The sequence below is a fragment of the Mercenaria mercenaria genome, chromosome 9 (genome assembly GCF_021730395.1).
Source record: "Mercenaria mercenaria strain notata chromosome 9, MADL_Memer_1, whole genome shotgun sequence".
Classification (NCBI taxonomy): Eukaryota; Metazoa; Mollusca; class Bivalvia; order Venerida; family Veneridae; genus Mercenaria; species Mercenaria mercenaria.
In genome coordinates this window covers 2,666,981-2,727,928 of record NC_069369.1, presented here as the reverse complement: position 1 = coordinate 2,727,928, position 60,948 = coordinate 2,666,981, and the positions used below count along the sequence as shown (strand labels likewise).

The 60,948-nt window shown below is 34.7% G+C and overlaps 1 protein-coding gene across 1 annotated transcript; it reads left to right on the top strand.

The window, feature by feature from the left end:
- The first annotated feature begins 1,450 nt into the window (after positions 1 to 1,450).
- On the top strand, positions 1,451 to 36,502 carry LOC123546376 (proprotein convertase subtilisin/kexin type 5-like). Its single transcript, XM_045332592.2, has 15 exons — positions 1,451 to 1,579; positions 4,015 to 4,152; positions 6,101 to 6,182; positions 7,439 to 7,527; positions 9,957 to 10,020; positions 13,079 to 13,269; positions 14,368 to 14,428; positions 17,760 to 17,850; positions 18,152 to 18,267; positions 19,139 to 19,227; positions 20,709 to 20,835; positions 21,820 to 21,908; positions 24,136 to 24,251; positions 28,858 to 29,017; positions 29,352 to 36,502. The coding sequence occupies exons 1-15, from the start codon at positions 1,546 to 1,548 to the stop codon at positions 29,471 to 29,473; spliced, it is 1,569 nt and encodes a 522-aa protein (XP_045188527.2). The 5' UTR covers positions 1,451 to 1,545; the 3' UTR covers positions 29,474 to 36,502.
- Positions 36,503 to 60,948: the final 24,446 nt, after the last annotated feature.

Here is a 60,948-nt window from a genome sequence, read left to right as displayed (position 1 = left end):
GTGTTACTCAGTTATTGGAAGTAATTGAGGAATGGTCAGATATCCTCGAAAAGGGTGGTGATCTGGATTGCATTTACTTGGATTTTGCGAAGGCATTCGATACTGTTTCACATAAAAGGTTTCTAAATAAACTGTATGCTTATGGCATTAGGGGTAATGTGTTAAGGTGGATTGAATTTTTTTTAAACAATCGTCAACAGCAAGTCCGCGTCGGTAATATGCACTCTAACTGGGCTGCAGTTAAAAGTGGTATCCCTCAGGGCAGTGTTTTAGGTCCAACATTATTTCTGATTTACATTAATGATTTGCCTCAGGTTGTTGAAAATATTGTAAAATTATTTGCTGTCGACACTAAGTTGTATCGTGAAATATCAACTGACAGGGATAGACAGAGTATACAGTCGGATTTATCAGCTTTATCAACTTGGTCAAATAAATGGCAACTAAAATTTAATGCCGGGAAATGCAAGTGTATGCATCTACGGAAGAACAGCAGTGACGCACAGTATTATATGTCTGATAGCTCTGGAAATACCCCTATTGAAAATATCAAAAAAGAAAAGGATTTAGGAGAAATTTTCGATGACGAACTCAGTTTTAATGAACATATTGCACAAAAAGTGAAAAAAGCCAACCAGTCTTTGGGGATGATCCGTAACACCTTTACTTCATTGGATGCTGATATTTTTCTTCCTCTGTACTAGAGTTTTGTCAGACCTCATCTTGAATACGCAAGTGTAGTGTGGACCCCAAAATTTAAAAAAGACATTATTTCAATTGAAACTGATGATGTCCAGAGGCGTGCTACAAAACTTGTGAGCGGAATGGATTTTCACACGAAGAGAGACTGAATAAATTAGGCCTGCCCATATTGTATTATCAACGTGAACGAGCTGATATTATACAACTTTTTAAGATAATGCATGGATATGACAAAGCCTATATTCCTAACTTAAAGTTTTCAACATCTACGTCTACAAGAGATCACTGTTACAAACTATCTAAAAATCACGTAAACAGTCTAGTGAGTCAACATAGGTTTTCCAACAGAGTCGTAAATAATTGGAACAAAATGTCCCAACAGACAGTAGTAGCAGAAAACGTGAATGCCTTTAAGAGTGCACTAAACACAGAATGGAAAAATAAAGATAATAAATTCACCCTTCAGTAGACTATGAAAATATTTCACCAGCCTTAATGTGCGCGTACATGTGTAACATAAACTTTTAATTGCGAATGTATGATTTAAATTGGGCCAACACGAGTTTCTACTCAGAAGACGGCTATCAACATCAAGGTAAATCAAGGTAAAATATAGTTGATTGTTCGCGGAGGTTGATTCGGTCATGGCAGCGGTAATTAATGTGTAGTTATACAGATTAAGTACGGCCAAGACTATTTTTTATCCAACACATTTTTTATCAAAAGTTAACTCCCTTCTTGCAGTCACATGATATCAAAATGGTAGACGAACAATCAAGATCACAAGACCGAAAGACCGAAAAAAAAGTTTAGAATCATGACATAACCCATTCATTGTGTCAAATGACAATGTGCAAGAAAAGACATTTTCTGAAGGGTATATTTAAATTTGGTTTTTGTCATCTATTTTCTGTGATGATAATACACGGGATCTCTTCACGGTCTTCATGTAGTCCAAATAATTGTACTCAAGAGTTGAATATTGTTATATTATTTTGACTTGTCGATATCCGCCTCCGAGTGCAAACCAGAAAAGGTAAAGAATGTGGTAGCACTTTCCTGTTCTTTGCGTAAGTAACACCCAATGCAATCCGTTGTGCGGGAATTATGTTATAATAATGCAACGGATAAAAAAAAGAAATACATACATAGAAAGCCTGTAATTTTTCCTTTTCAATGATGTATATATTACCGAGATTTCTTAAGAAAAATTCAAACTATGGCAGTTAAAAAAATGCCAAGGTTTAACACGAGTGTACTACATATTGGAAAATGGCTAATCACCAGTAAACACATTACTTATACACGAAGCGTTTTCATTGGTCACGCCTCCGACCGCCATTACATGAAGACGATTGAAACGTTAGAGGTTTAGATTTTTTACAACAGAAATTCTTGATAAATATGTCCTGTTGTTATGTTTTTTATTTACTATTTATGATTTAAAACAACAGGTAAGCAGTTAGGGCTAAAGAAAAAACGTGACTACTGATAAATCGTAATTTCAGTTGACCACAGTTTCCACCACAGTTTTGATTGTTTCTGGTTGAGACCTCTAGGTAGACAACGTAAAATATCAAAATGTAAAATCGGTCTGCCCAAGGTCTCATTATTTAGACTAGGTCTTCATGGAGCTCTGAGGGGTGTACATCAGGTCTAGGAAAGTAGTATATTTACAGATTATCTGTAAATTTACAGATACTGGCACGAGGGTAGTCCCCGGACAGCAGTAGTCCCTGGACACGCTCCCGAAACGCTCTATTTTTGCAATTTGTCTACATAATTTTGTGCCTAATCATACAGACGCCTTGTTTTGGAGAAGTTTATCAAGTTCATTTTTTTCACATACGTCTTGCTCAGGGCTCGAACTCACGACCCCGTGATCCGTAGATCTGCGCTCTCCCTATTGAGCTAAGCAGGCGGGCTGCAAGCTGTCCTGTAGACAGCTCTTGTTAGTTAACAGTTTTATCATTTATTTTTGTGGTAAAGAGCATCTTTCATCTGAAGAAACTATGACAGTGATTTTTTTTTTTCCTTTTGGGAAAAGGTCCGGTACCAGATAAATTGGGGAAAATAGCGGGGTTTTTACTCAGATTGGGAATTTTTATAGTTAATTAATAACATCATTTAGAATGCTTCTTCCTTTAATTCCATGTAAATATCATCAAACAAACTGTTTGAATGGTTAAATCCAGAGGTCGCGAAAGCCGTCGGACATTTCCGGTAAATTTTGATCCGGTCCGGCATGATATATCAAGTTCACAAGACCGAGTGTCCGATAAAAATTGCAGGTCAATATGATAGAATAAGAAGAAAGTCCTCCACGATTTCGCGAAAGTTAGACTTTCATCATTAAATTGTAAAATGGAATCCCAAGAAATTGATGTCAAACTATATTTTAGTAAGCACTTGTTTCATTGGTACTTAAAATAGAAACAGTGGAAACCCCTACGCGGGAACCAGATGGGAATTTCCAGAAATTCAGAGGTCATCTTTCTCTTTATGTCAACATCAACGTGACTCGGTGCAAACAATAGACTTGTGGGGTAAAAAACAGCGATGATATAGCAATTGAATATGAATAAAATCTGTAAAATTACTAAAAGATCCTTTGGAAGCAAAGAATGCAACCAAGAAGAATAACAACAGACTCGTTGACTGAGTCTGTTCGCGAGAGGTAATGAAATGTGCAACATCTTACACGCCCCCTAGCAACGGCTTAAGCGGGACTCTAGATCTATTACACATATGTTGAATGGACTCCATGGTCCCAAAGGACCAGAAAATGTAACAAAACTGAATCCAAGTACAGGGAGACATTTTACAGCCTGAAAACTTAATGTCTGAAATCTGTTTCAATTAATATGACGTGGAAATAAACTTAAAGGATGTAATTTGTGTAATGCTGTCTATATAGACTATGTATAATACCAGTTTTAAAGATCAGATATCAAATTTATTAAAAAGAAATCGGTCTGGTAAAATATTATCCGGTCCTGTAAAAAAATCATGTTTACCAGACCGACAGTCCTGTGAATTTTCAGGGTCTTTCGTGAACACTGTAAATCATGGTGAATGTCAATGTAACTAAGGTTTCCTTCTGCAATCATTAAAATGCAAACTTAATTTTGTCATTTGGGGAATTTTTGGATGATAATTGGGAAAAAATATTGCATTTTTCAATTGGGAAAAGGTTCTTTTAGGGGTACTTTATAAAGAAGGAAAAAAATCCCTGTATGAGGAAGTGTTGACTAGTTACAAATGAAGGTATAAATTTAGTCTAATATAGATTTTTTCTTTTTTCTGTTTCAGTTTTATTGATACTGCTACCTTTTGTATATGTATCTGCACTAACCTCAGCAGATAGTGTGTTCCTTCAGTTTATCCCCCAGTGTAATACAACCTTTAAAGATTGTCGACCTTGCGATCCAGGGTATTTTGCTGATGACAGTAAGTGGTTTTGACATATAACCCTGTTACATTCATTTTACAAATTTCAAACTATCACCTCAGCATAAATTGTTTCACTGCTTTAATATTTTAATACAGTTCTTCAATATTTTTTGCCTACTTTTTAGCTCACCTGAGGTGAGCTTTTGTGATCGCCCTGTGTCCGTCGTCACAATTTTGACCCAATCTTAATGAAACTTGGTCAGAATGTTACCCTCAATAAAATCTTGGATGAGTTCGATATTGGGTCATCTGGGAGCAAAAACTAGGTCACCAGGTCAAATCAAAGGAAAAGCTTGTTAACACTCTAGAGGTCACAATTTTGACCCAATTTTAATGAAACTTGGTCAGAATGTTCCCTCAATAAAATCTTGGACGAGTTCGATATTGGGTCATCCGGGGTTAAAAAGTAGGTCACCAGGTCAGATCAAAGGAAAAGCTTGTTAACGCTCTAGTGGTCACAATTTTGGCCCAATCTTAATGAAACTTGGTCAGAATGTTACCCTCAATAAAATCTTGGATGAGTTCGATATTGGGTCATCTGGGGTCAAAAACTAGGTCACCAGGTCAAATCAAAGGAAAAGCTTGTTAACACTGTAGAGGCCACATTTATGACTGTATCTTCATGAAACTTAGTCAGAATGTTAATCATGATGATCTCATAGTCGAATTTGAATCTGGGTCATGTAGGGTCAAAAACTAGGTCACCAGGTCAAATCAAAGGAAAAGCTAGTTAACACCCTAGAGGCCACATTTATGACCATATCTTAATGAAACTTGTTCAGAATGTGACACTTGATGATCTATAGGTCAAGTTCAAATCTGGGTCAGATGGAGTCAAAAACTAGGTCACCAGGTCAAATCAAAGGAAAAGCTTTTTAACACCCTAGAAGCAACATTTATGACTGTATCTTCAGGAAACTTAGTCAGAATGTTAATCTTGATGATCTTTAGGTCAAATTTGAATCTGGTTCATGTGGGGTCAAAAACTAGGTCACCAAGTCAAATCAAAGAAAAAGTTAGTTAACACTTTAGAGGCCACATTTATGACCATATCTTAATGAAACTATCTTGATGATCTTTAGGTCAATAAGTCAGGTGAGCGATACAGGGCCTTCATGGCCCTTTTGTTAATATTTTAGGCAATGGTTTTGTTCAGATCTAATTAAAACTATTTTGCCTATTAATCCCTATGTTGTACATGGCCAATATTCATCAAAAAGGCTGAGTCTGAATTTAAGACATAGACTGACTTATATTTTCTTGAAACCTTACACAGATACAGGTCATATACATTATACAACTATGTTAACATCTGAAATTCAGCAGTATGAATTGTTTTTAAATACAGTTGTGTCCCGACACCTTCAAGTTACAGACTTAGACAGTTTACAAATATGGGTACCTTAGAAGAAGAAGGCAAAATTGTCAATACACTGACAATATCTGGGTACTTAAGAACAATGGGAACTTTTCAATATGCTGAGAATATCTTGGTACCTAATAACAGGGGAAAATGGTCACTATACTGACAGTGTCTTGATTATAAGGGAAAATGATCACAATAGTGGCAAAATTGGGTATGTAAGAATTAGGGAAATTTGTTACTATACTGACAATATCTTGGTACCAAAGAACAAGGGACTTTTAGTACATTTTACTGGAACTTGTACCATCCCCAAAATCTGACAAAAATCCCTGCATAATCAACTGTGAAGTTGTCTGTCCTCCGTTTTCAAAACTGTTCAGTACTACAGTACCATATATACAAGACTAAAAGAAAAATATATGGAGAAACTGACCACCCTTGTATTACAGTAAATACTGCTGAAAATTAGAAGTCTACTGTAGTTTGTAGAAATACTTATGAAATTATGAGTACATGAACTTCAGTACTAAATGGTTCCTGTAACTTCGACATATCTTGGAAATATGTGTTCTTTTTTAGACACCACTGATTGTTATTGCTGTGACAACCCTGGTTACTGTAAAACAGACTGTACACCCTGTCAGCCAGGAACAGAACAACAGTACGCAATTGTTTTTATACATAAACTTTTTTTAGAAATAGTAGAAAGTTTTGGGGAATTATAAAAATATTTACAAGTGTTACTATATTTTTAATTTGATATAAAACTTGTAGAATGCAAACATATGCGAAATTTTGCAACATTAGCTCTTATTTGAAATATTTTTGAGATAAGCTATGTGCAGACTCATTACTCCAAGCACTTTATGGTTTAGTAAACTGTTTACATTATAAAATGCAATACTCTGACTGGTGAATCATTTGTAATTTTAAAAATCCCTTCACATGATATTTTGGCTTATTTTCCTTTTTTCACAATAGGTATGGGTAGTGGCTTCAAGAAAAATTTTGTGTTGATTCGCCGTAAAACCCAACTCACTCACTCACTCACTTCAAGAAAAATGCCCAATATGGGCTCTAGAAATAATGACATTTTCACTCTGAAAAGCACCAGAATGCAACTAAAAAACCCCCTGAAACCTGAGAAAAATTCATGAGAAGCCCCCATACCTCCAGCAGGAGAGTAATATCCAAGCTTTTCCCATTTTTTAGCAGTTCAGCTGTGTAGCCATACTTTTTTAAATCTTTTGGTCAGTGTTAAAGGACAAATGTCTTTGTTTTGTCATAGACATAGAATATAAGCAATGTCAATGTAGTTGACAATATTTTGACAGCTCCAGCTGTGTGAATTTATTGGTGAACTCCAGGGACTCCTGTTTGCAATGTTTTATTGACAGTTTTCAGAGAACTGATCACAGTGTATTCATAAAACTGTATCCTCTCTGTTTTGTTTATATTTTATCATTCATTTTGATAGTGCTATCCAGCTGGCTTACAGAATGTCGATGATTCTACCCAGGTGCCCACTTGTGATGAAATCATGCACAGAGGGGCACCTCGGGCCTTCCTGCACCATCAAAGCTGGATAATTGTGTCTGTGCAATGTTAAACAAAACGAAAAAATAAAACAAAAAACAAAAACAAAAATTGATCATAGAGTTTATTTAATAGAGTTCTGCTTAAGCTGGTGACATGGCATGAGGGTTGTTGCACATTATATTACCTGTTTATAAACAATCAACCCACAGTGTCTTCCATCATTTTCTTGATTTTGCTTAGCTGCAATCAATGCATCCAAAGGATTTTATAGATTTCATTAATGAAATTATATATATTTAGAAATATGTTTTTCTTTTAATTATCCTTAAAGTTACATTATAAAATATACTCCAGTAACCATGTATTGTAACATTTTAGTCTACCAGGGAAGACAGAATGTGATCCATGTGAAAAAGGTCGGTACTCTGTAAATTCGGCAACAAAGAAATGTATATTATGTCATGCAGGTAATACAGAAAACAATGTTATTTTCACTTGTCATATTTAGATATTACTGACCAATTAGGGTAGATTTCTTCATTTCATTATTTTTAAAATAACATTCTTTGAAATGTATATTCTAGGTGAAATTCATTCTGATCATAAACTCTCATCATACAGAAGCTGGCACGTTATTGAAAAATAATTTTGGCATGACATGTTTTTATTTTTTTTGTTCAAAGCAAAAACAGAAGATGATACTTTTACTCTTTCCAGCTGTGAAGTATGTATACTATTTAACCCTTATTATGCTGAACCAATTGATTTGATCTTCCTTTGCGAACAGTGTAGGTCATGATCAACCTGCTCATTTGTGCAGTCTGATCATGATCTGCACTGTTTGCTATTCAGTCAGTATCTTTTTAGTATGCACCCCTTTTAACAGTTAATGGTACTGTCCAAATTGAAGATGGACAAGTTCATTATAGAAATTTAGCAGGTTAAGGGTTAAACACAAAAGCAAAATTCTGTACTATATAGTACATTTTGTACCGTAATAACTAGTGATGTATAATAACAACACACTTCATGCAATTTATCTAAAGCACACTCATAAAGTTGATGAATACTGTATAAGTAGTTAGCAATGTGGAAATATTAGCGTATTTCGCGAATTGATAAAATTCGTTAATATTTCCTCCAGAGTAAATATCAGCCAATCCAGCATAACAAAACTTTTTGATTTTTCAAAATTATTACTATCCCTTATGTAAGTACTTGGATTTCCTGTTTTAAACCACTTGTGCATCTTTATATTTTTTAAGAAATGACGGTATAATGATATTTGGGATGAATAAAAACAAGATAATACCATGTGTATAATTATGTCTCCCCCAGGAGACATATTGTTTTTGCCCTGTGTCCGTCCGTCCGTCCGTCCGTCCTTCCGTCCGTCCGTCCGTACGTCACACTTCATTTCCGAGCAATAACTGGAGAACCATTTCACCTAGAACCTTCAAACTTCATAGGGTTGTAGGGCTCCTGGAGTAGACGACCCCTATTGTTTTTGGGGTCACTCCGCCAAAGGTCAAGGTCACAGGGGCCTGAACATTGAAAACCATTTCCGATCAATAACTAGAGAACCACTTGACCCAGAATGTTGAAACTTCATAGGATGATTGGTCATGAAGAGTAGATGACCCCTATTGATTTTGGGGTCACTCATTCAAAGGTCAAGGTCACAGGGGCCTGAACATTGAAAACCATTTCCGATCAATAACTAGAGAACCACTTGACCCAGAATGTTGAAACTTCATAGGATGATTGGTCATAAAGAATAGATGACCCCTATTGATTTTGGGGTCACTCCATCAAAGGTCAAGGTCACAGGGGCCTAAACATGGAAAACCATTTCCGATCAATAACTAGAGAACCACTTGACCCAGAATGTTGAAACTTCATAGGATGATTGTACATGCAAAGTAGATGACCCCTATCGATTTTGGGGCCACTCCATTAAAGGTCAAGGTCACAGGGGCCTGAACATTGAAAACCATTTCCGGTCAGTTACTTGAGAACCACTTGACCCAGAATGTTGAAACTTAATAGGATGATTGGTCATGCAGAGTAGATGACCCCTAACGATTTTGGGGTCACTCTGTGAAAGGTCAAGGTCACAGGGGCTGAACATTGAAAACCATTTCTGGTCAGTAACTTGAGAACCACTTGACCCAGAATGATGAAACTTCATAGGATGATTGAACATGCAGAGTAGATGACCCCTATTGATTTTGGGGTCAGTCTATCAAAGGTCAAGGTCACAGGAGCCTGAACAGTGACTTGAGAACCACTAGGCCAAGAGTGTTGAAATTTAGCGGGATGACTGAACATGCCAAGTAGATGATCCCTATTGCAGCTAACCATCAGTGTCTCTTTGACTTTCGCTCCTGACCCCTATTGACTTCTTGCCTATAGGACTTTGCATTGGGGGAGACATGCGCTTTTTTACAAAAGCATTTTCTAGTTTTATTTTTCATTTGACAATTCACTTACAGTTTAACAGTGTTGTCGCTAGAAAACCATGGCAATATATAATTTGTACAGTTAGAGGACTACAATATGTGGATATAATCTGCATGTTTAACATTCACATTTTACGTGGAAAAGTCCCCTTAGTTAATCCCCCGATACAATGGCAGATAATAACGTGCATTTATTATGCTAGACAAATTAGTGATTCTTACGACATTCATTTTTTATGCAACTTTGAAATCTGGAATTCGCTAATATGTTGGCATGCTAAATGTCTGGATTTCTAAATTCGCTAACTTTTCGACCAGTGGAAATATCCAGTTATACAGTATGTAGAAAATCTCTTTACCCAATTTTATCACTCAAAAAGTATTTTGGTCCATAAATGTAAGTGCAGGATTTATCTTCAAATGTTTGATTTCAGGTACATATCAGAATGAGACAGGACAGACAGAATGTGTCTGCTGTGATACAGGAACTCATTGCAAGTATGACCCATTTTATGATATGATTTCAGTCTAAACAGAAATAATGAAAATAAAATATTATGTAGTTCATTCTGATATGATATGAAAATTTGTTATTCTGTCAGTATTGTAAAAATGTCAAAATTTCACCTTTTATTAGCAAAGCCAAATGTTATTAAAGTTAACCCTTATTATGACACTATTAATTCTACCTTTGGACCAGTGTAGATCATGATCAGCCTGCACATCCATGCAGTCTGATCAAGATCTGCTCTGCTCACTATTAAGTCTGTATCTTTTTGGTAACCACCCCTTTAAACAGTTAATGGTACTGTTCAAATTGAAAGATGGACAAGTTCATTATAGAACTTAAGCAGGGCAAGGGTTAAGCGCTGTCTAAAATTTAATATTTAGCTCACCTGAGCATAAAGTAGTGTGATTGCCATGTATCTGGCATGATCTGTTTTCGTCAGTTATATTGTGAACAGTCTCATGGTTAACTTACAGCTCTGGCTAAATCTGTATCAAAGTTGTCCAGAATGTTTCTCTTTATAAAATCTATATAGGTTACTTTCAAAACTTTTTATACGCCCGTTTGAAAAACGGGATGTATTATGGGAACGCCCCTGGTGGGCGGGCGGGCGGGCGGCTTCCACAGACTTTGTCCAGAGCATATCTTCTACATGCATGAAGGGATTTTGATGAAACATGGCACAGTTGTTCACCATCATGAGACGGAGTGTCTTGCGCAAAAACCAGGTCCCTAGGTCTAAGGTCAAGGTCACACTTAGAGGTCAAAGGTCAAATTCAAGAATGACTGTCCGGAGCATATCTTCTTCATGCATGTAGGGATTTTGATGAAAGTTGGCACAATTGTTCATCATCATGAGACGGAGTGTCATGCACAAGAACCAGGTCCCTAGCTCTAAGGTCAAGGTCACACTTAGAGGTCAAAGGATACAAGAAAGAAAACTTTGTCCGGAGCATATCTTCTTCATGCATGGAGGGATTTTGATATAACTTGGCACAAATGTTCATCACCATGAGGCGGAGTGTCTTGCGCAAGAACCAGGTCCCTGGGTCTAAGGTCAAGGTCACACTTAGAGGTCAAAGGATACAAGAATGAAAACCTTGTCCGGAGCATTTCTTCTTCATGCATAGAGGGATTTTGATATAACTTTGCACAAATGTTCACCACCACAAGGTGGAGTGTCATGCGCAAGAACCAGGTCCCTAGGTCAAAGGTCAAGGTCACACTTAGAGGCCAAAGGTCAGATACAATAATGACTTTGTCCGAAGCATTTCTTCTTCATGCATGGAGGGATTTTGATGTAACTTGGCACAATTATACACCATCATGAGACGAAGTGTCATGCGCAATTCCCTTCTTTAGAATTACTTCCCTTTGTTGTTACTATAAATAGCTTATATTGTAACTTTTTCATTACTAGTCATAGGGAAAAATCGAGACCACTTTTCTGTAGTACAACATGCATGCTACATCCAATTATGAGGTGTATTTTGACTAATCTCTACCTGGTAAAGATTTTTGTGTGGACTTACAATTTTTTTGGGGATTTTTTTTTTTTTTTTTTTTTTAAGATTATCTTCCCTTAGTTGTTACTATAAATAACTTATATTGTAACTTTTTTATAATTGACCATAGGGAAAAAACAAGACCACTTTTCTGTGGTACAACATGGATGTTACTTTCAAATTTTAGGTGTATTTTAAGGTATCTCTACCTGGTAAGGAGTTTTTTTGTGGACTTAGAAAAACAAATGACTTACAATGATTACTAAACAACCTAAAAAATTAAAATTCCATTTGCAAATACAGGTGCTAGAGTAAAGAAATTTGCTGTGACGGGCGTATATTGTGACATTCTGGCACTCTTGTTTATTTGGAGTTAAAAATCTAGGTCATAAGGTCCTGACATTGAAAAAACTAAGTCTAATGCTGAGCCAGTTGATCATGGAGTCAATGAAATCATGATTGTTGATGAAATTTTTTGTTATTGTAAATTTTGATGTTCTGATAATGCCCTCCAAAATAAGCCAGTACTTACTAGTAAAATTGTCCCTCTAATAGACCATTAATGTACATGTGCAATGTTATCTAATGTGGCAGAATTGTGTCAGATAACAGTTCCTGAACATTGTGTTCACAATTACCGCAATCTTGTCATTGCTTACTAAAGTAAAAAAGTTAAATTTTTTATGTCTTATTTTGGCAATTATTGATACACCCTTGCAAGCTGATTATGGTCTGCACTGTCCGCTATTCAGTCAGTAAATTTTCAGTGAACGCTCCTTTGAATAATTAGTGGTACTGCCCAAATTGAATGATAGACCAGTCCATTCTAGAAATTTAGCAGGGTAAAGGTTAAAAGACTATATTTTCCACCTGAACTCAATGAAACTTAGCTGGAATGTTTGTCTTGGTGAGATCTAGGCCTATAATGTTTGAAACCGAGTGAACTGGGGTTAAAAAACTAAGTCAGTCATAGAAACACTTTGTTTATACTCAAGAGGCCACATTTCTTTCTGATTTACATAAGTGTGGTAAAAATACTTGTTTTTGTACAATCTATGGCAATTTTGAAATGTCATTTTGTGTCAAAACATAGACCACTAGGTTAGATTAGTAGATTATTAAAAAGACGTGTTCAGACATCAACAGCCACATTTATTTTACCAGAGCTACATGAAACCGAGTCAGAATGTTCATCTTTATGAAATCTAGAGAAAGATTAAAACTGGGGTCAAAGATAAAAACTAGGTCATTAGGTTAAGTCATAAATAACCTGTATAGGTTTTCTACCTGATTTACATAAAACTTGGTTAGAATGTTTGTCTTTATGAAATGTTGATCATTTTCAAAGCATGTTCACCTGGGGTCAGAAGTACCAGTAAGTCAGGTGAGCAATACTGGGTCTGAAGGGTTGTCTTGTTGAGAAAAGATATCACGACAATACTCTACAGAATATACATTTTTCTAAATATTAGTATATCAATATTAATATAGTGTTCTTCTATCATGCTGTGTACCTAAATTGACCTTTTCATTCTTGTTTCAGTGAGGAAGGGTGTACAGAATGTGAACAGTGTGATAAAGGTTTTTATAGCAACGTAACATGTTCCCCGACCTGTGAACCATGCCCTGAGGGTCACTATGTCAACACTAATGGTTCAACTGAGTGCAAAAGTTGTGAAATAGGTCAATATAGCAACATAACAGGGTCTACACAGTGCAGGGAATGTGATCCAGGTAACATAGATATGTTAACCCTGTATTGGGACACTAGTTGCTGGGTGGAAGCATTTGTCTCTCACCACTGTTGGGTCAGGCCCTCCCAACTTTTCATATAAGATTGAAAGAAAATTATACTTGTTTCTTTTTTTCTTCGAGATATATATTCTCAATTCAAATAACATTACTTAACCCTTATCATGCTGGACACGACTGATTCTGCCTTTGCGACCAGTGTAAATCATGATCAGCTTGCACATCCATGCAGTCTGATCATGATCTACACTGTCCGCCATTCAGTCATTATCTTTTTGGTATGCACCCCTATTAACAGTTAACGGTACTGTCTAAATTGAAAGACGGACAAGTTCATTATAGAAATTTAGCAGGGTGAGGGTTAATGTGAAGTTCTTAACGTTATGCTGCAAGTAATAAAATAAAATGGAACTTTATGTTGTGTACATCTTTGTAACATGACAAGACCTCATTTTCATTTACATGCATCTGTTTCCAGCACTAAGGTTAAAATTTGTTGCAAAATGAATATTTCAACACAAATAAGCATCAAATAAAAAGAAAATATTTTTTTTTGTGAACATTGAATACATCTCACTGATAAGTGAGAAAACTTTGATGGTGCTATGTGCCTGTGAAGATATAAATTTGTCTCACATCTCAGTTATATGTATTCCATGTTCACAAAAAACAGATACTGTGAAATCATTTAAATTTGCTGGCATGAAATTTTGCGCAAACGTGAAAAAAGACTGTTTCGCGCGGGCTTTAATTCGCGCATTTTTAATTTATAAATGAAAAAATAGAATTAAAAAATAATATTAGCGCGGTCTTAAATTCGCGCATCGATTCTAGCGCGAAATACGCGAAAATTTGTCCTACGCGAATAAAAATGATTTCACAGTATTCTCTGTATATCAGTAAGATTTTTTTGCTGTTTTGGCTTCATTTTACATATATTTATACTGTAAAGATATTAAGAAATTCTGTATAGTAACGTATTGGCTTGGCCATATCATCAATACAGCATTATCCTGATAAACAATGAAAGCCCTACTTCTATAGGTGATAAATGTAATGATGTGTTGGATTTTGTTGCAGGACATTACCAGAATACAACTGGAGCTGCAGTTTGTAAACCATGTGAACTAGGTTTTCATAAGTGAGTACACATTTCGATTTCTGTTCATTTTATTCCCTACATTATCCCCTTCCCTGTCACCTCCACAAAAAATATTTTAGATTTTTAGCTCACCTTGGCACAAAGTGCTCAGGATGGGTTATTTTGATCGCTCACCATCTGGCTTCTGTCCATTCATCCACACTTCTTCAAACAACATCTCTGAAACCATTGGATAATGAAACTTGACCTGGATATTCCTTAAAATTTCTGATCCGATTTCAAAATAATTTCACAGAAATGGTACTGATGTAACATTCTGTCAAGGTTGTTCAAATTATTACAATTTGTTAAAAAATATGGCCGCCAGCGGGCGTGGTCTCTCTTCCCTATATGTATTCAGATGTAACTTTAAAAATCTTTTTTAATGAAACTACTAGCCTGATTTTTAGCTCACCTGTCACATAGTGACAAGGTGAGCTTTTGTGATCACCCTTCGTCCGTCGTCCGTCGTCAGTCCGTCCGTCCGTGCGTGCGTGCGTCCGTCCGTCAACAATTTCTTGTCTGCACGATAGTGGTTTCATTTATGATTTTATTTTAACCAAACTTGCACACAACTTGTATCACCATAAGATCACGGTTCCTTTCTTGAACTGGCCAGATCCCATTATGGGTTCCAGAGTTATGGCCCCTGAAAGGGCCAAAGTTAGCTATTTTGACCTTGTCTGCACAATAGCAGCTTTATTTATGATTTGAATTTTACCAAACTGGCACACAACTTGTATCACCATAAGATCTTGGTTCCTTTCTTGAACTGGCTAGATTCCATTATGGGTTCCAGAGTTATGGCCCCTGAAAGGGCCAGAATTAGCTATTTTGACCTTGTCTGCACAATAGCAGCTTCATTTATGATTTTATTTTAACCAAACTTGCACACAACTTGTATCACCATAAGATCTTGGTTCCTTTCTTGAACTGGCGAGATTCCTTTATGGGTTCCAGAGTGATGGCCCCTGAAAGGGCAAAAATTAGCTATTTTGACCTTGTCTGCACAATAGCAGCTTCATTTATGATTTGATTTTAACCAAACTTGCACACAACTTGTTTCACCACAAGGTCTTGCTTCCTTTCTTCAACTGGCCAGATTCCTTCTTGGGTTCCAGAGTTATGGCCCCTTAAAGGTCCAAAATTGGCTATTTTGGCTTTTGCAGCCATATAGAGACTTCATTTATGGTTTTATTTGATACAAACTTCCAAAATATCTTCAACAACAATAAATCTTGGATTCCATGACAAATCAGATCCAATCATATGTTCTCCAGAGTTATTTTATATCTGATTACCTCCCCTGATCGTAATCAAAATGGATTTATATCAGTAAGTACTTACAGGGCTTATTTGAAATTTCATTATTGTTATTAGTTGGACTGAGACAATCAGGGTAGATAACTATGGACTGATTTTATGTCAAATTACCTCCCTTTATTTCAAATTAAAATTGTTATATCTCCATAACTAATGAAGATACTGATCTGAAATTTCATTTATGTCAACAGATATATTTGGCAGATCCTTCTTTTGTCCACTTACAATATTTTTTTTTAATTACTTCCCTTTTACGTTACTATAAATAGCTTATTTTAGTAACTTTTTTATTATTGGCCGTAGGGAAAACACGAGACCAGTTTTCTGTGGTACAACATGGATGGTACCTCCAATTTTTAGGTGTATTTTAACATATCTATACCTTGTAAGATTTTTTTTTCTTTTTGGTTAAATTCCTTCCCTTTGTTGTTCCTGTCCTTTGGACTTAGATATTTTTTCTGAGGACCTTCTTGTCCTCAATTGCAATGATAACAGGTGAGCGATATAGGGCCATCATGGCCCTCTTGTTAAATAATGTCACACAAATGGTCTTTGTGTGATCCATTACCAAGATTATTTAAATTGTTAAGATTTGTTAAAAAGCATGCCTTTACGAAGATTGTAGAAATTATTCTGTGTCATCAAAAAGCATTGCCAGCAGGAGGTGTGGTCATTTTACCCCGTAATTATGTGTGGAAACTTTAAAAATCTTCATGTTTGATTTTGTCATGTTACATCATTTCCTTACCCAACCTTATCCCCCCACGAAAAAAGAAGAAAAAAACAAAAAAAAACAACACATACACATTACCTGCCTGTATATATTTAGTAGAAACTTTTAACTGTTCAAGCAAGCAACTAAACTCAGGTGAGTGATATAGGGCCATCATGGCTTTCTTGTTTGCTCATATAATCACGAAGTGCTCAGATGAGCTATAATAAGGTTATCATAACATTTACTCGATCTTGGATGATGTATTTGGCTCAAGTGGATTTTTGCCAGATTGGATCTCACGAGGTGCGCAAGTCCACGAGAGCTGAATACAAAATCCCAGATCTAGCTACAGTTGTAATGACCCTTTTATTATGTACCTTTTTGTTTGTTGTTTTATTATTGAACGAATAACAAAATGAAATCTTTAAAGGCATGGACCTACAGATCGTTTGACAACAAAAAAGAAGATTTTTTGTTAGAAATATTGAACTTAAGGCTATATTTCAAAAGAATGCTTTGAACCTTAATTACTGACAGACTATATGTTACGGAAATACATGAGAATTATTTTTACTACTTTTTACGATGAAAATCAAAACGCGTTTGTAACGCTTAGCTCAAGGTAAACTGCCTCGATTATAAATATGTATATTTAACAGGCATTGAACACTAAATCCTCCATAGCGCTATTGGTAGCGACAGCGGAAAACTTCTCTGTTGCTGCAGCGGTCTGGGTTCTATTCCCGACTTGGTCATCGTTTTTTTCTTGATTTGGCATTTTTAAAATAGTTTAGAAACAAAAACTTACTATTATATTCTAATGTTCATAATATGACCAAACTTCAATATGAAAGAAAAATAATTTTTCAGCAGAAAACTGGAGGTCAGTGCCTTTAATATTTATTGATATTAAAATGGAACTAAGTGATGTTTTTATGTGTGCTATTTATAGAACTGTGTCAGGTCGTGCATATTAATGAATGTAGTCTAGCAGCATACAATGCAAGAGGTACAATATGGAATTTTTTTCTGCCTGTTCATATTTAATTGTGAAATAAAAGCTGATTTTTTACAGATTTTATATAAGTAAATAATAAAGTGATTTCTCACCGTCCTTCAGTCTATTGTCCATCAGGCCACAGTTTTCTTTAGATGACATCTCCTCTTTAGTTACTGGTAAGAATTGCACCAAATTTGGTCAGTAGCATCTTGATATGATACTCCATCGAAAACTTTCTTGATCTTATTAAAGTTAGCTTATGCAGCGGTTATGTGATTGTTTTTCTGTTTCAGTAATGCCACTGGAGCTAGTGAATGTTTTCCATGTGAGGAGGGTCATTATAGTAACAAAACTGGTCAACCCTCTTGCTCAGAATGTGAAAAGGTATTTTGAAAATTGAATTAATCTTGGTTTGAAAACTGTATTCCAGTATCAAGTTATTACACATGCCTCTGGTTATTGACATGGCACATGGTATTCCAGTAACAAGTTATTACACATGCCTCTAATTATTGATGTGAGTTAAAACATTCTGTCCTGTACAGTTTTGTTACTATTTATAGTAAGGTATATAATAATGAAAATAAGAATATGTAGGTCCTGAAATATATATTTAAAAATAAATGAAATAGAAAAAAAACTAGTTACACAGTAGAGTATACATAGATTGTTTCTGGCCATGTAGGGTTACTATAGCAACATGACACAGACAGTGGATTGCATGGCTTGTGAAAAAGGAACATATCAGAATGAGACAGGTCAGACCTTTTGTCTCAGCTGTGGTGCTGGACTGGAAACAAGGTATGTTCTTGTGAATACAATCAAATCTAGCAGCAATTTGAGCTTTTAATTTTGACTGACACCAGGTCTGACCTGTTCAGCAATTAAAAACGTTATTTCAGAAATGCTTTGTTAGCTAAACAAGCTAAAGAGACCTCTTAAATGTTTGAGGTCTCAATTTTTAGGTGTCATTGAATCGTTCTTTACCAAATTTTAGTTGAGTTGTGCACCTTGTCTACCCCTCTGCCTTTAAAGGTGTTCTTTTAGCAGATGATCTTTATTTACAGGTTTAAATGCACTTTATGTGTTTAAACCTAAAATGTAAGTGGTGGTCTCTAGTAGCAGTTGATTTCTGGTCACCAGTGGTCTCTATTTACAGGTGTCCTGTAGTCACAGGTGTTCTCTTATCAAAGGTGGTAACTAGCACAGGCAAATAAATATTTATATGAATTTAACTGTTGAAGTACTCAAGTTCATGGGTAACAGGGTAGCCTACCCTTTAGCCTTTACAGTACTGTATAAGAATCAATTTAAAAAGGTCAAGGTCATATGGACCTTCAGGTTGAAACACTTTCTGTTCAGGTACTAAAGAAGGCTTTCACTTTCAATCATCAAACTGCCTATGGTCAGTAGAAGACCCCTAATATTTAGGGACTAGTAGGTTAAAGGTCAAGGTCACAATGACCTCAAGGCTGATATGGTTTCAGTTTAGTAAGTAAATAAGACTTTGACATACAGTCGTCAAACTTTATTGTATGATTGCCTGTTGTCAGTAAATTTCTTGTATTGTTTTATGGGTCAGTAGGTAAGGGTTAATATAACTTATTTTCAGTTTTGCCAGATAATAAATATACAGGTACATATTTTGATGTTTGTGTGCTTCCATATTTAGGAAAGTTGGTATGTCGGTGTGTGAGCTTTGTTTAGATGGAACATACAAGCCAGAAGATGGTCCTCACACTTGTACAGCCTGCAATCCTGGTGAGAACTATATTTTTATGTTAATAAATATGTAAGGAATATTTTGCAAATAAGTTGCATTAGGTAAGTAATATTTCCAGTCACTTTAAGGCAGGGTAGAAGACGTAGTCTGATACTGTAAGGTTGTTTTTATGCCCCGCCATAAAATGGGGGGTGGGGGGGGTGCATATAGTGTTACCCCTGTCCATGTGTGTGTCTGTGTGTGTGTTTTTGTGTTCGGGAAAGGGGGGTGTTCGTGTCCAGGTCATAACTTTGACATGCATGGTCCGATTTCAGAATAATTTGACACAAATTATAAGCATGGATAGATGATGTGTTATGCACAAAAGGTAAAGGTCGCAGTCTTTGCTTGAACGTAGGCAATTTTCACTACGTATACAGAACACTAAATTTTCTGGTTTTCCTACAATATTTATTTTTATAAATAAATAGGGCCAAGGGTCCTTCTTTTAGTTTGCGAGCAGTACTATGCCTGTGACCTTTCTCATGTTGCGGGGCGTACGTGTCTGTGACACATTTCTAGTCTTTTAATGCAGAGTAACATTTATATATAATTATGTACTTTTGTTAATCCCTGAAATCAAATCCCAGTGAACTAGAAACATGTTCATTCCTCTTCAGCTGCACTAATTCATACCCCGCTTGAATTGACTGGAACTATTAACGATTACAATGCTAGACATGATTGATTCTGCCTTTGCGATCAGTGTGGATCATGATCTGCACTGTCCATCGTTCAGTCAGTATCTTTTTTGTTAGCACCCCTTTTAGCAGTTAATGGCACTGTCCAAATTGAAAGATGGATAAATTTATAATAGAAAATTAGAAGGGTAAGCATTAAATTTCATTTCTTTACTGTGAAATTTAATTTTATGGGAATGAGATTTTGTGTTTTTTTTGCTAGAACAGCTAGTTTTTTGAGGGGGTGGGGCGGGGGTCATTTTTTGTTTATTGAGATTTAATTTAGTGGATTGACTCCACCAAGGAATCCACAAGAATAAGTCCACAAAGAAATGATTTCACAGTATATACATGTAAGGAGGAATTAAATATATACATATTAACCAACTTTTGCAACGTTTCATTTATTACATAGCATCCATTTTACTTCCTCAAAAGACAGGTGTTTGAAGCTCAGTCAGTAGAAATACTAACCCTTACCCTGCTAAATTTCTATAATGAACTTGTCCATTTTTCAATTTGGACAGTACCATTAACTGTTAAAAGGGGTGCTTACCAAAAAGAAACTGACTGAATGGCGAACAGTGCAGATCATGATCAGACTGCACAAATGTGCAGGCTGATCATGATCTACACTGGTCGCAAAGGCAGAATCAGTCGTGTCCGGCATGATAAGGGTTAACCAGACTTAAACCTGTCAGAGTGTTGATAAGTACACTCCACACAAGTTCAGACATACTGTGCATTATTTTTCATGATGACAACTGTTAAAACTTTACCTCTTTCTTGTTTTTTTCCAGGGACTTACTCAGATGGGAGTAAGTTCGGAGAATTGAATTTAAATTGTACAGATTGTGAAGAAGGACACTTTCAGGAAAAGAAAAATAAATCCTCTTGTGATCCATGCCCTATTGGAAGATATGTTAAGTAAGCTTTTACTATAAATGCAATATACATATACATGTATTATATTACATCTTAACTTGTAGGTTAGATAGAATTTTGAAATCTGCTCCAGAATTTGGACAGGTTGGTACATGGTGTTTAAATACCTGTGAGTAGTGAGGTAATTAAATACATATACAATTTAGATGTACATTTATGATTTGTGTGAACAGTAGTTAGAAACACAGTATTCATGATTTGCTAGTCAGCTGCCATGTATACCAGCCCATTTGTTTCTGATATTGGTTAGTGTAGTTGAAACTTGATATCTCAGACTCACTTTTTCTCAAATTTCCTGCGCTTTCAAAGATATTTTCAAGCTCCATCCTGAAAACATGTGCACGAAATATCATTCAAAGTTGAATTTCAGTAATCTCGAAGTACAACTCTCAATCCTTTGGAATTCGAGATTCAGCTGTAACTATTTTAAGCATTTAACAATTTGGAAGTATTCTTGTCATTTTCATCGCATAATGCAAATAGATTTTAGCTCATGTGATGTTTTGTAAAAAAAAGATGATGAGTTATTGTAATCACTTGATATGTGTTGGTGTTGCCTGGTTAAGTTTTGTGTTTAGGTCAGCTTTTCTCCTAAACTATCAAAGATATTGCTTTAAAATTTGCAACACTTGTTCACCATCAATAGCTGACTCTGTACAGCAAGAAACATAACTTCTTTCTGCTTTTTTGCAAGAATTATGGCCCCTTTTGGACTTAGAAAATAACAGATTTCATTTTGCATTTAGGTATTCTTTCCTCCTTAACAGTCACAGCTGTTGCTTTAAAACTTGGAGCAGTTATTCACATCAAAAGCTGACCCTGCAGAGCAAGTACTGTAATTCTACATTGCTTTTTGCAAGAATTATGGCCCTTGGACTCCTATTATACAGAGACAAAAAAAATCAGATGAGCATCTGCACCTGCAAGGTTTTGCTCTTGTTTAAATAATTCACATTATTTCTACAGTGCTAGAGGGGCAACAGGATGTTTGCCATGTGCTGAAGGTCATGAAGCTAGAAGTACTGGTGCTACAGCATGTACACCCTGTCAAGCAGGTATGTTACTTTCAGTTTAAGATTACAGTAAAGTCTGTCTACAGTGACAAACCTTCAGAGAATTTCAAAAAGGTCTTTGTAGACAGGGAGTCTTTATACACAATCTGATTATGAGAGGTCTTAGTTTTAGGAAAATAATACATGTTCTAGTAAGCACTTTATTAAGGACCTTTAAACATTCTGATAAAACATGGGATATTTTAAATGACCTTATAAAGCATAGTTGAATTGTTTTGATGTCGTTTTTATTTCACTGTCTGATTGTTAATAGCTTCATTTACATTCTTAAGAATTGCCACCTCAAAGTTAGTTATGTTTTAACTTTTAAGAGAAAATTCAAGCTCATTGTTTACTGTCATGAATATAAGCAGAAATATTAACAAACTACTTTTTGTCAGAGACTACCAGCCTGATTTTGGAAGTAATTTCACATAAATGCTCCCAATATAACCCTCTACTAGAACAGTTTAGAGCAATGCAATCTGGTTCCTCTTAAACATGGTCACATGAGGAAGTGCCTCCAAACCTAAAAAAAGAAAAATCTTCATACAGCATCTCTTGAACTGCTGCTGCAGTTATAAAATAATTTCCTATAATGTTTTTCTACCAAAATCATTCTTCAGATGGCAGGGTTGCTTTAAAAAACTGTTTTATCAGACACTGCTTATCTGAATCTTAAATGATTTCACACAGTTGTTTCTGGGAGACTATCTACCAGTTTTGTCAGATTTATCTGATTTGTCAAAAATCATGGCCACCAGAGGGTCAGGTCAGTCACCAGAGGGTCAGGTTACTATTTACTATGTGTTTATCATAGCATAGTTACTACTGGCCTGATATTAAAGTTATTTCACACAAATGTTTCATTGGTGAACCTTTTTTCAGGATTGTTCAAATTATTCAGATTTGACTAAAAACCAGACTGCCAGAGCTAAACTAAGAAAAATCTTTGAACACTGTTCTTTCTAATAACCATTTGTCAGATATTTTTAAAAGATAATTTTGCAGAAATGTTCTTTGGGTGGCCCATTTCCAAAATTGTGAGAGTCAATATTTTACAACAAAAAAATAAAAAAATACATTGCTACTGATGGTACTAGTGCTACCAATATTGCTCTAAAAGTTTGAAACTATTTTTTTTGGAAATTGCAAGCCAGATTTCATAGTAAATTAGCAAATTAAATGTTTCTTTGAAGGTTGTTGGCTGTTTGATCTATGAATCTCAAGATAGAGATATATGGCCACCATAGCCCTCTTGCTTATTATATCCTATGCTGAATGTTTGGATAAATTTGATTAAATGGTATTTCTGACTTGCTAGTAAAGGAAAATATCCTGGTAATGATATGTTTTTGTTATTTGTTGTCTTGCTGACACAGTTTAGGATTGTAACTGTGACTTTTATAGCTAGTAGAGGAATCAAGGAGTAACCCAGGTGCATTATGGGACATAATTATTTGCACCTGGGATGAACCACAAAGCTTAAGCAACCAGTCCAGATAGCTTTGTCACCTGAAAAAAAGTCTGCATTCTATAAACAGGGTTTAGAACCTACCACAGTTAGGGGCAAGTGCCTTAAAATAATTGACTTTAACCACTTGGTCGTCAAGACACCTAGACAGTTGTCATGTACACAACAGCCACAACATGCAGTCATGTAATATACATATGGCAGTTTTAACTCCTAGCACACTGCGAGTAATTAGTTTCCTGTGTATTACTTGTGTTTTTGTCCAAAATTTGATCTGACATTTAGATGTTGTGCAAAAGTAAATAGATTTTTTACATGATGTATTTAACTTTTAGCCTGCTGGTGGCAAATGATTCTGCCTTTAAGACCAGTGCAGACCAAGATCATCCTGCACTTCCCTGCAGTCTGATCATGGTCTGCACTGTTCGCTATTCAGTCAGTAAGTTTTCAGTTAACACCCCTTCGAATAATAGATGGTACTGAAATGAATGATGGACCAGTCCATTTTAGATATTTAGCATGCTAAGAACTGTGAAATCATTTTATATTGCCTCTATGAAATTTTTAGGTTTTTCCAGAGAGCTGTTTTATTGGGATGTGTAATATTGTGGCTGTCAGGTAGTTAAGTTACGATAAAGTTAAATTGAGGATGGATTTTGTTGATGAACACAACCTGGAAGTCTGTGAAAATTACTTCCCCACAAATAATAAGGACTTTACAGTATTTTCATTTATTAATGCATTGATTGTTTACAGGAACATGTAAAGCAGAAAAAAGTGATGAATTGTGCAGACAGTGTCCTGATGGTTCCTATGCAGATAAAGTTGGTCAAACACAGTGTCAAAAATGTCCTTCCGGTTATTACTGTCCAGTATGTATTGAAGATTAAAAACATTGCATTGTCTAGAAGAATTGTATTAGATCTCTGTATAGTTTATTAAACTGTAAGTCAGAAATTTAGATAAAAAAAGTAGACACAGTCTCCCAGTACATAGAGAACCAGTCTGTGAATGGAGGTGAGAGTGTTCGTAGTGTATGTTTTCTATGATGATTTCACAGAAGACAGTGCACAAGGGTTATGAGACAGAAAGTAGAGGCACCAGTGTCCTATGGACACACATCTAGTTCTAAGAGAAATTGATCAGCAGTTGTATAAATAGAGTAAACCAGGCAATAGGATGTGTACTATGATGAATTAGCACTTAAAATAAGTGTAGAAATTCTCCCTACTGTGTTAAACATACAGTATGAAAAATTTGTTTTGAATTTATTTTCATGTTTTATGTTGCTTATTATAAGTTTGCGAGACAGAGATATTTCATTATTTTTTTTACATAAAACGTACAATTTGCATAAAAGAATATATTTTTTAATATGGCATTGGATTAGAAAATGACAGAAATACAGTGACATGTATAATTCCAGTAAAACTGTTGTTCAGGTCAGTCATGAATTATTCCCCCTTGACTGATTTATTGTTTAAAGGACTTCGAACACTTTCTATATGAATTTGCCTACCCCAAGAGTGAAAAATAAACCACTAAGAAATAGTATTTAATTACATACACCATAAAAGTATATATTTGAGATTATTTCTTAAAAACAATTTTTCAATATTTGTTTCATAAAACAGTGCTTTTTGCTCTAAATAGAATTACGTACCCAGTTATTATACATATAAAAGCTATTTTGCTTTATACAACATTGTTCCCACCCGTGCATCAAAACCATATTTGGCCAGCATATGTAGATATTGATTATACACATTTTCCGTGACTATTGTGTTGATGCAAGGGGTGGAACAGTACTTTTAAACAAAAAATATAACCACAGGGTGTTCCTAAATGTAAAGTAACCAATACTTTTTACATTCCTGTTTAATAATTAGATTGTCACATATTTTTACATCTGTTTGTAACTCAAATACTATACAAATGTTTGAAAGGGTACACATTTTATACATGTATAGTAGTGAAAGAAGCAACTACTGTGAATATTATTCGTTGGGTTAAATTTTCATTGGCTTATCCTGGTTGTTTGTTGCAGTAGATTGGCAAATGTGTGCTGTAAAATACTAGCAACACACCAGGTAATCTTCTGCATACACTCCTTGCGACGCGCACGCCAGCCATTAGCGATGAGGATGTTATTTGTTTTCCATTTTGTTTTTATTATTTTTTGTATTTTTATGTATTTTTCATTTCTTAATTTCTTCATCTTCTTCTGTGTGTTTATATCTATTTCTTTTAGACACAAACTAAATGTCACACGCATTCATTACTTCATGTTCTTCCTTCTGTGAAAACCGAATCGAGTATTTTTCTTTGCGGCGGACTAGGTCTAAACACCACAAAAAAGAGTCAATATGTGCACAGCAGATAATCTAATCCTGACTATAGTCCATCCAACAGAAATAACGCTTGGCATTGATATGCCTGTGATGCATAGGACCAGAACAGTATATAGCTTCTTGGCAGGTCATGACAGTGACGGTTTCACATTCAGTGTGATGCGACAAAAGTGATGTGTCAAGTCGCGTTCCCTGCAGATGACACATACAAATACGACCAGACGCGAAAACGAACTCAAAGGTCCAGCCGAGTTTCAGGTGGAATTTTTATGCATCGACCTGCTTCTACTTTAGCCCTACAAATGACACATTTCAAATGTGTTTTGCTCACAACTTCAGCCCTGATTAGACAACATTATCTTTAAATGGGTTGTTGTCAGACTTATCCCGATTAAACTTTTTCCAGTAGAGCTTCCTTAGGCAAGCCCCACAAAGAACTGTCTTTTCGGATACATTTTTATTACACGTTTAAGCCAAATGAGTCGTGCCATGAGAAAACCAACATAGTGTTTTGCGACCAGCATGGATCCAGACCAGCCTGCGCATCTGCGCACTCTGGTCAGGATCCATGCTGTTCGGTTTCAAAGCCTATTGAAATTAGAGAAACCGTTAGCGGACAGCATAGATCCGTGACTAGACTGCACTGGATTGTTTGGCTGGTCTGGATTCATGCTGGTCACAATTGCACTATGTTGGTTTTCTCATGGCTCGGCTCAAATATTATCTGTGCCACTTGCACTTATCCCAAGCAAGAACCCACTCTACGGCTTGATAAGATGACTGCCTTTCCTTAGTATTAATGTTATACAGCAAACAATTACCTGCCATCACTTATAACACAGTTATACAGACATGTACATGTACTTAAATAACTACCTGAACTACTGTAATAAAACTGACCGGTCACTTATACATGTATATCTATTCATACATGTAATGCATCAATAACTTTACATTACGAACAGTGTATAGATAAATCAAGTACAGGTTCTTTGCAAAAATATCGCTCGCTTTTTTATTTATTTTTAGGATTTTAATCTTAAAATGTTATTTTTTCCTTAAATAAACATATTTTGTCACTTTTTTCGACTGGAATTCACATATTTAAAACTTCCGTAAAGTGATGACATTATATTTTTACGGAAATTAAACATTTTATTTTTTCAAGAAAATATACCCTAGCCTAGATAAAATAAGAAAAACATCTTGATAGGAACAGATACAAACCAGTTTCTGCTGTAATAAGTTAACTAACACATTGGTTTTTCATTGACTCGAAACGATTTAGGTATTGTTTAAATACTTATGGAGAATTTTGCATCCAAAATCTAGGCTAGAAGCATATGATAGTGTCCGAAGTCCTTTGTGAGGTGTGTTTTAACATGTTCCAACCATGTCTCAGAATTCTGAATGGCCCAAATTAGGTAATGGTTTCAAGTTTTGAATATAAATAACATGTTTATAACTATATAACATATTTGTGATCATAATTATCTCTTGATTTAGCCTAATTATATTAATTTATCTTATCATTCATTCATTTCATCTAATTATTGATTTTTATACGCCCGTTTGAAAAACGGGACGTATTATGGGAACGCCCCTGGCGGGCGGATGGGCGGTTGGGCGGGCGGGCGGGCGGGTGGGCGGGCGGGCGGCGTCCACAGACCTTGTCCGGAGCATATCTTCTACATGCATGGAGGGATTTTGATGAAACTTGGCACAGTTGTTCACCATCATGAGACGGAGTGTCATGCGCAAGAACCAGGTCCCTAGGTCTAAGGTCAAGGTCACACTTAGAGGTCAAAGGTCAAATTCAAGAATGACTTTGTCCGGAGCATATCTTCTTCATGTATGGAGGGATTTTGATGAAAGTTGGCACAATTGTTCATCATCATGAGACGGAGTGTCATGCGCAAAAACCAGGTCCCTAGGTCTAAGGTCAAGGTCACACTTAGAGGTCAAAGGATACAAGAATGAAAAATTCAAGAATGACTTTGTCCGGAGCATATCTTCTTCATGCATGGAATGATTTTGATGTAGCTTGGCACAGTTGTTCACCATAATGAGAGGGAGTGTCGTGCGCAAGAACCAGGTTCCTAGGTCTAAGGTCAAGGTCACACTTAGAGGTCAAAGGATACAAGAATGAAAACTTTGTCCGGAGCATATCTTATTCATGCATGAAAGGACTTTGATGTAGCTTGGCAAAATTGTTCACCATCATGAGACGGAGTGTCATGCGCAAGAACCAGGTCCCTAGGGGTAAGGTCAAGGTCACACTTAGAGGTCAAAGGATACAAGAATGAAAACTTTGTCCGGAGCATTTCTTCTTCATGCATTGAGGGATTTTGATACAACTTGGCACAAATGTTCACAAGCATGAGACGGAGTGTCATGCGCAAGAACCAGGTCCCTCGGTCTAAGGTCAAGGTCACACTTAAAGGTCAAAGGTCAGATACAAGAATGACTTTGTCTGGAGCATTTCTTCTTCATGCATGTAGGGATTTTGATGTAACTTGGCACAATTGTACACCATCATGAGACGGAGTGTCATGCACTGGTCCCTTCTTTTGAATTACTTCCCTTTGCTGTTACTATAAATAGCTTATATTGTAACTTTTTCATTACAAGTCGTAGGGAAAAATCGAGACCACTTTTCTGTAGTACAACATGCATGTTACATCCAATTCTGAGGTGTATTTTGAGCTATCTCTACCTGGTAAGGATTTTTGTGTGGACTTGTAATTTTTTTTTTTCGATTTTTTTTTTTTTTTTTTTTTTTTTTTTTTTTTTCTCTTTTAAAGATTAACTTCCCTTAGTTGTTACTATAAATAACTTACGTTGTAACTTTTTTATAATTGACCGTAGGGAAAAACCAAGACCACTTTTCTGTGGTACAACATTGATATTACTTTCAAATTTTGGGTGTATTTTAAGGTATCTCTACCTGGTAAGGATTTTTTTTGTGGACTTAGAAAAATAAAAGAATTACAATAATTTCTAAAAAAAACAACATTGTAAACAACTAGAAAATTAAAATTCCATTTGCAAATACAGGTGCTAGTGTAAACAAATTTGCTGTGACGGGCGTATATTGTGACATTCTGCACCCTTGTTTATTTTACAGAATGCAGCATTACCTCCCCAAAAGTGCCCGGACAATAGCTACTGTCCACCAGGCACAACATCACCAATTTATTGTAACACACCATGGTTTAGATTTGGTAAGTCAAAGGAATGTACGCCTTCAGGGGAGCTAATCGGTGTTATAGTTGGTTGTATTCTTGGTAAGTTGAAGTTAAATTATAAACAAAGATAATTTTTTCATATTTGATAAGTTTTGTAATGAAGAGTTAGTTTTTGTGCCCAGTTAATATGGAGGGATAGGATATAGATATTTGCCCTTTGATATTCATCGGGCTGTCCCTTTACTAAAAAAAATCTCAGTAACCCATGATGTTAAGATGTAAACAAGAACAGTTAAATTTATTCAAAGCACAAGAAACTGTATTAATTTTGTAGAGGGCACTTGGGTTTAGTGAAGATGTTTTTTCTCATTTGATGCAGTAAAAATGCATTTTCCATTATACTTTGTTTAAATTTTATTTGTTATTATTTCAGTGTTCATTGTGATAGTAATTTTTGGAGTGTATAGAATAAGGCATTGGAGACACAAAAAACGAATTCTGGAAGAAAGTCAGCCACTATCTGACAATTCACAGCCTGTGTATAGAGGCTTCTAGACACAGAATTATATGGAATAAACTTTGGGTTAGACTTTAAACTGTGGTAAGAGGAACTTAAGGCATGATTTGACAAATTTTTGGTGTAAATTATCTGTAATCTCAAACTCAGGGTCATGTGACACTCTGATAATTGTTTGATAAAAACCTATAAATGTTAATATTACATCCTGTGTAGTTGCAGTGAAACCTGAAACGTCAATATTTTTCCATCTGAATGTTCAAACTTCATATCAGGTGCATTACTGTGTTTGTGACGTCAGTTTCATGCGTATTGTCATGTTTAGATGTTCTTTAACGATGATATTTTCAGTTTTACTCAGGCTAAATAATTTATATAATTTATATAATATTTATAAGAGTAATATGTGTATACAATAAAAAGGTTATTAGATTTTGCATCGAAAAATATGCACTCATTCTAATGTAAAAAATTTTTCCACAGCAGAACTTGTATATATTTCACGATTCAAACCTAATAGGCTATAATAGCAGTATAGAAAGTGTTGCAACTTGATGTTTTATTTCAATATTGACTAAAATGTGAAAGAAATACCCATTTGCTGCTTGAGGCACAATTACAGGCAATGTTTGGGTAGACCATCCAGCCGTCACAGGTTAGTGTGATGAATTCCCTATATGAAAGAATATAGCTTGTGCAGTGTTTTAACCCACATCCATGAGTTGTAATTGCTTGGAAGTCAGAAACCAGAATTTGTATATTTTTTAAGAAACGTGTTGAACAAACTTCGAAATGATCTTTTTGCTCAAATTTTATAACTTGTATTTTAGTAGTGAAACATTCCTTAAATGAAAACAGTATTTTTAGCTCACCTGAGCCAAAGGCTCATGGTGAGCTTTTGTGACCGCTCAGTGTGTGTCGTGTGTCGTGTGTCCATCAACATTTTCTAAAAAAATCTTCTTCTTGAAAGCCACTTGGCAGAATTACACCAAACTTCACAGAAATGATCCTTGGGTGGCCCCCTTTCAAAATTGTGCAAAGAGTTGAATTCCATGCAGAACTCTGGTTGCCATGGCAAAACCACAGGGCCTAGGGCTTTCATATCTGGTATGTAGCATCATCTAGTGGTCCTCTACCAAAATTGTGCAAATTATCCCCCTAGGGTCAAATATGGCCCCGCCCGGGGGGTCACATGGTTTGTATAGACTTATTTAGGGAAAACTTTGAAAATCTTCTTGTACAAAACCACACGGCCTAGGGCTTTGATATTTGGTATGTAGCATCATCTAGTGGTCCTCTACCAAGATTATTTAAATTGTCCCCCTAGGGTCAAATATGGCCCCGCCCTGGGGGTCCCAAGTTAAACCTAGACTTATATAGGAAAAAAAGTTTAAAAATCTTCTTGTCTGAAACCACAACACTTAGATCTTTGATATTTGGTTTGTAGCATTGTCTTATGGTCCTCAACCAAAATTATTCAAATTGTACCCCTTGGGTGAAAAGAGGCCCTGCCCTGGGGGTCCCAAGTTTTATATAGACTTATATAGGAAAAAATCTTCTTGTCTGAAACCATATGACCCAGGCTTTTGATATTTGGTATGATGCATTGTCTAGTAGTCCTCTACCAAAATTGTTCAAATGATGCCCCTTGGGTTAAAAGAGGCCCCACCCTGTGGTCACTTAGTTATTTTGTGAGTTATATAGGAAAAAATACTTAAAAAAACATTTGATCCTATTTCCAAGACTGTTTAATTATAATTACCTGATGACCCCATGTAATATGATGTCACTTGACTGTGACCTTGACCTACTGACCTACTTTCTTGTTTTTAAAGATACAGCCTTGAAATTTTGATGACATACACAGTTTTGCACACCAATCGTGAAACTGAATTTCATTGACCATGAATGTGACCTACTGACTTTCTTAATATTTTATCATCAGTTTGGCATTTGAAACATGCAGCTCATATTACTCAGGTGAGTGATCTAGGGTCATCATGACCCTCTTGTATTTTCATGCCGCCATTGAAGAAGGGGGTATACTGATTTGCTTATGTCCATTGTTAGATCTGTCTGCCTGCCTTTTGGTCTACAGACCATTTTGTTTCTGAGGGTGTTATGCCTACATTGGTCAAAGTTCATAGGGTGATTTCCAGTAGTGAATAGCTGCCCTCAATTGTTTTGGGGCCAGTATGTCAAAGTACAAGATTACGGTGACCTTAAGACTGTAAAAGATTTCCACGCAATGACTAGAGAAAGCTAGGGCATACAAGTAGTGTTAGACTTGATAATTTGATTGTGTCTTTGGTCAGTAGATAATTTCCATATTTTTAGAGTTCAGTAAACCAAAGGTCACAGGCACAGTGACCTCGAGACTGAAGTCTGCTCAGTAACTTGAGAATACTTTGGCATACATTAATCAGACTTAATGGGTTGGTTGTCTGTGGTCAATAGAAAACACCAATAATTTTGTGGGTCAGTTGGTCTAATATCAAGACCACAGTGACCATGGTACTAAAAATGGTTTCCAGTCAAAAGCTGTAGAATGCTTGGTGCTAGGGTAATAGTATGATTGTTTGTGGTCAAGTACTATTGTGGTCAGTACTTGATACCTATTGGTTTTTTTATATATATATTTTGTGTGTGTTAGTGGGTATGGGGGGTCTTAAAGCCAAAGGTCATAACTTACTGAAGACTGAAAAATACACACTCAATATTCTTAGACATTCCATCATTGGGGCATATCTGTGTTACAGTTGAATTGAATTGTTAATGAGTCTGTGATAATAATGATAAAACAGTGCATTTTTTAAGGTAATTTTTTTTTATAAGATACAGTTTGCTGAATTTTGAACAAAAGTAATTACAATATTGCCAGTGAACTTGGGAGCTAGTCTCAAAACCAAAGCATCTGATTGTTGTTGTTTTTTTTTAGCACTAGCCAGAATTTAACCAATGGTGAGATTGCATTTTGGTTCTGGTTGCAAAGGTTAGTTTAAAAATCTTTTGAGCTGGGACCATGCTGTTGAATTTATTGTTACATGTTTGATTTGAGGTATAAACAATTTAAAATCTGTTAGAATATAAATGAATGTGGATGTGTCAAAGGTCACTCTGTTTCTTTTATAAATTTTTTTAAAATACGTTTATATATTTGTTGTGTTATGTATGTGTTAGTATAGTGAATATTGCTTCCATAAGAAGGTTGCGCTTTACATTGAGTTTTTTTTTAATGATGAATTCCATGCAGAATGTATTTGCTCTGTTACTATGAAATAATTTAATTTCATTTGCATTAAACAGGGACTTTGTGGGGATAGGAATTTGTGCATTTCAGTTTTTATGCCCCCGAAGGGAGGCATATAGTTTTTGAACCGTCTGTCCGTCTGTCGGTCTGTCAGTCTGTCTGCAATTTTCGTGTCCGGTCCATATCTTTGTCATCGATGAATGGATTTTCAAATAACTTGGCATGAATGTGTACCACAGTAAGACGACTTGTCGCGCGCAAGACCCAGGTCCGTAGCTCAAAGGTCAAGGTCACACTTAGACGTTAAAGGTCATTTTTCATGATAGTGCATTCGTTTCCGGTCCATATCTTTGTCATCCATGGATGGATTTTCAAATAACTTGGCATGAATGTGTACCACAGTAAGACGACGTGTCGCGCGCAAGACCCAGGTCCATAGCTCAAAGGTCAAGGTCACACTTAGATGTTAAAGGTCATTTTTCATGATAGTGCATTTGTGTCCGGTCCATATCTTTGTCATCCATGGATGGATTTTCAAATAACTTGGCATGAATGTGTACCACAGTAAGACGACGTGTCATGCGCAAGACCCAGGTCCGTAGCTCAAAGGTCAAGGTCACACTTAGACGTTAAAGGTCATATTTCATGATAGTGCATTGATGGGCGTGTCCGGTCCATATCTTTTTCATTCATGCATGGATTTTAAAATTATTTGGCATGAATGTGTACCACAGTAAGACGACGTGTCGCGCGCAAGACCCAGGTCCGTAGGTCAAAGGTCCTAAACTCTAACATCGGCCATAACTATTCATAAGTGCCATCGGGGGCATGTGTCATCCTATGGAGACAGCTCTTGTTGATGATAAAATGAATAGGTATTTAATTTGTTTCTTTGATTACCCTGCTAAATTTCTATAGTGAACTTGTCCATCTTTCAGTTTGGACAGTGCCATTAACTTTTAATTTTCCATTATGAACATAAAATACATTAATTTCTTGTTAAATCCTATTTGTGATAATTACTTTCTCTAACGTTTGTCAAAGGTTTGAATATTGCTGAATATACTAGAATGTTTTATTGAATCTATTGTGTTTTATTACCTCCCTTTATTGCTCTAACTATAACAGTTCATGTGCAGTATTAAAAGTAGTGCTTTTCTAAACATGTGAGTATGTTGTAAGGTCTATTTGGAAATCTGTTTTTAAGATAAAAATTTAAAGCACTATGGCCCTTTAAAGTCATTAAAAAATAAAGACCAAACTCCCCTCCTGCCAGAATATTTAAGATATTTTCTGCATTATTGTAAATTTTATGAGAATTGTTTTCCTATATGCAGTAGCTTTGTGGAATCATGTTAAATGCATTCTGTATGCTTCTGTTTTATATCAGAAAGATATTCCTAAGTTAATGTTCTTGTTTTTATGTTATAAAATATAATTGTGTGCATAAACTACCCCGTTGAAATATTACTAAGTCATCTTTTGTAAATAGGAAGTTGATTATTATTTGATTTGTATATTTTGTGCAATGTTATTATTTTAGAAGTAATACACCATTGAAACTTGAAAAATATGTTTGGAACATTGTTGTTACAAGTTTTCTGATATTTATGTTTTTGAAAACCCAGCCTCATGGTGCGTAGCTTGTATGGACATATTTCATGTGTACATGAACACCAGTAGATCTTACCCAGCTAGATTTCTATAATGAACTTGTCCATCATTCAATCTTGGCAGTACTACTTATAATTAAAAGGTGTGTTCATTGAAAATTTACTGACTGAATAGCAAACAGTACAAACAGTGATTGGACTGCACAGATGTGCAGGCTGATCTTGGTCTGCACTGGTCACAAAATCATTTTCCACCAGCAGGCTAAAGAGTTTTCATTAGCATGAGGCACTAGGGTTTTTAAACACACGATCTGAATGACCATTATACCAAGAGCCTTTCATGTTACCTGTTCATTGCATTCCAGAATGAATGAGTGTGTGTACTTGAATTAAATAAAGACATTGTCAGTTAATGTACACCTGTATTTTTACAGCAAACAGTTTGATTTGTTGATAGCATGTTGCCTTACTTTGTTTATAAAAGACATGTTTTACGGTTTTATCTATTGCCCCCTCCCCTCTACCCTCAACCTCAAGGTTTTATGTTAGGTCAGTCATGGCTTTTATTTTTGATTTTAAATATGTGATGAAGTTAATAGTTGACAAAGGCTGAACATAAAAACAGCTATTTGTAAATCCCTAAAAATTTCTTTTATTTCAGAGAAAAAAATGCTCATTTATTTTTGTAAAAAATATCAGAAATTCGATTTAAAGTATTTCATTTTTCTTAAAAAGCTATAGAGTATATTTTTTGTAAAGAAGTCTTTTGCCTCCACAAAATTTTGGCATTTTAAATTTATTGTATATGAAATATGCATATTGGTTTTAAATACTCATTTTATTTGTGTACTTAGGTTATACGTGTATGGTTGTATTTGTATTTTCAGAACCAGTTAGAACTGTTTTTATGCAAATTATTATTTTGATGTTGTGTATTCACAGTCCTTGTTATACCATACAGATGTCTTAATATCATTACCGTATATAGAAAACAATTATTGTCTTACCTGGTCTTGTATACTGTAAAAGCAGAAATTTTCGTGAGGGTTTAATTTTTGCTACATTTGCGAGGCCCTACTTCACGCGAAAATTAATCCTCTGTAAATAGACAACATTAGTATGATACAAATTCAAGTTTTATACCATTTTTATACGCACGTACCCGAAAGAGCGTAGCGTATTATGTGAACATACGTGGCAGAGGTGGGGCAGGCTTGCAGTATGTATTCAAAGCATGTCAGCTCTCTTAAGTCGAACAGATTTCATCTGATATTCACCAAACTTGCTGACAATGTTTGTGGGCATAAAATCTCAGCTAAATTCGATTACCACCCAAATCGCCTCAGGCACTCTTGGATTATGGCCTTGGATGACTCGAAAAAGTACAAATTTAGCCTTGTCTGCTCTCTAAGTCAAACAGTTTTCATCTGACGGGCGTGTTTTGTGACAGTCTGGCACTCTTGTTACAATTTTGGGAATATTAAACCTCGTGAACACACTCAAAATTTCAAAATCGCAAAATTTTGACCTAGCGAAAATATGTGCATTTACTGTAATTTGCCTTACCATGACTACTTTACAGATGGTTGATATTGCTGTTGGTTGGATAATATTGGTGATATTTTTTTCCTAATATTTACGAATAATACCAGTCTTGGATTTAGACTATACATGATATAAATATGCATCATGTGCCCTAACACACAAACACATTTTGTGAATTCCTAACACCAGGAATAACACTGCGCACCACTAAATAAAGGGTGTGCGGATATTATAGTATCTCAAAATGATCTCTGGTTTAGATATGGGTACATTCATATCAGGTAAAATTCCAATTTCTTTAAACCTGAATACTGTATCAAGATAAGTAAATGAATGAAAGTAATACATTGATGTGTTTTTTAATGCTATACACTGCATTTTATTATGAGCTAAGAGTAACTAATTCTTTACCAGTAGATTATTTGATATTAGAAGCTTTTTAGTCCCGGCTTGTATTAAGAATTGATATTTTTTGTTGATAAAAAATTGTTTTTGATTAGGTGACAAAAGTTTGTTTACGTGTTTTGCAAGTTAATACACTGTAAGTGTTTCTGTATGATCAAATGATGTTGTTTTGCAAGACGAAGTTAAATTTTGTTATTTAATATGTTGTTCATGATCAAATTATGTTTAAATTGAAATAAAAATCTATGCACTCACTTTATGTTTTGTTGTATTGAGGAAGAAAGAAGCTCATGAGAACAGAACTGTGTATTTATGATTTTATGACCTAAATGTGTCAAAAATATGTTACTTTGTTATGTAATTTAAGCAAACCCGCACTTATCTCGGAGGTCAAGGTCACAGATTTATAGCTTTATACAAGTAATTATAAACAATGTGACTGTGACTCTAGTCTGCTGGAACTGGTCAAAGGTGTGCCACATAAAAAGAATCGCACTGTGTTTTTAAATACACGCAGATCATTTATACAGCCAGTTAAAAAGTCTTAAATACTTAACTCCGATTAGCACCAATAACTTCTGGCATGAAGGTCCGTGGTGCTTAGGTCATGATCATGTTTGTAGGAAAAGTGATACGGATTTTGTTTAATTTAATACCTTTATGTTGACAGACAAATTTTCTTAAAAATGTGGTATATAAGATCCATTTAGTCTACACCTGGATTTAGGGAATGGGTTAGAAGAAAAGTGTCACGTGAGAATGAGGGATTATTGAACCCATTTTGAACTTCTCTTCCACTTTTACACTGCGAATGTGAAGAGATAAACCTAATATGGTCACAGTACGATATCTCCCTCCCCACCCCCCAAATAATAGAATCAAATATGAAGATCAAAGGTACCGGCCATACCAGTATGCAGATTTCAACCCTGCATTGCGGCCACTGTTTCCCCACATATATGATATCAATAAACGTATTACACGTGATTAGTTCCAACGAACCGAGTTTTGGTGCGTATCAAACCTCGCTCTTAACTCCACCATGTTCCATATACCAAGAACAGTTAAAATAAAAGTGATTGTTAGAATCAATCAAAGGAGATTTCCATATCTATACATTAATAAATTCCACCATTTTTTGCCTTGTGATGTTGCGGTACAGTTCCATTACGGAATATTACATTCAGCTTGAACTTTCGAGATGTGTAAAATACGATAAATTTTCGTTAAGAAATAACTATTGTACAGTGAAAAAATCGTTTATTTGATTATTTTAGGGCTATGACTGAAATACTGTTGAAAAACGGCGTAAAACCCAAAACAAACAAACAAACAAACAAAAAAAAACCCTCACTAATCCAAGAGTACATTTTATAAGTATTGGAAACGTATTTAAAAATGAAACAGGTACTATATACAAAGAATCGTGGTGAAAACTACCCATGGAATATACAATGAAAATACTTTAACCTTGGGAAAAGCTTTTGTGAGGTTATATTTGTCCCGTGGTAAAAAAATGTGAAAGAATATCATTCTCGAGGAAAAATATGATTTCGGCTTGTTACTCATGAGTCTGATTTTTACCGCAAATTTTGATTAGATATTTTAACTATATCTTGTTAACAAATATTTTGAGAAATGAGTATGAAATAGTTCATGCACGCAAAACCAGGAATCACAGGAAAGTATTTGGAGACTGCGCTTGGTATGGTTGTCATGGAAAAGATATTTTATTTCCATAAAAGAAAAAGTACACCTTATTACGCAGACTGGAACTGCTGTGGAAGTTTGTAATGCTGTAGAAGTCATTTGTCTGTTGCAGTCTCCTATAACTCATAAATGAATGACATTGTACACTGTATTAATGTTTGTATGATCTATACATGTATTGTATATTGATGTTAAGTGAAGAGGCTATAATAAATAAATAAATAAATAAATAAATACGAGAAACATTATGTTAAGGACGTTTGTTAGGATCCTTTAAAACTAAGTACAAGGCATATCTACCGCAAGTATCACAAGGATGGGAAAACTGTTTTTGCATTGATTTATTTGGTATTTCATAATATCATTTTTTCACGATTTATGAGTGTCTGTCATAAAAAAACTTTGTAAATGATTATATCAACGGTAACTCGATATTGTACATGTACAAAGGACCATAAGTGTACATGGTTTCACACTTTACAACTTATGAAGTGAAAAATCATTTATTTCCCGGATTTTTTCCCACGAAACATGAAATCGTGAAGAATAAAATCATGAACTTCACAATTTCACGACTCCATAATTTCTAAAATGCGATAAAAAGTGAAATCATGCGATGTGATATCGTGTAATTCATTATTCCATACTTTTAATGAGCTCCTACTTCACCATTTTACGTTCTGAGAAATTTTAGAAATCGTGAAGTGTAAAATCATGAATTTCACGTTTTATGACATTTAAAAAAGTCGTGAATAGTGAAGGTTGAAATCGTGGAGGTCATTATTTCATAATTGACAATTTTACGCTTTGGGAAACATTGTGAAGTCGTGAGGTTTGAAATCTTGGAATTCGTGTTTTCATACTTCACGATTAATTCCATGATTCCAATCTTCACGATTTCACTCTTTACGATTCCACTCTTCACGATTTCACGAAAAAAGTGAAGTGTGAACTCGTGAAATTTATCATTTCATATCTCACAGTGTCAAGTTTTAAGTTGTGAAGTGCAAAATCATAAAATCACCACCGGTCTTCCGTATATTATGTATAGTTTCAAAAGGTAAACTGCTTCTAGAGGTCATAATGGTTGCATCATAAAGTATAACCCTTTTAAAATGATTTTACTGGTCATTATAATGATCATATGTATGTAGACATTAAAGGCTCATAATGTTTTTGTTTATAATGTAGCCGCCACAACTTTTGTTACCGGCATAAAGTATGTCTGTTTCTTGTTAAATCCTACTTTTCTCATGTATTTGCCAAATGGTCGAATAGATAGATATTTATTTTTTCCGCAAATATTGAAGATTTGAACATATGTACAAAAACAGAAAATATATACATGATATACAACTTAATATATACATATATCAATAAAAAAAGAATAACATTAAATGAAAAAAAAAAAAGAAAGAAAAATAAACAATGAAAGATGGCTGCCCATTCATAGTCAGCTTGATTAAATAACATAAATGCAAAATCATCTAGTAGCGAAACCGTAAAAAACACACAACTAGAACAATTTAGACCTTTGTCATAAATCAAACTAAATATTTATTTATTACCTCCCTTTATTTCTCTGTTTGGATAAGTTCGTGTGTAATATTGAAAGTAGTGATTTTCTGACGATGGAATTATGCATAATATCAATTTGGATAGCTGTTTGTAGTTTGTTCAGTTTTTAACATAAAGTTAAAAGCCTTATGGAACTTTTAAGTCCCAAAATATCACGGTATAAATTACATCCGTCACCAGTCCATCCATATCTTACTTTCTAAAGATTTCTAGTTGTCTAAATACGCTTCTAAAGTTAATATTAATGGCAACTGAAAGAGTTGAAGAGTATTCAATGATGGGTTTATTACCATAATTATTTGCGAACTACGTCTTCACGTATTATCTATGAACATGACCAACAATTTGTATGAGTTGCCTGACGGATCTGCGAATGTGTTTTGCAGGAAGTAAATCACAGCACCAATTATTCCGAATTATTCCACTTTAATTTGAGCTTTATTTTGCCTATCAGCTATTTTCTCAAATTTCTTTTGAGAATGGCATAGAAACCGCGATACGTCAGTAGGAGCGGGCGTTTTTATAATTTGTTGAACATGTTTCGTATCTTAGGCACAGCGGTGATATATCAGTTTGTCAGAGGGGGAAATAAACTTCAAAATTTGCGGCGCCACAACTTTTAAAAACGTCTGATTTCATTTTAATTTTATCATCTTGCTTAGTTTCGTCCCAGCAAGAACAAATGAGGAGTTGTAATTTATTTGCTTATTAAAATATATTCAAGCGTGATTAAATTTTATGTGCTGTGAGTGTTAGTTTCCGCACTGAAAGCGCGAGACCCACATGTGTTCCAGCTTTAGCCGAGAAAAGAAATATATTTTATGCACTATATATCATATTGCTCGATATACATCTAATCCTTTTCCCTAAAGGAAAATGATAAAAGAGCAATTAATTTGCGGTATATAAGGTGCAATTAACAGTTGTTACATTATAAAATTAAAATGTAAATGAATTTACACCGTTACTGCTAGCTGTCTTTTCATTCAAAACGCTCCAAGAGTGTAAGACAAGAGAGAAAGAGAGAGAGAGAGAGAGAGAGAGAGATTCTTGCAAAAAAAACTACTTTTTTCATTGGATCCACCTATGCATTAACGGGGAAAAATGGTGTACAAAGAAGGCAATTCAAGCGCAATTAAACGCAATTAACAAATACATGATTTTTATTTTTGAAATACATTGCTAATGATGTATATGTGATACTGCTCAGATCATGACAGATGGACATCTGGTATCTGTGTCTTGTTTCTTCTATAATAACCGCTTTTTGTAGCATAAAAGATGCAATCTAATCCAGTTTCAGTTACCAACCGCAAAAGCACTGCCCTCTTCTCCCCTACAGACTCAACAATGTGCTTACTAGCTTTTTTGTTTACTCCATTTTGAACCGAGCGTCGGTTCAATTTTTGTCGATAACTATTTAATCGCGTGTAACTTTTAATGACCAGTCAGTATGTTTTTTTCTTGTTTTTGGCTCTGTTACAAACATTCCCGTGGGCTTCTTCAGACATTAATAATACACAAACAAAACGTGTATTATCCCTACACTATTAAGTTTACGTAAGCTCGAATGTTAAATTTATTTCTAATTTTAGTAAATATTGGGTTTTCCTGACTTTTTCAGGCACGCCTGTCCAGTTATTTGGAAAGCGCATGTGTTTTCATCCTTCTACTCTCAATACTTTATCTAAAATTATAAATTAAAGGTACAAGTGTATTTCTATATCTAAATCCCAGTTTTTAAAAAAGAAGTAAAAGTTATTATCCAAGTAATTATACTGTCAGAAATACAGATCTTCCCACTGTGAAAGACGTCATAAAGTAAGCATAAAACTTACATGTAACTTTCTCCACCCGTGTTTTGAATAATTAGCAATGAGTTTCTTAGAATACTTTGTTCAAATATCACTGTTCGCTTCAGTTATTACTATTTGTCTTTTCCCCCCAATAATTTCAGAGTGTAAGTCAAGATATATTGATATATCATACATTCACTTTACATTATGTATAGAAAGAAAAAAGTGTTTATTTTTGTATAAACAACATTGGTGTAATAATATCAAAGACGGTCCTTTCTGTGTGATTGCACGCACAACCGGACGTCATAAACGAAAACCATTTCAAAATGGCGTCGTTCGAAAAAATCTTTCCAAACAAGAACATTAAATCATTGCTTAAACTAATTTTTCTGATGGTAAAGATCAAATTAGAATCGACACGACTTTATGATTGTTTTCACTGAATTTAACGATATTTTAAATAAAAACCAGGAGCTGTATTTTCATCGGACGGCATGTGGGTGGTTCTTTTTGGGCTGATTTTCTAATACTCATTTTCTAACACTTATTTTTGTAGCAAGCTACCGTTAAAAAGTAAATATAAGAACTGAATGTTATTTTTGAATGTTTTGTCTGGGACGGGCATTTATTCCTTCGTATGATTTAATAATATTTTATTGCATTTAATATATACAATGGGATTGGGCATAAGTTATATCAACATTACACAGAAAATTAACAAAACATGTAATAATAAAGCATACAGTGTTTTCTTAAAAGCGTTTTGAATTCTTCAAAAACGATGCACTACGAGGTGTCGTTGGGTTCGGATTTCTTATGTAATACGGTTTATCAAAATTATTTTTATTACAAATCTTCAAAGTATTCCCCCTTTACCGAAACATATTTTTGTAACCTTTTAACCCAATTGAAAAAAAGGCAGATAAATAGTCTTCTTCTGGTATCTGTTTGAGACACTGATAATTAACACTGCCAAGAGAACTTCTAGACTTATATTTCTTTCCAGAAAGCATTTTCGTAAGCCTTGGAAATAAACAAAAGTCACAGCGACTCAGGTCAGGTGAATAAGGCAGACGGTTTACAACTTCCATCTTTTCAGAAGTCAAAAAAGACTTCGCAACCTCGCACTTGTGAGAGGACGCGTTTTCGTGTATAAGATGGACTCCTGACCATCCTTTGCTCGGTCGTTTCTTATTGTAATACGTTTTCACTTTCTTCAGTACAGAGTTTTTGTAGAATCGTCCAGTGACTGTTAGACCAGATGGAGAAGGCGCTTGAACGACTGGCCAACTAGAATTGAAGAAAATTGCGTAAAGCATCGTTTTCGAACTTATGGTTCTCTTGGCAATACATGGGCGTTTTTGATCTTTTGGCTTCCATTGCTTATTATCAGCCCTTCACTGTGGCTCAGATATGTACACCTAGGTTTCGTCACCTGTTCGCAAGTTAGAAAAAAAACCGACTATCACAGCCCTTGTATGTTTTCAAAAGTTCTCGGGCACATTTAAAGCGTTGTTTCTTTTGCTCCTCAGTTAGCAAAAGAGGTACCCACCTATAGCGCAAATTTTTTTCAGGTCCAAACGCTTTTTCAGAAATGTTTGCACACTGCCTTCTGATATGCCAGTACAGCTGGCTATATCTTTCACCGACAATAGCGCATCCTGTGCGACCACAGCTTTTACAGCAGCAATGTTTGCCTTGGTAACAGAGGTTTTAGCCCTACCTGAACGGGTACCATCTTCGACAGATAATTTCCCAGCTTTAAAAGCTTTAACCCATCTAAAAATTCTGTGCGCATTGAAGTGGCCTGAAGTCCATATATACCACACAATTCATCAAATGTCTTCATTGAATCTATTTCAAGCCTAATGTGGCATTTAATGTACATGTACCGACGAATGTCAGTCCTTTCGTCCATTTTACAATGTGACAAGAAAATATGTCAGTGCGTATGACTGCATGTATTTCAATTTGAAATTACTCTGTCATTTGAAAAGCAATTTGCACGAAAAAAAAACGGACATCGTTAGTTTTTGGACACACCATTCAAGTGCTGTAAGCGTTTTAAAAAATAACTGGGATAAAACTACTGTTCTTCAAAGCCTATTAGTAACAGAACATTTTGCAGAACCCTCGTATTTGGAAGATAAACGAGTTTTCCACAAGAGAAAGAGTTTCACAACCGAACCATAACAAATCAAGTGATATATCATACATAGACAAACTTCTCATGAGGGCAAATCTTTTGTCATCATACAAACTAATGACAAGCATTTTCACAAGGATTACCACATCTGCAAGATGGATTTTCTATAATATTGGCTCTATTTAAATCATAATCTTAACTACTACAATAATGTCTTAATCGTGTATGCCGTATGTTACTTTTTCTTTCTCCAGCAAAATAAAATGGAGGTACATCATTTTAAACAGTATTAATTAAAGTTTTAAAAGAAGACAAAGTAGGTTTGTGTCTACAATCCGTTTCTAAATTATTCCATAGACGGTATAAAGGATTTATTACTCCATGTCAGTTAATTTTTGGTAGAATATAATCTTTGCTATTTCTTAAGGAATAAGCAACCAAATCCCTTACTTGACCAGGGAGTAATTCTATTAAATAGGCGGTTGCAAGTTTATTATGCATCTTATAGCAAGTACAAAGTAAAATGAGCCGCGCCATGAGAAAACCAACATAGTAGGTTTGCGACCAGCATGGATCCAGACCAGCCTGCGCATCCGCGCAGTCTGGTCAGGATCCATGCTGTTAGCGATGCGCAGGCTGGTCTGGATCCATGCTGGTCGCAAAGCCACTATGTTGGTTTTCTCATGGCGCGGCTGAAATGCTTCTTTACTACACAATATTGACAAACCACAAGCAATTCTGGCCATTTCTAACTGGTCTGAATCTAGTAAGTTACTACTTTCGACAGAGAAGTTGACCCATACCTCTGAAGCATAGAGTAAAACAATTGTACAATCTAAGAAGTGTTTTCCTGTTCAAAAAATATTTTAACTTTCTTAAAACACATACTTTCTTCATACAAGATGTATAGATATTTTGTCTAGGAAAAGGGTATATTATCCATATGAAATAGCATTAAATTCTTAAATATATATATAAATGAAAAAGGAAAACAACTGGGGAGTCTAATTCGGTTTAGTGCAGCATTTAATACCATAACCTCAACCTTCAACCGAAGTCATATAAAAATGTAAATAAAAGTTTACACTCGCCACATGAATCCCTTAAAAGTAATGATAACAAAATGAATTCTTATGTTTTAATTGTTAATAGATATAAGTGATCAGAAAATATCAACGTTCAAATGTTATTTACTGACAGGTTACTGTAGAACGATGTATGTGGTCATCATCATCAATTAAAAATAATATAGAAATATGAGCCGCGCCATGAGAAAACCAACATAGTGGCTTTGCGACCAGCATGGGCCCAGACCAGCCTGCGCATCCGCGCAGTCTGGTCAGGATCCATGCTGTTCGTCAACAGATTCTCTAATTCCAATAGTCTTTAAAAGCGAACAGCATGGATCCTGACCAGACTGCGTGGAGGCGCAGGCTGGTGTGGATCCATGCTGGTCGCAAACGCCCTATGTTGGTTTTCTCATGGCGCGGCTCATATGGTGTAGATAAGCATGTAAAGCTTATGACTTGTATACTCATATATATAACTAATGCCTTTGTAGAAGACAGAGCAACACAATAGAGGGACAAGGGACAATAAGACATGCTTTAGGAACTGCCTATCAAGGATCTTACCACATGTCCGTACAGACACAATCAAGGGTAAATTCGTTGCGCGCAACTGTAAAAAGGATAAAGTTGTCTCAAAATACTCGAGTCATAATTATAACGAGTCATTTCAAAGTCATTTTATAATGAAGTTCTGCATAAGCTGGCACTAGGGCGCTAAGAGCGCAAGGGATGTTACAATTTTCATTTAATATCATGTACAGAGTCTGCTATTGTCTTGCTTTGTTATCTTTTCTCCTTCTGAAAGATTGTATTATATATAGACATATGCTTCCACCTGAAATAGTAATACAAAATTAGATTCTGAAAATTGTTCAAACAAGTTTTGTGTTATCATTTTCATAGTTCAATTTACATAGAAATGCGTCACAAAAAGTATATATAGTCAGTTTGTTTTGTACGTCTTCCAAATAATTTTCCGTGAGCATCACGATAAAACAGATGTAAAGATAACCTATCAAGAAACATAACACATCTCTGTAATATGCTCTTAATTGCTTCATTCAAATAAAATGGACATTCTGTGATTGTATCAATATATGAAAATTTACAGGGAATTTAGTGTTTTAGATCGTTCTTTGATAACGTTACCATTTGAAAGAAATTTACGAGTAAGCGCCCGTTGGATTTTGACAGCAAGAAGTCTGAAAAGCATCTCGGCGATACAGATCAATTTCAAAATGGCGAGGATTTTCTTAAAATCCAAATGATTGTATCAACGTTCCGCCAATAAACTGCATGATAAAATTTCATCAGCACTTAAAGATATGACGTCTCAATGTTAAAGGCTGTTTCCTTTAAATACACCTGCTAGAAAACAACAACAGCCGGTTAGTGAGGCCAAGAACAATGTCTTTGTAGATACCGCAGTGGATGCATTATTTTCTAATCATGTTACCGTGGCTTTGGCAAGACCTTAATTTCCTTTACAGCACGAAGTCTCGTTCGAAGTTTGTGTAAAAAACACATAAGTCCAGGTGTATTTGTTCCGTTACGCCACAGGGATGTGAAGTTTTAGTACATAGCTAATAAACAACATCCGTTTTACATAATTTAGACCAATCAGATTAGAAATTATTGGATAATAAATTCTGATCAATCCACGCTTCTTCAGTTGTTTTTTCTACTGAAACTTTGTGCAACGCTACACTCCCTTATTTGGTAACAATATTTTGCTGTTTTCACAGCAGTCAAAATTTAAAGCTAGTTTTCGTTATCAATTTCTCTAAGTGATATATCCATTTTATGTTCGAAGTAGTCTTTACAAAGAGTTGTATCAAATATACCTTACTCGACCAATACAACATTTCACATTATTGCAACAGCACAGCAACCTTGGTAATTTTAACAAAAGTATGTGGTCGGTGTACAATGACAACAACTTTGTTTCAGATACAGACGGTTTTTGAAACCTGTATTCCTAGCAAAACCCGACAAAAACCACGAAGCAGTCTCTTTTCTCTGACAACAAACTACACTGAATTTGTCCATGTAATGTAAAATTCTACGATAACAGATAAAGACTCAGCCTTGCAGAGCAAAGTACTCTCATAACAATCCTCTCATCAAGTTTGAGCACCATTGGTCAAAACGTTCTAAATCTATTGACCAGTTATTTGCTAGTAAAAATCTTTTTCTATGACCAATGTTGTAGAAGAGATTAAAAGAAACTAAGGTTGCTATTATTTTGCTCTGTTAGGTTCTATGCTCTAATGTGATCTCTCATATAGTCTATTTACTCTACTCTAATTAAGTACTTTGTGGCGACTGTAAATGTGTTGCCCGTTTCATTAATCCTTGTGAACAGACTTCGTCAAACCGAGTCTCCTATCATTCTACTCGGTCCAAAGGATCTTATTTATCCATTGCAAAATATAACGACTCAGTGAATTGCTTAACATATATAGCCAGCAGGTTTGTAGAGCTACTAACAGACATTCTAACACTAACCTCATTAAATCTGACCTCAAATAAAGTAACACCATATAAATTAAAAAGTGCTTGAATATTCATCAAATTAATGTATATCTTATTGTTTTGTTATGTTTAACATAAGAGTTAGAAAATGGGAGGTGGAAAGACTTAAGAAACAGCTTGTAAGCTGATGCCTGGAACCGGATGCCTCCGGAGAAAGGAGAAGTGCCTAAACTATATTTTATATAGATAATAATTTTATGTTTAGCTCTAAACTTTAAGTTCTGATTATCAAATTGGAGTATTAGATTATCTTACAGTGTTTATGATTAAAACAAGGCAGTAAAATTCATTATTTTATGTGTTTTTCGTCTGGATGATATTTCAAAAGTCATAAACGCTGATAACGCACTTAACATTGTAGTTCCGCAGAAAATTGTAAAACGCAACTGATTGGTTGATAATATGTGTCATAAATCAGACCAGAAGTGCTGATTTTTATCACATGAAATAGACAAATAGGTTCTTATCCGGAATATATGTTTTTATGTACAATTAATGGAAGTTTAATGGAATAAAATAAAATCAGATACCGAGATACAAGTGCTCTGTTTTGAAAAGAATATTAGCACGCGCTCATTGACGAGCGTACGATTTCAAAAATAAGATTTACCTTTTTCACGATCTCTTTAACATAAGCTGATGTAAATTATTTTCAAATACAATTCTGACTAGCATATTATTTGTGGTGTGTTAAAACTTATTATTTTTTCACAGCAATGTTCTATGTTTTATGTGAGTTAAAATAATCTAAAGCAGTCCGTCTTCTGTGTACAAATAATCAACGTTTGTCCCAATGCTTTAAGACAAGTCTGTTTTCACCCTGAATTCAACAAAAACATTTGTTCCAATGTTTTATGACGTCTAATTTCATTCTGAATTCAAACTGAACAATAACACTGCTTCATTCCGGGACTGGTCTAACATTGTATATAGGTAAGAGTGCTTTCTTTGCAAACTGAATGCGACATTAAAACAAAGCAATTATACAGAAAAAAGCAATATATTCTGATAAAATCTATCTGAAAAAGTAAAAGCTTATGCAGATAAGGTAAGCCTTCGAACAGTAAATAACTTCAAAACCATTCTGCGATACAGTTAAGTGCATTACTTCTACTCAATTACCCCAGACGTTGATAATACAGGCGTTTCATTTAAATGTTATGTATTTATTACTTTCCAACTAATATTTCAAGAAAATATTACAAGAGAGAACGTTCAGGAAAGTGATAATCGAGCTGTATGCTTCATAGTCAGACCTTTTCGCCCCCCCACCCCACCGCCCGAGCTGTTTGACAAAGAGACAGCCCTCTGATTGATTTCAGAACTTTATAAATTTAGTATTTCAGACTATGTTACCCGAGATTGTTCTTAAATAACTGGAACATTACATAATTTTTCTTGTATGAAACGTCGCGCGAACGAATTGGGACTTGAAGTGTATGAGGCCACTGTGTCGGAATCTTTTCTTGAATTTGAACGTAATAATCGTACGTTTAAGCGACCACTTCCGTCCTTTCTGTCTCATCCAAGAACGGTGTTCCGCTCTATCAAAAGGCTGTGTTCGACCAATTAAAGTGGATCATGCTGTTTGGTAGCACACCATCTTGTAATAATTCTCCACAAGGTCAGATTTTCTATAAAAGCCAGTCAGTGACCCGTTTATTGTGTTCAGTATAACTGAGACCGAAAGATCTGTGAATAACCATAATACAGATACACCATCAAGCAGTTACAGAAAATAGAAACAACTTTCATTAGAAAAAAAGTCTCTTTGGGTCTATATATTGCACTAGCTTGTTCCGAGCTTGCCAATGCAATTTAAGCCAATTTATTGTTTTATCAAAATCAGCCAAATTATTGACAATCCTTTAAAATCAAGTAGATCTCGTTTTGTTTCACCTCCTCTGATTGGCCAATGGTCTTAATGTATTGAATGTTGATAGGTTTATTTCTGTATTTCCAGTTTTAATCTACTTTGGTTAGATCACGTCAAAAAATAAACTCCTCTAAAGGACTGTTTACATCCAATAGGACGTGACTACTCAGTGTTATATGAGAAGTAGTCCAAAATGTAGTTCCAAGTTGTTGATGAAATGTAGTATTATGAGGCATATAAGGATGCAGCAGTTTAATATTTTGCTTAGTTTTATTGTTTTTTATTTAGAGAAAAGATCGCAGGTTTTAGTTTTATTCATTGAGAAAATACCTACATCGTGTAATTGCTCATTCTCGCGTACCAGAGGTTTACCGTGGTTCCCCGGATGAACCTCTGGCACATTTCGCCGATATTTATGGTTTGGTTACATTACAGGTAAAACGTTTCAGCCAATCAGCGTCGTTTCGCGACATATTGTAGCGAACCAATCAAAATAGTCCGTGAAAAGCATGACCGCGTCCTTTCAATATTATCGAGGGAATACGATGTCCATTTACGACGAATATTATTATTTCTTGATGTAAATCTCTTAACGTCGAATTACAGGAATAAATCTTTATTTATCACAATCATGGAATACAGCCTTTATCCATCGTAAGCAAGTATCTTGTTTACATATTTTTTGAAGTTTCAATTCGGAGTTCCAAATAATGGCGAACAATGATTGGCTGAAACCACTCCCGATAGTAATTACGAGTGCGCATGCTCACCAAGTAAACGATGGAAATAAATCAGAGGTTCGTCTCGGGATTTTGACGAACCTCTGATGGATGAGAATGGTAATTGCTAAACTGCAAGTTTCATTGGAGCATTTTCAGAGGGTTTTGTTTTTCAAAACAAATTATGTTTCTTATATGTAAATAACATCTCCATATTTTTTTTTACTTTTGGTAAGAAGACATCTTATACTAAATGGCCATATATAGTTTTCATATCATTGAAATGCGCTTAAGTACTGAAAAATGAGGTCTACAGATTTTATTGTTTATGAAATAAAGACAAACCTGGATTAGTATAATGTAGCAAAACACAGATTTCTTTTCGTTTAAATTAATTCTGCATTTATAGTTCACTGAAATCATATAGAAATTGGAGAGGATTTTCGGAAAAAATATTGGACGTTTTCATTATTGTTAAAAATTGCACAATTTGTCATGTCTTCATCAGAAAAAAGAATAGTCAATATGATTTTAAACAAGTCGACGACGAAGGATTCGAAAATAGCAAAGATGATATTCTTTTCGGCAGCTCAAAACGACACTGGTTCTCAGCTTGCTAAAGCAATTGCAATTAAATGAAAAATATTGGACGTTTTCATTATTGTTAAAAATTGCACAATTTGTCATGTCTTCATCAGAAAAAAGAATAGTCAATATGATTTTAAACAAGTCGACGACGAAGGATTCGAAAATAGCAAAGATGATATTCTTTTCGGCAGCTCAAAACGACACTGGTTCTCAGCTTGCTAAAGCAACTGCAATTAAATGAAAAATATTGGACGTTTTCATTATTGTTAAAAATTGCACAGTTTGTCACGTCTTCATCAGAAAAAAGAATAGTCAATATGATTTTAAACAAGTCGACGACGAAGGATTCGAAAATAGCAAAGATGATATTCTTTTCGGCAGCTCAAAACGATACTGGTTCTCAGCTTGCTAAAGCAACTGCAATTAAATTAAATTGCTTGCAAAGAAAGCAAGGTAAAAACTTCCTCAGTGGGAGAGGTACCACCCCGTCGAGACGACCCGGCATTAGCTTCAAAACTCAAAAGTCAATGCTTCATGTTTCATTTGCCGGCAACAATACAAAAATTCAATCTATAAATAGATACAGTTGTTAGTGACGTAGTGAATTTTTTCCAAATACTGCCTGTAGTAAAGATAGATCTAAAGGTATTTTTTATTCTTGTTTAAGAAATACTTGACTCATCTGAGCAGAGACCACTCAGTACTAATATTGATATATATGGTTTAAAAATAGAATTTAGAGACTCTAAGCCGCTGCATGTTGGCATTCTTTTATCCACTACATGAAACAGACCTGGACTTGAAACTCTCAGAATCCAGTCCGTTAAATGAAAGACATGATCTGGTGCCTTGGTGATTTAAAATTGACTTCAGTGTTGTAATATTTTCTGGTCCTTTGGGATCATGGAGCCCACTCAATATCTATATAGTAGAATTCTGTTTAAGCCTCAGCTAGGGGCGTAAGGGTGTTGCACATTCCATTACCTTCCATGAACTGATTCAATCAAACTTCAGTCTGCTATTATTTTACTTCGTTGCATTCTATGCCTTCCAAAGGATCTTCTAATATATTTTACTATCTGTCATCACAACAGTAATCTTTAAGAGCATTGTTGTGGCCATAGAAAGTGTCCCCTTACTTGGATATGGTAAAAATCTGCATTTCTTTTGTGGCTGAAATACGATAGGAGTTGAAAGACAGCCTTTTGTGACCGTTGGCTTTCGAGCATTTTAGAAAATATGTATTGATCTAGCGACTTTGGTAAGTGACATACTAGCATACTACTCATAACGTACGAAGATGTTCTTAAATAAGGTACCTCTATCTTGTACTGTATCTTGTTGGTATATGACTCTAAACAATTTGATATATCTGTGTGACTTTAGTAGGCGAAAGTATTAATATTCTTAGAAGATTTTTTTGTTAGGTTTTCTTATTTGACATTTGAGAAATCTGCATTCATTTTAGTTGATAAAATTCTAAATTAATAGTTGACACTTTGCTTTCGAACAGCTAAAATAAAAAGATGGGCATATTATATATTTAAATGAATAAATTTGTATTTAAAAGTGTATGAAGTGCTCTCCAATACTACATTTATTTAATGAACTCAATTGGTTGTTGATGTTCTTTGGGTCTTGGGGATTTTTTAATGTAGGAAACTACCAGTATTCCGTGGTCATGACTGTGTATGAATTATTATGGAGAATATTGTGCAGTTTGGTTGTTGGACACAAACTGTTATGTGTTTAGTGAATGGGATTATGTATATAGTTTGAAAGACTTTTGGTGAAATTTGGCTGTTGGACAGTTAAAGAAATTTGCATTTGTTTCAGTGTATAAAATTATGTATGAATTATTGAAGGACTTCCAGCTGGGAGTTCCAGTGAACTTCCTACTGGAATTGTAGGAAATATATTCAATTAGAGTATGAATTATCAAAGCTCTTCTTGAGACATTGAATATCTGTAACTTTGTTAGAAAAAAATGATTAAATTAGAACGGAAGTGTTGAAGACATTTATACGTTTAGTTTTTGGTCTTATTTACAAAAAGACACGAAATGTAAATAGTTATTAAAGAATTTCAATATATGTATTTGGTTTAAGAAGAGTGTTTAAAATGTTGACAAAACTATACAAAATGTACCTCCTTTTGTGAATTAGGATTTGGACATTTTAAAAAGCGTACATTAGTCCATGCAACTGTAAAGCGTACATTAGTCCATGCAACTGTAAAGCGTACATTAGTCCATGCAACTGTAAATCAATTTTTCAAACATGTCCTGAGACATTTGGCTTTTAGACATTTCAGAAAACTGAATCTTACCGCGTGTGATTGTAAATTATTTCTCACATTTACTTCCTGACTGACTTTGTTCAGAGGGGTATCAGTTTTTTCATACTTTCACCCAAGTGTTTTAGACATTTTGTAATTATTCAACTCACGACTTTAGTAAAAATCGTTTAGATATAAAACTTTTCGATGTTCTTTTATATCAATGCAACGTCTTTGTTCATCTGGAGCCTAGTGCATGTAAGGACAAAACAATAATATCTTCTTACAACATAGATCATAAAATAAAAGATAAACTAAATCATAGCTTTTAAATGTGTATGTTTTAACTGCTGTAGACATCAGCACCAGTGTGGTATTACATCCAAAATCAGGGACAGATCAAGCATTTCAGGGTCTGTGTTTTACACAAGTCAGAAAATGTGAACTTTCCTATTCAGATAATGTTTGAATCGTTTTGTAACGAAGCGGCAGATGTCACCAAATAACAATTTTATTTGATGGAACAGAATACACCTCCTTGGAGTGAAAGAGGTCGCAGAATATAGATATCTCCCTCACTTCCTCCGCTAGTGCCGCCACCATTATCAATATATACCTGGCGGCAATTCCAGAACTTTATCAAACATGACCCGAACATTATTTCTGGGATAAGTATAATTATGTTTATACAGTCATATGATTCGTATAAGATTGCTATTCAAATTAAATACTAATAGGCTCATTATAAGACTTGATTTCACGATAATACCCATTTGTAAACAGCAGGGGTAAATATTTTAATCAGCCTGTCAATTTCACTGAAATAACATTGGTAATGAAAGCTTAGAAATGGATATTTTTATGACTTAAAGTCCCATAAGAAAGATTAGTAACGAGCGGTGATAACATCGTTTATAATTTTCAGAATTATTAAAATGAATTTGAACTCAATATGAGCAATAACATGTGAGCATACGTAGGCCGTATCTCATAATAAATGGATACATAATGACAAGCTAAATTGTTTCAAAAGCTGTTAAGTATGGAGAATTTAGACACCCCGTGAAGGCGAATTCTGTAGGGGAAAAAGCTGGGTGTTCATCAAATAACCGATCTAAATGGCTTGCACAGGCTGGTGAAATATAGATGTCAGTAGAATGTCTTAAAAAAACAACAAAAAAAAAAACAAAAACATAAAAACAACAAATATCTAAAAATGACGTTAACCGACTTTACTCAACTGAAACACTAACTAAAAAAACAAAATGGTAAGAGTTAGTAATCTACTACTTTGCTTAAAGTAGATCGTGTGTCCTTACTAAATTAATATTACCGTCTGAAAGCAATATGTTTAGCATTCTAGGTGTCATTACATATTTTGTCTGCAATCATGTCTAGTATTCCAGGGTCATTACACATATCGTAAGCGAGTATGTCCAGCATTCCAAGTTTCTTTACATATTTTGTCAGCAATCATGTCTGTCAATATATGTGTCATTACATATTTTGTCAGCAATCATGTCTATCAATATATGTGTCATTACATATTTTGTCAGCTATCATGTCTATCAATATATGTGTCATTACATATTTTGTCAGCTATCATGACTAGCATTTAAGGTATCATTACATATGTTTGTCATCTTGGAGGGAGTATCAATTGTATCTGTCTATCATTTATATCAAGATCATTATAACGCTTATACTCGGTAACAATTGGTCAGGGTCAGTAAAACTTACCATGTAATCCCCTAGATAATTTTTCATAGGTACCAGATTGTTTGATTGCAACTGAGTGAAAATGAAAATGTTTCTGTGAAAAACAAACTCTTTTGAACTATGCATGACTTTTCTGTGTCCACGGAAACAAATAAGTCCATCAGTTTTGGTGATCATACAATAAAAATGGTACCAAAATGGAATTGAGAAACTAGCCTTTTAATTACAGTGAAATCATATACATTTCAATATTTGGGAACAAATATTATTTTCAGTAATTAGGCCAAACGTTTAGCTTAAAACCTACAAACTTTACCAGTGAACTAGGACAGCTTTGCTTTTATAATAGGACACCGACCAGCTGTAGAATAATAGGACACCGACCAGCTGTAGAATAATTTGAAATCCATTTAATTGAAGAATTCAGTTTTATCTTAGATTATACTTATTGACAGTGATGGCGGCTGGAGTGAATTACCAGACATTTCTTCTACTTAAGCATTGTAAGCCCTACGGTTTAAAGTTTTGTCGTGATATTTTATTATATGACAAAGTTTACGTCAATGGAACCGTACCATTGTTCTTCATGTATACAGTTCGTAAAACCGTGCTTATAGAATATTATTATTATTAGTAGCAGTAGTAGTAGTAGTATTTTGATAGGTTATGCTTACAAAATTTTAGAAGGTTAGCTAGTTTGCCACATCTTGGAAATAATATTTTCTCGACAGACGTCATTAACGCATATTGGCTTGCTGTTCCCCGAGCTAAAAAGTGTTAATTATTCTAGCTATAATATGGTAGCAACGATCGCGTGTAAATACTTAGAGTGCTTGTAAAAATGTGAAATGTCAATAAGTTGAGATAAAGTACCAAAGAATCTGAAGTCTGGCGTAGATAACAGCATTGTAATATCATGTACACTTGTATTGTTTATTGGTACTAACTAGTATATCAATTTCCATCGTTACACAAGAAAACGGCCTAAACAAACTTGTAAAAAAATAGTAGAGTGACTTTAACCACGAAACGGATCTTTTCAAGTGAAAGTAGGTCATCATTTGTAAGCATAGGATGCTTGTTCAGAACAGTAGAAAACTGGGTTTGAATGATTATGTTCATGAGATTAATTGAAGATTTAACACCCACTCCATCCCCTCCCCACCCCCTGGAGCCGTAGTGCCAGCGTAAGCGCAACTTTGTTATATAATGAAATTGTATGACCCACCTATTTCTGGACTCGAGGCACACTTCTTGTTTGAATATATCCCGTTTACAGTTGGGCTCAACGAATTTGCCCTTTGTGTCGGTAAAATTCGTGATACAACAGTTATTAAATCTAGCGTTTGGACTGATATGCTTTTATTATTTTTTTGTGTCCTGTTTAGATGTTGCTCTGCCTTCTGCAAAGGCATTTTGTATATCGTATACAGTTTATGAGGTTTTCTTATATATATATATATATACACCGGATTTATTTAAGCATTTTGTTCTGTTTGTTTGACTTGTTAATACATTTTGTTACCATTACGTGTAACGGATTCTCAATGAGGCGGTTATTTTTTATTACACTGTTCCGTGACTTTTGTTGACGGTGTGGATAAAGATTTATGGTTTGTGTAGGAAAACCTTTGTTTTTGTTTCTAATGCCCGTTTTGAAGCGATGCCTAATAGATTTTGTTTGTTTTTGTCATCGGTGTCTGTAGCATTTAATCTGATTATGTAGTTTTGCATGTATAAACCAAGACAACAACCATACATACGTTGACATAAGGTTAAGTTTTGAGCGGGCTTATGTTCTTGGAATGTTGCTATATTTGTTGCCTATGTTTTTATATTAACTTTCCTCATGACAGCTAACAGGATCAAATGTCACGCTTGAAGGCCGCGCACAATATGATTTCTAAACAACACTTTTGGGAATAAAAAAACAACAAATATTTAATTGAGAAAAAATGAATAAAAGCAATGCCGGATCAATTGAACTAAATGACTTTCATTTCCATTTGATGTGCTTAGTATCTCAAAATCAAAGCAAGACATGCTACTTTATATGGCGATTCTTCTAGCTGGTGTCTTCCGTTCCGAATTTTGAACATCATATTATGCTGCAACTTGTATTATACAACTTTGAATTTGGTGGTCATATCTAGGACGAGTAAAGAATGTATAAATTTATGTAGTCACTCATTTTATGTTGACAATTCAATATGTTTTGCGTATCAATGTAAGTATGTTCGTTCCATGCCAGCAACCCCGTGTATAACGACACCCCGTGTATAACGACTTAAACCCCGTGTATAACGACACCCCGTGTATAACGACTTAAACTTTATTCTGACCTGAACAATAAAGAACCGAAATGGATATATAGAGTAAGATTCGTATATTTATTGTCAACAAATATAGTTAGAATGAGAACCATATTTTTAATGTTAGTTAATGGAGATCTTTTTTCCGTTTTCTATACTAGTTATCGCATTCTGGTGGATTCAAGTAGTTGTAAGATTTTTTTTCCCGTTGAGCAAAGAATTCCTTTAACTTCTTTTCAGTATCTTTCTGAAATCACTTTTCAGGTTTATGCTAGACATTTTGTAGCATTTGCCTCATGAGTAATTGCACTATGGAATTTGTGAACACCATCACTACAACTTTTGTATTTAATTTGGTCTGACTATCCATGTTGCTTACCTGAAAATAGTTTTTCTTGCATCATTTCTCCTTTTATCTTAGTATTGACACTGCTAGTCAAGAAAATGTAACTTACAGACATTTAAAAAGGGCCATGCTATGTGTTGTGGCCCTTAGAAGTTTGTTATTGAGATCAGAATTCTAAGATCAGTTATGGTGTGTGTTTATGCAACAAGGTGCTTTAAAACGTGATCCTATAGATGCGTTTTATATTAGAACCTGAATTAAAGAAGTATGTAAACCTGTCTAACACTATAAAATGTTTTTCTCTGTTTTTTCTGCAAGTTCTCTTAACAATGTATCTGTTCATTAAATTCAAATTTGTTATATTATTGTGTAACACAGCACTGATAAATTCCGCATGTATTTTACACGACTTTGTCATTATAGAAGTATTATTTTCTAAGTGCTGTAATACATCTACTCAGAAAGTAATCACTCATACTTAACTATAATTAGTGGAATTAGTTTGTTTTTATAACTGTACATTGATTTACAGACATAGAATTGTTTCTTGATGGAACGATGAGTGCAGTCATTATCTATAATAAAGATGTCTGTCTTTTCAACATTGACTAATTTGGTATCATTTTTCTATCGGCATGTAAAAATGGGTCATACTAATGAAATGTTTGTAAAGTAACAAATTTTAGACCATATATTTACATGTTGGCATGATGTAAACAATCGCTACATACCCAAAAATATTTTATCACATATTTTCTCAACACTTGTCGTTTTCATTGGTGTAATTATACCTTAGATTGACTCTATTTATATGTTTTACTTTATTATGATCTGGTATTTTGTTACTAATGTTAGAGGTGTTATTTTATTTATATTTTGTTGTCTAAATTGTCGAAAAAAGATGTGCGAGGTTGGCATACCCTAAACGCGTTTAACAATCCCACCCCAGTTTCCTTTATATAGGTTACTCACCGTTCCAAGGCGGTGCCCCTATTTTCAACTTTTTTTCTGTCGGTCTTGTATTTTATATTGTGTATGTTTTCTTGTTTGTTGTTGGCGTTTCTTTTAATGAATTTTTGAAGCAACCAGTCTACTGTATTTTTCCGTTACAGTTTCTAATTTTGCGGGCCTACTTTGTGATTCATGGCTTTATGACTGTGTTTGTAAAATCTACCTTTATCTTTTATCGTTCGTCGTTTGTGCATGATAACTTATCATCGGACAATCGAACACGTACATTGTCAAATCTTATCTGATGGATTGATCATATGCATAGTAATAGCATAAAGGCGAAAGGGAAACACCATATCTTCATGCTGGTTGTCTTTGATCATATTTGTTTCTACTTTATCAAATCAGGAAAAGTCCTTTTTAGTGTTTGGCTTAGCTGTGAAATGAAACGGATTTGTTCCAGATGTATTTATGCTGTGTTAGTATACTGTTTAATTTTTTCAGCTTGAACATTTTGGCTAGGGTGGTTAAAAGTCGTCCCGTATATTCAATCCCGATCTTCTCAGATCTTTCAGCACTTTTATGTCGTGTTATTGGTACTGCTTAAACATTTCGGCTAGTGTGATTTCAATACTCCCGCTTTAATAGCTTTAGGAATCGTTTAATCATCCCTTGTACATGATGTCTACTTTTTATTTTTGTCTTTTGGCAGTTTCTGTGATATGCAGACTCCATAACTTCAGATCCTGTTTGTTTAGTTTTGTCCATTGTTTTCTCATTTAGGACAAAGCCATTATCTTAACTGGAGACCATACGTCGCTTTACATGAAATTGCATTCTTTATATTACCGTAACATATATAAATGTTGAGTTCTGCTGAACCTAGGTCTAGAGTGAGTGGTTGTAGCTTGCATTTGCACTACCGTCCATGAACAGCTCAATCAAACCAAGCCTGCAAAATTTTCATTTATGTCGTGTTGAAGGACCTGTGCTGTGGTTTTCAACCTTTTCTATTTTATTACTACACAGTTTATTTCAGTGACAGTTCAGTTTATATGAACTCTACTGAATTCATACGATAAGTACAAAACGTCTCAAACGTTTAAGACGGACGTACGGGTATTGTGTCGTTTACATACTTTGTAATTTTGCATGATTTATAACAATAAGCTACAAACTATGGCATATTTTATAGCATGTCTCTTACAACTAATAAAATGAAGTGTTTTATGTGCACACTTTGATTTCCTAAAATGTAAAATGTAATCTCGTTTCCTAAAATGATTTTCAACATGACGTTACGGTAATGAAAAACGATTGTCACTTCGTTCACTTTCTGTAAATGTCAAGAACACCTACAGGCAATTGTCTCCTTGCGTTGAAAAATTAGCCCCATTGAATGAGAAACATGTTTATGTTTTATGAAACTCTATATGTATTGAAACTATATATATTCAATGTCTAATTGCTCTACTGTTAGAAGTAATGCTGTTGTTTATAATATCTTATATTATACGTCATACTTTAAAGTTACGAGTCAAATTAGATTGTATGTGCTTTTATGTTGCATGTTCAATGTTTCTCTTATTTGTTATATTTTGATTTTGTGTAAGTGTAAAAGGCAATATAATTTTCCATTGTAGCAAATACACTAGTCTTGCCTTGACAAGGCTGATAGCAGGACACCATCAAAAAATAACAGATATATATCAATTCTGTTCATGCCTTTCCTTAATTCTGTTTCGGCAAGATACATGGACAAATCTGACTTTTTTTGAAAATTATATATGTGATTGGTGGTAAATGGACTGGAGGTATGAATCACAATACAGATTTTGACTTATTTGACTTCTTTGCCCCATTTCCCCCTTTATCTACTCCTTACCCACCCCGCCTCATTTGTCTGTACTTTGCATATATTTAAAATGTACTTGTTGTTGGATTTTTGAAGCAACCCGTCTACAATATTTTTCCATTACAGCTTCTTTTTGTTGTGGACCTACTTTCCGATGTATGGCTCTATGGCTGTGTTTTGGGTGCACTATGCTACCAGGAAATCAACCCTTATATTTTATCTTTTTAATAAAACCCCAATTAAACAACAGACACGTAAGTAAATGAAGAAAGAACACATCAGTACTTAGTGATACATTTCTTTAAGTTGTGTTTAGTTTCTGAAACTTCTGCTCCTCTATTTTGAAAATGGAGTAGTTTAAGCTTCGTGTATATAAAAACAAGATATGCTACAATATATGGTGATTCTCCTTATAAATGTCTCCGTTTCTGTCCCCTGTCTGTCTAAACAGCTTGAAAATACACTTGAAAAGCCTTTTCACCTTCTTTTAAATTTATTTCAATAGGATAACAGATTATATTTTTGTCGACATAATTCATGTTATAGGAGTTCAAACAAATTTAAACACAGTACACTTAATCACCAATGTCTAAGAGAGGCATTTCAAAATTGCATGAATATCTATTTTACTTGAATTTAACATTCTTTACACTTAAATTTCACGTGATATGAGATAGATATAGAGTAAACTACTATATTTTATAACATGCCTCTTAAATCGTATCCAAGTCATTTGTTCAATGCAGACACTCTGATTAGTTTTCTCGTAAAAAAGGGCTCGTATTAATTCAAATATATTCTCCTTTTTAGATAATAAAGTGTTTATAAAATGATAGTCATTCGAAAGGGATTCATACATTTATACTGTTTATGTGAAATTTTCCAGGATTTCTGTTAGGTTATATGACGAAAAAAAAAAAAAAGAATCGGTAAATGACACGTTACGAACAACGTTAGAAGTTGGAAAAAAATGTTTAAAATTATTTTCTTCTGTTTTTCGTAAATATATCCAATAATTATGTCCTTGGTTTTTTTTTACTAACACCATTACATGTTGTAAATATATAGGTATTACTCAGCAAATAAATGGCATCATGAAAGAACTTGAATCAAAACGACATGTAAACAGATCTAACACTGTAGTTTTTTCCTGTTATTAGATTTTCACTTAACTTCAAAGCATGATTTAGTAGTGTGCATAAATACCATTTCAGTTCTA

Coding starts and splice junctions, on each gene's coding strand:
- LOC123546376 (XM_045332592.2), top strand. CDS start 1,546: ATGACAATGTGCAAGAAAAGACATTTTCTGAAGG. Junction 19,228..20,708: donor TTGTACAGCCTGCAATCCTG/GTGAGAACTATA, acceptor GTTTTTTTCCAG/GGACTTACTCAGATGGGAGT. Junction 24,252..28,857: donor CTTCCGGTTATTACTGTCCA/GTATGTATTGAA, acceptor TTTATTTTACAG/AATGCAGCATTACCTCCCCA.